Here is a 72,089-nt window from a genome sequence, read left to right as displayed (position 1 = left end):
GCAAAACAGTAGCAATTTTTCACCTGGGATGCTAACCCAAACATAAACTTTTCCGGGTGGAAGTGCCACCTTGTAGATTTGCCAGGAAATTCCCCATGTGGCTTTCAATGTCAGACATTTGTGCTCTAATGGGCTGGAAGTGGTGGCCCTCAAGATCCAATGCGGATCAAGGAAAGTCAGTATTGCATCTCTGTACATGTCCCCAAAGAAAAAGTTTCCAGTTGAAACATTCCTTAAAGACCTCTGATTGCTTCCCAGCACCACGCACAGTGATTCCACTCCTGCGCCAAAGTGCACCAATTGGGATTTATTGCGGCGTCCTGATACAATCGACGAAAATTGCACCTAACTGCGCCAAACAGTCTCGGATTTGACGGCGTCTATCGCCAATGCACCACCGGGGAATTAAAATGTTCAGCTGACGATAGGGCGAGCCTTAGTTGCAACCTTAGCTGCAAACAGGAGACGAGAAAGCTCTAGCGCGTACGTCCCAATTAAGGTCACTGGAACCTGGAAAGTACCGCAGCCACTTATCTCTTCCTTAGCCGCCGCGCCGCCGATTTGGTCAGTTGCCGTCAGGTGATTGATTACTTTTCACTATAGATGGCGGATCTAAGCAGCGCTGGAGGAGATAAGCAGACAGACATCGCTCGCACACGCCGCCGCTGTACGATGTCATCAAAGGGTACATTTTTGCATTTTGTATAATTTAGTGTATTAAGTAACGTTCGTAGACTTCAAACAAAACAAAGGAAATGCCCGGTGGGCAGCAACTGCCGGGAGTCCGGGAGAAAGCGCCTTTCGCATACCGTTAAGCGGAAATAGCGACAGCAAGCGCGTGCCATCTCTGGCTGCACCGGATAAAGAGCGACAAGTCACTCCACTTGGTGAACTTGTTGATATCGCAAAGCTGAGAAGCTCCTTGCGGTATTTCATTGAACTCCCTAAATGACAGAGTGTGATGGAAAAGCTTCTTCGCGCATTTGCTTTGAAGACTGCGGTTTGCCTTGAGTAAACAAAGCGAGGAGAGATGCTCAGAAGTATGCAGAAACGAGCAAATGTCGTCTCAGAGAGCGACGGAAATACGGGCTGGCTGTGTCAAAATAACAAAGTGTAGTGAGGAAACAACCACTGCAATAAGGATCGATCGACCTGTCACTGTTGTAAAACTAAAATATAGATTTTCTCGTGTGTGTTTAAAACAACACGAAGACGACCTGGTTAATTCTGTTTTAGCACCCCTTTTCTGTAGTGCAGTCACGGACCGTTTGTTTTCGTAGAAGTAGATCTGTATGAAACATTTCGTGCGCGGTTAAATCAGTAGGCCACGTTAGAAAGCGATAATATCCACGCGGTATAACGATTTTGTGGCAGCGCTTGATACCTAGTCATCCGAAAAAAAAAAATCTTGTGTGACACACGAGCATCGGAGCGCTTGCATTTAGAACGGGTGGCGCACAGTTGAATGCTTCACTTTCCGAATGCAGTAGCCGACCTATTTTCCAGACTTCGCGGGGACTGAAAAATCGAGCAGTCCGAAAAACCGAGCAGCCCGAAAACTCGCCCCCCCCCCCCCCCCCCCCCCCCCCCCCCCCCCCCCCCCCCCCCCCCCCCCCCCCCCCCCCCCCCCCCCCCCCCCCCCCGAGAGAAAAAAATTATGAGGCTTAGAGGCTTAAGAAAAATGTCGCACTTTCGCCCAAAACGCAGAGCATCGATTGCGATAGCCAATTAATAGACAACGATACGAAGTAAGGAGTAGTTTTATCGGCCGAATAAAGTTGTAAATATGCGCTTACTAACTAAATAAGCACGTGTCACGCACGCACAGGTTACTGAACACATCTCGCTCGATGACCGCGGGCATATTGACCTTCGCACTGTCTATTCTTCTCCCTTCAACGCGAACGTCGAAAAAAAAAGAACGGCGCATGAAGCTAGTGGCACTCGGAGCACGCCCTTTGTACCCATCGCAGATCGCGGGCGCACACTTTGGCCACATAGCAGATCGCTTTCAGATACGGTGCCTGCGCGGCAGCTCCGTCAGCAGCCGCAAGAGCAGAATGCAACTCCCCACCGTCTCCGCCGCTTCTCCCCGTGCAGCGAGCGAACGAAGTCCGCGAGCGCCTCCGGGCCGTCTCTCTCGCGTGCGTGAGAATAAATTGCGGTTGCTGGCTGACCCTCGCAAGCTTGCACCCGCACACAGCGTACGGACCGAAAAAAAAAAGAAAAGAAAAGCAAGTGCAGCTTTTTAGAACGTTTTGTCGGCCAAGGAAGAGCGGCATGGCCTCGGAGACGAGGGATAGCGTGAATGTATGATCTTGAAGGCTATACAGGGGGCACTGGAAGCCAAGCCAGCGGAAATCCAAATGGCGGCCTCCAAAGGGGTAGCGTGACTCGGAGCGAGCGATTTAGTCCGGGAAGTCGAACATTGGCACCTAGATTCGTCCGAAAAATCGCTGCGAAAATGCATTAGTCTATGGGAATCTTGGCGGTACATCTATGAAGTCTGGAATATCCAACAAGTCCGAATTTTTGGAGTCCGAAAAATCCGTGGCTACTGTATTGTAATTTACATCGTATCTAGCTAAACGAAATGCGGTTTTGTTTGTGGATTTCACAGTGCCCACTGCGGCAGCCATCGTGCTGTTCTTCACTGTAGCAAGCCTAGAAAACCCGAGGAAGAGCTGCTCGTCTTTCCACACAGTGTTGCCTGCGCAGTGTTGCCTGCGCTCGCTCTGGCGGTTGCGGTACTTTCCAGGTTCCAGTGTTGCTACAGTGACTTTAGCAGTGCCACGCACGGCGCCGACGCGGCTCTGCCTTGCAAGGCGGCTCGACGGCAAAGTGCGGTTTCTGCCGAGGCTCGCGGCTTCAAGGTTAATTGGCGATTCATCGGCGGACGTTATCTACTCCGGAAACGCAGCTAGTAGCTTGTTTGAAGCGCAGCATGACGTGGTTATAATAACTGCGTGCCGCCAATGTGTCCATCATTTCTGTTTCTGGATATTACCGATGACATCTGGGAAAACTAGCAATATACGAAATATCAATTTGTGTCTGTGTGTCGCATGCACACAAGTGCATTTTTTTCTCCACGAGATCTGCAATAGATGGAAATGTTTACGAAGCTTCTCGTGAGAACATAAGAATTATTCAGGTAATTGAATGTAAATTGTAACTCGCTTTTTCGAAATACTTCAGGATGTGAAAAATCAGCTGCTCCAAGCTGCTCCAAAATGCCAAATTGCCTGCTCCAAAGTGCTCCAAAATGAAATTTCTGATGCTCCAAAATTGCTCCAAATCATAAGTTTGCAGTAGCATCACTGACCACGCATCATATGCGGAGATTTTAATGCTCATCACGGCATGTGGGGCGACAAAAAACACGGATGCTCGTGACAAGCAGCTAGGTGGTGAAAGCAATTTGTCAGCTAGAGTTATGTGTCGCTAATGATGGCAATGCGACGCTTTATAGACCACCTGCATCATCAAGTATAATTGATCTTGCACTTCATTCATATGCATTCATATAAAAAAAAATCGCAGCACCAGATCGGATGGGGAGTCATCACTTCCCGATCTTCGTAAGTGCTACTGGATTTCACAAAAGTAGGCCTAGTATTTGCAAGGTGATCAGCTGGGGCAAATAGAGCACCTTATGAAGTCTACTGTGAGCTTTTTAAAGCGATGATAACAAGCAAGGCAGCGGAAACTACCACTCTAAAGCTGCCGCAGCACTTTTCGGCTCCCGACCTAAAGCTCCGTAATCTGTGCTGCACGTAGAAGAGCAGAGAGGCAACTTGTGCGAAAGGAGGGAGACCCTGCTCTGAAGACTGTGTTAACACACTCAATGCAGCTATTTGCTCACAGATCAAGAAACTCTGGAAGAGTTAATGGAATGCTTTTTGTGAAAAGTTAAGTCTGTTTACTCCGATGTCTAGAATATGGGGTGTGGTAAACAATTAATCTATGCAGTCCGCTTAGACCGCTAAAGCCTGTTGTCGCACTTTCCTTATTGAAAGACAAACTTTTGATGTCATTGGCTGAGGAGTTTGTGGACATTAATGAGCTTGGAAATTCGCAGTGACGCCTTTCCTCCTTCCTACTATGTCATCTGTGATGGATGCCTCATTCACATCGAGGGAGCTGCACAGAGCCATAGACTCCTTGTGTCGCCGCTGTGCCCTGGGACCGGATGGAATCACCAACCAGATGATTTCTTACCTACCTGAGAATTGGAAGAATCATCTCTTGTCGCTCTTTAACCATATCTGAATAAATGGAGATGTACAGCCGCCCATTTTTTTAACCTGAACGCGCGAGCGTCGACCGCCGAGCTGATCAGCGCCACAGAGCAGAGCGCTGCGGTTTAAATGAACGAGAATATGCGCATGCACGCTTGGAGCAGTTCTGGGCAGCTGCCGTCTGCTAGGCTTTTCCGGGAACCAGACACCACGCCCGCTTTTTTTAGCACCGCTATCGTCATTCTTTTTTTTCTCTTCTGAACGCTGCCATTCAGTTGTAACGGAAAGGTCAAGTGGTCGTGCTTCCGATGGATGAAATATGATTACACCCGCTAACTATGCTGCATCCGCATCAGCATTTTTACACCAGAGTAGCTTTTAGTTATGTCGTGCGGAGTCGAAAAGAGACTTGTCAGTGGCCGGCGTGCGCTCTGGCTCTCGCCTTCTTCTTCATGGTCTTAGTTCATGCTTATTCAAGCCAATTAAGCCTACCGTTCTAAGGTCATGCTAATTAAGGTATTTGATGTCATATACACGCTAACTAAAATCACGATAATGAGGTAATTGCTAATTAGATCATTGCTAATTATGTTAATTATGACCTTACTGTTAGATCCCTGCTAATTATCCCTCTGTTAATTAGAACCATGCTATTAGGGCCTTGCTATCGAGGACCTTGTTATTTCAGAACCTTTCAATTAAGATCACTGTAATTAAAGTATGTTAATTAGGATCACCTTAATTAAAAGCTTGCTAATAAGCTAGGTGAGCCACACGCTCCGGGTTAGTCCTGCCTTGCAGCAGTACTGCAAGCTGCCCTTTTTTTTTCTGTGGTTCACGCAGCGCTTTTCTGAGGCATAAAAGATATCTGCCGCTGCAAGCCGAGCTGATTAGAAACGACGTCTTCCAAAGAATAGCACGGGCATTTTGTCACTGTCTTACAAGAAACGAGTTTATTGCTTTTCTTGAGAGCAAATAAAAAGGGAAACCAAAGCCTCAATAAGGATGCTCTAGCTGGAAGTGGTGCCACGGTGTATTGGAGATTTTTATCATTTCACCTGCTTGAAAAAATTGTGGACTTCTTGTCGCAGCGTGGACTTCTTGTCGCAGCTTGCTTGTCTTTCAGTAGCTGCTAAAGGCTCCACCAGCCTGAACAACCGCTGCCATGCGTCGCGGAAGAGAGTCGTACAGCGCTGGTATGAGGTCGCGATCCATTTTCAAGAGGTCCCATTCAGCTTGAACATTGCACCATAGTTCGTCGCAGCCCACGTTGTGAAGCCCCTTTCTTGAAAGCTTACTCTTCATTATGCCCCACATGTTTTCAATAATATTCATATCTGCTCCCAGTGGCGGCCACTCAGCAACCATGATGCAGAGTTCTTCCAGGCGGTCTTTGGCAGCGCGAGATGTGTGCACGGGGGAGAAGTCCTGCTGCAATATGAAACAGCCGTCAGGGAAAGGACCGTCAAGGACATGAGGCAGGAGCTCCTGTTCTATGATGCTTAAGTAGGAGTCTGCACAAAATCGGCCCTCTATTCGGTGTAGTGGTCCAAGACCCTGTTTCGTTACTGCCCCCCAAACGTTGACACTTTTGCGTCCACTGGCTCTTACTTGCTGAACGTATAGGTGGGCACACCTACAAAAGTGGGGAACAATCAGTAAATTTAAAACTGCGATATTCATATCACGAATGCACTGTGAAAATAGCAATAACAAAAAAGACTTGCAGGAATAATAATGTGAAAGCAGAACGGCCAGAAACTAACCACATATTTTAATAGGAAGAAACGAACCTTGTCAGGCCTCGTCTGTATACTCTGTGGTGTTGGTCCCACTGTGCAGATTGTAGACTCGTCGGTGAAAACGACATTGCGCCATTCATCTGCCACCCAGTGAAGATGAGCCTGGGCAAAAGGCCAGTCTTTGTGCTCTTGCTGCGTCCGAAAGAAGCGGCTTTCGGACCAGCACATCGACTTTTCATACCGCCTTCCAAGAGCCGTTTTCTGACCAACTCTTCGCTGACATCCAGGCCAACCACATCTCTAATCTGTCCAGCAGTCATGAATGGATTATCCTCGGATACTTGGACCAAGGCAGCATCCTCTTCTGCTGTCGTTTTCCGCACGCACTTTCTTGCCGCATCACATAAGCGCCCTTCGTCTCTGAACGCACAAATTATTCTGTTTACAGTAGCTAGATGCAAGTCCAAAACCCTCGCAATATTTCTTTGGGATGTGCCACTCAGCGGCATCCATATTGCAGCTACTCTCTTTTCCTCAGGGACCCGAGCTGGCATCTTTAATACTAACAAACCGCATTCTCGAGAAGGCAGGTGAAGGGCGTTATAACCGCGAAGTGAGATATTCCAATCAGAAGTCATTGGTATATCGCCACTCCCACTCACAGATATACAATGACGTCTGATCGGAATATCTCGCTTATCAGCTCACGCCTTTCAGCAAACAAAGCAAAGGAAGGTCGTATCATGTTGCGCTTTCCATTCTTTTTTCAGCGGTATTTAGAAGACATAGCAACAAGCAATAACGGATGAAAAAAATGTGAGCAGCTTGCGCTAGTGCTGCAAGACGGGACTAACCACGGAGCTTGTGGCTCACCTAGCTTATTAAAAAGCTTCTAATTAACATGATCCTAATTAGCATTATTTTAATTACAGTGATCGTAATTGAGAAGGTCTCAAATAGCAAGGTCTTCATTTGCGATGACCTCATTACTGTGATTTTAATTAGCATGTATATGACATCAAATACCTTAATTAGCATGACCTTAGAATGGGTAGGCTTAATTGGCTTGAATAAGCATGAACTAAGACCATGAAGAGAAGGCGAAGAGAGCCAGAGCGCGCGCTGGCCGCTGATGAGTCTCTTGCCGACTCCGCACGACATAACTAAAGCTTAACCACTCCGGTGTAAAAATGCTGAGCGGATGCAGCGTAGTTAGCGGGTGTAATCATATTTCATCCATCGGAAGCACACCCACTTGACCTTTCCGTTACAACTGAGTGGCAGCGTTCAGAATAGAAAAAAAAAAGAATGATGATAGCGGTGCTCAAAAAAGCGGGCGTGGTGTCCGGTTCCCGGAAAAGCCTAGCAGACGACAGCTGCCCAGAACTGCTCAAAGCGCGCATGCGCATATTCTCGTTCATTTCAACGCCGCGTCCGCTCTGTAGCGCTGATCAGCTCGGCGGTCGACGCTCGCGCGTTCAGGTTAAAAAAATGGGCGGCTGTACCTTCGTCTTGGAAGTTGGCATGGGTTGTACCAATACATAAGCCCAGAAAGAACAGAGCAGCCTTGAACTCATATCGCGGTTTCCTTAACTTCCTGCGTGGCAGAACTGATGGTAAAGCTTGTGCATGTCAGGCTGACGTGGTGGCTTGAATATTATAAGCTTCTTCCAACATGTATGACCGGCTTCCGGCAACATCTGAGTGCGCAGGAAACATCCGCGATTTGGTAAGCCACATTCAACGTCAACTAGCTAACGGCAAGCTTGCGACATTCCATAGCTAATGGTGCCGGTTTTCGCATGTGCCGCCAGCGCGCCTGGATTCTAACGTAGGTGCATGAACATTAAAAATATATGATTGCAAAAATAACAAGGTTTACTGCACAATTAATAAAATTTTAAGTCTTGTTTCAAATAGAAAGCTTCTATCGCAATATATAGGTTTTGCACGAGGTTAAATATTTGATAGCGCAGAAGACCCTGATGCTGCGTGGCTGCGTAGCGTCTGTTCGTGAGTCAAACTGGGTCGAATCATAAACAATCCAATATGGCTTCTAGCAGGTGGCAGTGGCGGCAGACCAATCCAGTCTTTCTGTAGCAGGCGGCACCTTGGTTTACAGCATTCTAGGTCACTACCTCGGTTTGTCATTGTTTGTCTTACCTGTTTTTTCTTGAACTTCACATTAAAACATTGAATTTTCCTTCAGTTTGCGGAGAGACCGAGATCGACAGTTGTAGTGCGGCGTAGGCCTTTCAGCCGTACGCTCGCAAGACGCCAACAACAGTTTGTAAATACAAAAATCGTTTATTACAGTAGCATTTCCATCAAATATATATGTACATAGTTTACATTTCATACACAATAATGCGCATACACACAATGTTTTGTAACGACACCAAGCGTTGGTAGTCATACGGTCACCATAGACGCAGTATGCACCACTCACCAGCTTGACACCATCCATATCGGTGGCCGTTACGTTGACACACATTGTCCGTGGGGAAATCAGAGTGGTCCATCAGGCAATTAACACAGGATCGTGAAGTAGACTACACAACTTTGTAACGACCCAAGCGTAGGTAGTCGTAGGTTGCCATTATGTTTATTCTCGCTTCTTCCTCCTCGACTTCTCAAAACCGTCTTCTTGCGTCATCTTCTTTCTGAGCTTCTTCGTGACGCTTACGGCCACGAGACATTATCGCGGGCGCGAGTTTTAGAGTGGCACAAGAGGTTCGTTTTGGGGTAACGTCGGTGGAAGACCATACAAGGAAGGGGTGCCCTGCAACCTCACGGAATGAAAACAACGTGGCTCAAATCAGGGAGATCATACAGCAAGACCGCACCATTACAGTCCACATGCTATCGGATGCTCTTGACATTAGTAAGACAACATGCCACCAAATTTTGCGTGAGAACTTGGGGAAACGAAAGCTGAATGCCAGACTTCGGTCACACTCCCTCACACAGGACCAGAAGGACACGCGGGCATCAGGGAGGCTGATTTGCTCTCCAAGGCAGAGAAGGATGCTGCATTTGTCGACAGCATCATGCTGAAGATGAAACATGGTGTTTTCAGTACGATCCTCAAACAAAGAGGCAGAGCACTGAATGGCAGTCCAGCAGCTCTCCGGCGTCGAGAAAGGTGCGGCGACAGAAGACCAAAACAAAGACGATGCTGATAGTTTTTTTCGATGCCAGAGGTGTCATACACCACGAATTCGTTCCACAAAGGCAGACGGTGAATCAGGAGTTTTATATCCGCGTGCTCCAACACATGCGTGATGCACTGCGACGCCGTCGCCCTGACTTATTGGCATCTGGACAATGAAGCCTTCTCCACAATAACGCAAGGCTGCATACTGCTCTCAGCGTGACAAAATTTCTCGCCAAGCAAAGCATTACTATACTTCCCCATCCACCATAGTTGCCTGACCTCTCCCCATGCGATTTTTTCCTGTTTCCTCGTGTGAAGAGAGCCTAAAAGGATGCTGGATGGGGACCGCGGAGGCCATTCAAGACGCCACGACAAAGGAGCTGACAGCCCTGCCAAAAGAAGCATTTTCCAACTGTTTCCGAGACCTCAAGAAGCGTTGGAAGCTGTTGATAGACTGCAAGGGAGACTACTTCAAGGGGTGCTGCACAAATGATTTCAATGTTAATCACATTTTTTTAATGGACTTGGTCTCTGAACTTTATGGACAAAGGCCTGGTTGTTTTTCTAAGAAAAAACAAAAGCCCACAAATATGACTGGATGCACGCTCGAGCACCGCTACTCAAGCGCTCTCAGAGCAATAGCCACGGATACATGGCTTTACTAGTGGTGGCAGCTCGATACAGGGCTTCACACTATTTGATGCTTGCGGCATCATGCGAACACGCCGTTGACACATTGATAAGCGTTAGCGGAGCTGTAGGGGGAGATTTTGAAGCCGGGAAACCATGATGGCACAGATCTGACGCTATGGCACCACGCTAGTTAGGTCGCAATAGCTCCGAGCCATCCTACATGACGAAGCCTTGTACGAGCGGCGATAAACGAATGCATCTGTATATCTTTAAAGGTTGCGTGGAGGTGCTTGAGTAGCAGCGCGCAAGCGTGTATCTATTTCATATTTCGCTGGCTTTAGTTTTTTCTTATAAAAAACAACCAGGCACACTTCAGCATGAAACAAATGCTTGATTTGGAGGTTTTTTGAGGTGCCCTACAACTTTAACTTACATGTTGCGATTCAAGCAATAATTAAAAAGTTCACTAATTAAAAGCAATCAACTTCTTGATGCAGAAAATACTGGCTGTAAGTACACACGACTGTCGCTACTATGCAGTCGGTATGATTTCTCTAGAGCTCTTGGTCTTTTTTAAAATCTTGATCCAAGTTGATTGGGACACCCTGTATATAGTGATGATGATGTTTGGTGTTTTATGGCGCAAGGGCCAGTAGTGTCATCGTGAAAATGTTGAGTGACACATTGGTACCCCCATATGACAAGCAAGAAGGATATTAGAATATTTATTTCAGCTTCTCAGGAACAAAAGAAAGAAAAAGCAAACAAAGGAAATTTGCACCGATGGCCTAGTAGCGCGTAAAATATCCGTTAGCTTCCAACACAGCCCTTATTCTCTGGGGTAGGGATTCATAGAGTGCTTCCGTGAGCCTCATATCCCTTCTCACATGATTCCATTCATCTCGTCCAGAGCCTTTCGGCCGACGCACCATGGATGCTTTGGCGTGACCGAGCTACTTTGATTAAGCCCAATGCGTTTTCAATGATGTTTATATCAGTTGACTGCAGTGGCCACTCGAGTACAGCTACACCGCGGTCCTGCAGCAGTTTTCTCGCTTTCTTCGATGTGTGTATCGGAGACCTGTCCTACTGAAAGATGAAATCCTTCAGGAAAGATGCTGCTGGTGAGGTGTGGGAGCAACAGGTCGCAGTACTTGTCTGCCGTGAACTTCCCTTGTATTCGGTAGAGTGGCCCAAGGCCTTCCCTTGTGATGCAGCTCCACACTATGGCACTGGTTCTTCCACTTGCTGTCGCTGCATGTGTTCCGGTTTATAGCTGGAAAATAGAGAAAATAGTAAGGGTTTAGTTTGCTTAGCTCATGAGAAAGACAAAAGGAATTTACCCCCAGCAATTTGCACTAAAGATAGGAATGTATTATTTCTAGCAATGCAATGTCACTGTATTCCCTAGCAACGCAGAATTTGAAGTTTTGCCTCGACCGTTGCCACTCACAATATTAGCGGCAAGGGAGTTGGAAAAGTATTCGTTCGTGAACAAATGCAAAGCGAGAATAGGGCCTGAATTGGTGCAACCTGTCACATATGGCAGGGATTTACAGCGCGCAACTTCACACCTACGTTTGCTTTGCTGGTAATTCCAAATTGTAAAAAGTAGTAGCGAAGGGACTGCCTTCTCTCAAGTCTTATATGAAAAGTAAATGCCTAGAGGAATACACCTCAAACTGGCTTTTATGGCTTTCATATTATTAAGCATTTCTTTCTTTCTGCAATAAAAGCCCCAAATTTCGACTACGCTGTGCTTCCAAATTTTTTTGTGCTAGCTTTCCTAGTAATCTTAAAAATGCTTAATAGTCAGAAAATATTTACGGGCATTGCCAGGTCGCCAGACTTTCTGCTGTTGGTGGCAGCCTGCGGAAAACATTGACTCGTCGCAAAGGCCACGCACTTCCATTGATCCACAGTCCAATCACGATGTTCCTGGGCAAACAGTAGTTGTTTACTCTTGTTTTCTTTTCTACAAAGTGGCTTTTTGGCTGCGATACGACTACTCACTCAGGCCTGCTTTAGCAAATTGTCGCTTTACTGTCGTTTTCGACGCTTGAAGTCCCAAGTTTGCACGGATTTCTTGGACAGAAGCGGTTTGAACGGCGACAAAAGCAACTATGTCGCAGTCCTGCTGCTCTGTTGTCACACGCGAGTTAGGCTTGCGAGTAGCGTCCTGGATCCTTCGCTCGTCTCTGTATGCCTGTACGATCCTGTTGACCATCTTGAGCAGTCGAATCACCATGCTGAAATGGAACGCTGAGTGTGCCCCTGCAATGGAAGTTCCACAATCTGCCGTCTTTGGTGGTCGGGCACCCTAGCCATTGCTTAAGCTTCGGATTCTGAGGAGCAAAAAGGCCGTTCGCACCACGCTCCCTCACTGGTATTATGGAAGAGCGATACCTTCTAACGACTTAAACTATATATTGTAAAGGAGGGACGGAGACACAGCACCCGTTCCTGGGCCAGCTGTTCTATTTCTGCCTCGTCGTCTTTTTTTGCCTCCGTGCCCGCTTTGCAAGCGCCCGAGGCCAAGTTCACTTCATCGTCACACTCGGCCACGCTGCGAGTTTCCGGCGCTTGCAACCAGGCAACTTGTCCAGGTAGTGAGGTCGTCGTCGAGTGAGCCGTCCAGCGCGCAACCAGCTTCTCTGGCAGGCGGCACTGACTGCAGCGCGCTGGTCACCGACGATTATCCAGTTGCAGATGTGCACGTACAGCAGCAGGTTCTGGACGATGAACATCTGCTCTGCTCAGCTGTCGCGTGCGTATTTTCCGTGTTGCCGCTGAGTGACGACGTTTCGTCGTTGCGCTTGGATCAGCCGCGTTAGACGAAAAACCGCGAGCGTTGCACGACTGGCCTTTTGCGTGTCTCTTTCTGCGTCTTGCGTGTCTTGCGCGTGCGGGCAGGTCTTTGATAAGGATGACCTTCAGCCAGGCCTCTCTCCGTGCGCTGTGAATGGCCGCGAACTCGGCCAATGACTGCGGGGACATGCAGCGATGTGGCTCCGACGAGTCGGAATCACGTCCCTGCTACGATCCGCGGACAGGCCGGGTGCCTGAAGTGGTCGCGCTGGCGCCTCCATGCGCCCCAGCATTGAAGTGTTCGGGAGCCGTTTCACTGACTGCAGTGGACCGACAGTGCCTCGGTCTCTGGAAGTGATGGCCTGGTGTCGGAAGTCGACGCAGAGTCCGAGACCCGTGGTGGTAAAAATGGCTCGAATTCTGGGTCTACAGCGGGGTAGATGGCGAGGCGACCTGCTAAAACCTTTCCGGGTGCAGCTACAGTGGCGAGATGCTGCGGATTCCTAGCTCCGCAGGGTTTTCGTCGCAGCAGCTCAGCTGGCGTAGACTGCCACGTGAAAGTAGCAGCGATGACTTGCTGCGTGTTCAGAGCTTGTGGTGGAGCCGGTGTTGTTTTTGTGATAAGCCGCCCAGGCCGACGCAGGAGCGGTGGTCGCCATGCGCTTCCCAACATCTGGGGTGGAGCCGGTTCTGCGGTGGGGCAGCCTGTGGACCTCTGTCCAGGCGTGCTGGGAACTACTGCCGTGTCAAGGTGGTGCTCCTCAGGAGCTTCGGCCGCAGACCAGTGCTGGACAGGCTCGTAGCACGCACACGTGAGTGGGGCGAAAGCAGTGATCAGAGCTGCACTCCATTCAGGCCAGGACCGCTGCTTGATGCCGTCGTAGTTTTCCCACGCCTTGGCGTCACCTCGAAGTCGCCCCGCGGCAACCAGCCATGTCGTGTTGTCGGGCCAGGCATGGCGTGCCCCGAGCGCGTTGGCCGCTTGCACCCACAGAATAGGGTCACTCAGAAATCCGTGGAACTCTGGTAGTTCCGATGCAGCAGGTGATGGAAAGGCTGCTAGAGGGAAACAGGAAGTGGCTGAAACTAAGTAGTCCAGCTGCTGTGACAGCAGCGAGATGGCTCGCATGGCGTCGGACAAGCTGCCGGCTGAGCCGCCCGTTTAGCCAGGGGCGGAATCCACGCACCCTGAGGTGGCGGCAGCGGCCGCAGTACTCGGGCCAGCCAGACCAGTGGCCAAGGGAGTGTGCACGGCATCCTTTGAGCCAAGGCTGGTGGCAGTCGCGGTACTCACTGTAGCCGGAAGCATGGCCAGGGAGCGTGAACGGCATCCCTTGCTGGCGTAGTTGTCGATGTGTCGTGGGGCAGAGATCCAGGGCATGGGAAGCGTGGACAGCGTTCCCTAGCCGCAGCAGGCACCCAGGATGGCGAGAATCCATGTCCAAGACAGCGTGAACGGCGTGCCTTGGCAGCTCGGGGATCAAGGTAGTCCTAGGTACGGCAGCCATGCCAAGGGAAGCGTTGACGGCGTTCCCTCGCCAGACGGACCCTGGACGGCGAGATGCCGGAGGACGAAAGGCCTCCGCTGCACGGTGCTGAAGGCTGGAACGCCTTAAGATGGGGCTTTCGTCGACTGCGCCATTGTAATGAATGGACGGAGACACAGCACCCGTTCCTGGGCCAGCTGTTCTATTTTCTGCCTCGTCGTCTTCTTTTGCCTCCGTGCCCGCTTTGCAAGCGCCCGAGGCCAAGTTCACTTCATCTTCACAATATTTATATACTATATATACATGTTCGTGTTTCTGATCACCAGTAGTAGCATTACACGGTGTTTCTTATCTTCCAGTATTCAACAACTGAGCGCGACATAGCCAGACATCACTGAAGCATGCCGTGCGGGAAGTGCCGAAGCGCGACTCATGCTCGTTTCGCTAAGTCATATGCCATGCTCATTTCACGAAATGAATGGGTTTTGGTCTGTCGTGCTCTGACGTTCTAAGCGAAGCTTGCGCCGGAAAAAAAAAAAGGCTTTAAGTCGCCAAAGTGTCCTGAAAGCTCAATTATTGCCATGTTTTTAGTATCCAGATGACTGGCAAGTCAAGCGCAACGTTTCTTCAAATTGCGTTCATCGTAACCGTGACTCAAGACGCGTGGTCGCCCAGTCAGCGCCCTCGATCCACGCGCCAGGGCCACTTGGCGAAATCCTGTATGTAGGGGCTTTAAGAGGAAGCTTTAGCTCGGGGGCTGCTATCTAAATACACGGGACAGAACAATTGTTTTTCTCAGCAACCACTGCACCAAATTTGATTAGGTTTGTTGCATATAAAATAAATATTTAAAATTTAGCGACTGTTGGTCGCGAATTTACGATTTATGTCGTCAATTCTATTATAAAATTGGCGAAAATCGCAAATTATCAGAAACAAAAATATCCTGTTCACAGCTCTGGAATAGTACATGTAAAGCGGACAAAATTACACAGGGCTCTCTAAAAAAATAGTAATATGTGAGTAGAGCTTTTGCAAATTCCTTGTAAATGTAACAAATTTACGTAAGATATAACTTGACATAAAACATTTGTTCGCTTTGAATGCTCTAACGGATGCAGTTTACAGAACTGCCATATCTCCTCTTGGAGCAGAGCTACGAATTTGTAAACCTTGTGCTATTATTTTTTTCGAACTTACGAATTTTGAAATTCCTAGTTAACAATGTCAATTCCTAAATCAAATTCTGCTTCCCACAGTCACTTGAATGTAACTTTCTCTCTCAATCTCAAATGCCACAAAGTTCATTAAAATGAGTCCTGGGGTTATCTCGGAAAAGTGTTTCGGCGTTTTACACGTATTTGAATTGGCGCATCGCAGTTGGGCTGGAGCTAAATCAGACACCGCACGATGCGCGCAGCCGAAGTGAGAGGGTGGTTCCATAGGAGACGCTGCCCCTGCATCGTTTCCTGCATGCGCTTGGTTTTCGCCGCTTCCTGTGCATGGGCTGCGCGGAGCGTGAGCCACGTGCTCGCGTATTCCCTCTAACAGTGGACTGACTTGTACATATCTAAGATGTCTCTACAATACATGCATATGGGCATGTATACTACAAACAAAAGGGAACATCTTGCAAGTAAATGATGTCATAATGCATTAGAAACAAGATATGCAGAATTAAGGTGCACCCTTTATAGAAACGTAAACCTACGTATAGGCTTACATATCTACACGAGAGAATGAAAGGTGAAGAAGGAAAGGCATGCTTGCATACATACATGCATGCATGCAACAGGGTGTTGCTTATTTCGCTACATATGTTCGAAAAAAGGTTTTGCGTCCACTGCTGCACTGTTCTTACTCAAATTTTGCAGAAGATCGCATTTTGGAGTCTACGTAATTATGCCCAATTATGTTTCAACGAACTTTTCGTTTGTAGGAAACCCTTCTACTGCTCTTACTTGCGACATCTGGCTTTCCTGCGAATTGGTAATGCTCATAATGCTGTACGACAAGCAGCAGTGAACTAAAATCAAAATGAGACAGAATTTAACACTATGTCCAGGCATTTTTGTGCCTTTCATTTTTTGTCATTTCTTGGCACTTCAAATAATATTGTTTTTTGTTTTTTATTTTAGGGGCAGGGGGGGGGGACGAACATGCAAATACGCTGTCTTGGTGTTAGTATACCTGACAAGGTACTTTATTCTGGCTTCAACATAATTCCCATGTGCCCATCCTTGCTCCAGTGTGTCAATGACTCCAGGCCATACCATATTTGATGCTCAGCTTTATCAAGGAACACCCATTAATGGACCAGCTACTTCTGTCAAATTTTGGCTGGCCCATAATGGTGCACACAGGCTTCCGGCCAGTAAGTCTGCTGTCTGGAATCTACATAATTTCATATTTTGCTGCAGATAGCTGTCAAGGGCTCAACACTGTTTTCAGGCTCTCCATGAGTGCATGCATAGGTGCATTATTGCCAAAAGGTGCCGTGGTGAGAGCAATGAAAGACACGATTCTGCTAAGATAGGTGGATATTCAATTAGAGGCGCTTGCTACCTGTGAAATCTTTGGCACGTTTATATTGTTATGTGTAGCTGATGCCGACGGCTATTTACAATTTATTTACGTGGGAGCCAGCGGATAACAGATGTGGACGCTATATCAAGTGGGAACACGTCGCTTTCCTCCTCTAAGTGCAGCCGCACTGTGGCGGCTGTTCCGTATCAATATGTCAAGCTACTCACAGATATTGAAAAGGTGCTTAGAGATGGTATGCAAGGAAGGTAGTGAAGCAACGCGGTTTATAGATTAGCAGGATACTGTAACAGTGTGCCTCTAGCTCCCCTCACAATTGCTTAGTATTGGGCAGGTTTTGTTTAAAACTGTATGCCTCAGCTGGGCCCCAAAACCTGGGCCCCAAAACTGCCCATTGTGCGGCTGTCAACTGCCCAGTTCTTGCCATGCATGTGCCACATGCTCTGTGAGTGAGCAAGTAAGTGTGTGCGCACGTGCATATGTGTGTGCGGGTTTCTGCACTCTGTAAATTCGTGCTTTAGATGGCTGGTCATCAAATACTCTAGCATACAGGCCTTAGCCTTTCTGCTTAGCCGTGCTAACTGTCCAACACGAGGACAACTTCTGTGGCAGCACAGCCAAAGCTATGCACACGCGCTTACATCTGCGGAGCTTGTGCTCTTGTGGTACTATGCCAAATAGTGCCGACGTTTTGCTGGCTGTTTACAGGACCAAAAAACAGACATGGAGACCAGAAAGACAGAAAACTAGGAACAGCAAAAACGGGCGCAGCAAAAACAAGGCATGCACTGCCAGCAGCGCGTGGGCTCTCACGCATGTTTCCATGGAAACATCAGCACAACCATGTGACTCCGCTCCACCAAAAGGGAGGCACAGATAAGCCGCAGACATCCTCAGCTGCCCTCGCTCGCAGCTCGGCCAGCAAGATAAAAGAATTTCGCGACATCTACTTTTATTCATGGGGCTCAATTGGGTGCTGTTATTTGTGCCTACTGGCAGTCAGAATTCAAAAGTTATTTTTACACATGTCCTAGATCAACGACACAATGACCCCAAATGAAAATGAATGAAGGAATGAAAGCTGCAATACTTTAAAGATACTGAAGGACATTCCTGCCTCTGTATTATACCGCTTGATAGTGAGGCAGACATTTACAATGGTGCCGTAAGAGTGAGAGGGCAGCACAGTGGCTTACAAGCGCTCATCCAGAGAAGCCCTAACAATATATGTGCACTGCCTGGAGCACTGCTAAAACTTGGTTACATGGTCAATCCGACGTACTGTGGCGCAAAGTATAAAACCTGAGAAAAAAGGAGACAGAAAGAATGTTTTTTCCATGGGATTTATAGATAGCGCCACAGTACGTCGGATTAACCATGCACCAACTCACCCAACATAGTACTTTGCGGACGCCATTTTTCACATAGCGGAAAACAGTTTCTCACTCTTGTCTTAAAAAACCAGGTGAATACATAATCGTGCTTTTACAATGGCATCAAAATTGCTGATGATATTACCCGGCTTTCTTTCAGTTCATAAATTTGCCTGTCCTATGCCAAGTTTTCTTCTCACTGATTTCATGCTGCCTCCATATTTACTGCTTCCTCAATTTTTCGACGTTAAATTCGGATATCCCGTAATTACTTCTTGTTGACACAGTTTCGACAGTTCGGCGAATTCTGTCTGATCTCTCGAGTTTGACTCTTTCATTAATGTCAGTGAATTGTCATGTTAATTAATAGCAGAAGACAAAGACAGTTCAATAGCCTGGCAAGGGAACAAGAATCAGGATCGCCAGTCAGCCTCTGAGTCTGTAAAGAAGATTTATCAAAGCCAATTACTCACGGAGACCCTGATCATGAGAAAGAAAATTTACAGAAAATAAAATTGGGTTGGAGTGCAACGGCAGGCATTACCAAATCCTGACTGGGAGCTTACCACTGTCGTTGAAAGAAAAGTGAAACAATCATTGCATTCTACCGGTGCAAACATATGGGGCAGAAACTTGGAGGTTAACAACTTTTTGCATCAGTGTTTACAAAGGAAGATCATTCCAGTAGCCAGTTGTTCCTGAGTGTGCGACTACCATTCATGGAGCCCATCAGGATTAGTCGCGAGGGTATTGCATCCCTAATTAACAACCTCAAGTAATCCTCATCGGCCAGAGTGGACAACATAAATTGGAAAATTCTTAAAAACACCATCTCAATTTCCAGTCAGATTTTGTGTCATATTTTTGAGCAATCATTGTCATCCGGAGAGCTGCCTTCCGAGTGGAAAATAGCAAAGGTCATTCCTGTCTTCAAAACGGGTAACAACAACTCGGCTGATAACTATCGTCCCATTGTTTAACATGTATATGCTGAAATTACTTGAACATATTAGAGAGTTTTAGAATAGGGGCCCCAAATGTTTGGGGCCCCAAAGAGCTTTGCTGTTAGCGTTGGGGCATGCAAAAGTGAAGAGTTTTAGAATAGGGCTTTGCGTTTCCGAATAGCGTCTCGTGCTTGCAGCGCCACTACGTGTCAAAAAAAACTATTATAAATATTAAAATAAACTATACCATTTTATAATAGGAAGAGTAATTTGACTTTCGTAGTTTTGCGTTTAATTACAATTGAGAGGTTACTCTATTAGCTGCAAACGATTTGTTGCGCCTAATTTTGAGTAACCAACTTGACGTGCCTTCACCAGCCAAGCTGATCCACGTTAGGCCTACGAGCCATGAAATCGACAATCAATTCGGAATCAGCGGCGTCTAATGAATCAATCTTCATTACACGTTAGTTGAGAGAAAGCGATAACCGCAGTCACTTCTCCTAGCTTACGAACTTCACGCGTTACCACAAATCAAGCCGAGTTTGGTACTCGGTGAGCCGTCGCTTCGATGGGTGCCGCCATGTTTGTTGACTCAAAGCTTTTGGGGCTGCTTTTGGGGCTCCCGCTAAATCGGCGAAATAGCGTGCCCAACGCAAAACCCAAACGCAGTTAGCGTCTCGCGCATGCGCAGTGGTGTCGACGCTATTTCTTTGGGGCCCCAAAACGTTTGGGCCCCTATTCTAAAACTCTCTATTACTTCTGACATCTACAACCATCTGGAACGAAATAACTTTTTCTTCAAATCAGCATGGCTTTAGAAAAGGTACTCGTGTGATACCCAGTTATTTGAATTTACTACTTACCTGCATTTTAACATGGTTGAAACAGACTGTATTTTTTTTAGATTTCTCAAAAGCATTTGACAGAGTTGCTCATGGCCGGCTTTTTACTAAATTATACCGTTTGTCTTGATTCTCTCACAATATCTTGCTTCGTAACTCTCTCATTCCGTCAACAATTCACAGTTGTCAACGGGTTTTCCTCTCTACTATGTGACATTACGTAACCTCTGGTGTACCACGGGAAGCGTGCTTGGACCCGTATTCTCTAATTTATATTAACAACCTGCCCAATAACATTTCATCCCGTCTATGTCTTTTCGCAGATGACTGTATTGTTTACCATAAGATCACTTCAGATACTGACCACCTGACCCTTCCAAATGATCTTAACGCTATTGTTAATTGGTGTAAAAACTGGCACATGATTCTAAGCTCTACTAAATGTAAATATGACTTTAGCCACAAGCCTGATATTTCAAATTTCCATACTCTATCAATAACACCTTCGTGTCCAAAGCTACATTGTAAAACTATCTCGGAATCAAGTTCACACCAAATCTTTCATTTTGTCACATTTCAACCATCTGCAGCAAAGCATCGAAAACATTGGGTTTCATACGCACAAACCTGCGAAACTCGCCTAGCTACGTTCGAAAACTAGCATATATAATATTATTTCGTCCACATTTGGAATTCGTCTCATCTATTTGGTCTCCCCATCATACCTCATTGAAATGCTTGAGTCATTCAAAACATAGCTGCCTGATTCATTTCTAACAATTATAGTCCCCGCGCAGTGTCTCCCAGCTAAAGAACCTTAATGAGATACAGATACTCGAACATCGTTGTTCTATTTCACTTCTGTTTTTTATTCCATAAATGTGTTCAGACCCGCACTTCATTTTTGCCTCTGGAATCGTCTCCGATCTTCATGGCGCTACATAATCATCTGCTTTACTGCATATGGAAAAACTCATCATTCAATTCATCTGCAGTACCTAAAGAATTAAGCTCTGGAAATGATCTTCCTGACAACTTAATCTCTTTTTCTCACCTGGAGAGTTCAAAAACATCTTTGCCAGCATTTATCGCTTTAATATTCCTAATTGCAGTTTTTGCTGTACTACTTTTCACTGGCTTTACATGTTGTTTTATTTTGTACTACTGTTCACTGTACTTGGTTATCCGTTCTTGCCATTTCGCGTTGCTTTGTTCTTTAATCTCCGCGTTAATTTGGTATTTTTATGCCTTTGAATCAACTCTGTGTTTATTTGGTGTATTTGCCTTGTACTGCGTCTCTTGTACCATTACTCTAGTTTATTATTTTGTCTGATTTCTATTGATATGCCCCTCTCACCCCAATGCTCTTCGGGGCCTGTGACGAATAAATAAATAAAGAAAGGTTGCCGCAGTTTCACCTGAAAGGGAAGCATCATTGCGATAGAAAATTGTAGAGAGCTATACGGAGTAATGATAGTAGCTTTATCAGCTGTATAAACTTGGACATGCAGCAGCCCGGCAACACGCAGAACTGTTGTCGACGCCGTCGGCGTTTGCCCGCGTTCGCACAAAATGCGTGCGGCGTTGGTGACTGTTGCCGGAGACTTGTATAAAATAGGCACTTGGTTAACGCAGCTAAACGTCGCCTCCCTTCCCTCCCCCTCCCCCGCAACGGCCTTTCGCACGGCGCAGAACGCGCGTTTGTTCTCCGCCGTGGGTTCACTCCGTGAAAGTGCGCGTCCCTCGCGCCCTTTCACTCGCACATGCAGCATTCGGCGGCGCGCGGCGACGATTTCATCTCCATTGACGTCATACGGAACCTCACGGCGACGCCGACGGCAGAAATCTGCTTTGGAGTGTCCATATAATTGCTATCGCAATAATAAGTAATAATGCATGACATGCCAACATTGTGTTGCTACTTGTACCTCTGCATTATCATCATTAGCCTATTTTTGAGTCCACTGTAGGACGAAGGCCTCTCCCTGTGATCTCCAAGTACCCTTCCTTGAGCTAGCTGACTCCAACTTGCACCTGCCAATTTCCTCATTTCATTACCCCACCTAATTTTTTGCTGTCCTTGACTGCACTTCCCTTCCCTTGGCACCATTCTGTAACTCTAATGGTACACCGGTTATCTGTCCTACGCATTACATGCCTGCCCAGCTCCATTGTCTTAATGTCAACTAGCAATCGGTTAACGCCATTTGCTCACTGATCCTGACTGCTCTGTTCCTGTCTCTCAACATTACGCCTAACATTTTTCTTTCCATCGCTCTTTGTGCGGCCCTTGTTCTCGAGCTTCATTGTTAAAACGCAGTTGGGCATTCAGTGTCAGTTAGTGGTAAGCCATCAGTATTGTGTAGTGATTGGAGTCTTGTTTATTTTCGGGAGATATAACTTGCCAAAACTTCCTTGGATTAGTTTGCAATAGTGACGAAAGATGGCGATTAAAATATGTTTTTGGCAGTGGTAATAGCAGAGCAGTATGTTTTGAGACACTGTTTATAATTATCCAACAGAGGCAGAGGGAAGCAGATTTAACTTTTCTGTACAGGCGCTTCTTTTTATTCTGTAATTGTTGTAGGGGCCTTGTTGAACCATGGATTAGTTATATCATTAGATATTGTAATGAGAGGAACGTGCTTCTGTATCAGCGCAGACAGTTTGTATTTGAAAAGCAACCAGTTTTCTTCGGTAGATCGTTGGTTTCTTAGTGGGAAAAAATACCTAATTGAAAAATGTGCTAAGCTTCCGCGTTAATTTCACCATATTTTTGCCTTACTATAGGGTCTAATCTATTTAGTTCATTTACCTGCAAACAAACAAGGAACCAGAATATCAAACTGCAACAGGTTATGATGGCTAAATCCGTCAAGATACATAAACTTGCCCTATGGTTTTGGAAGCAGTGGTTAGAACTAAATCTAGTATGTTAGAACCACGGGTATTCTGGCTAATCAATCTTCTGTAGTCAAATTGTAGATGACCGTAACTGTGCATGTGCACTTGCGTCTATCTAGATGACATTTTAACTCAATGTTTAGAAAGTTGCAGAAGTATGTATAAAATGGTGTTGCATAATTAACAATGTTATAATGCAAAAAGGATGGAACATAATTTGGAGGTTCCTGTAGAGCAACGAGCAGAGTTAGGATGAACAAGCAAGCGCGTGGCCACGCTGCGTGAAGCGCCACTGCAGCTAGCATGGCCGCGCATGGAAGCAAACCTTGCAGGCACAGCGTTGCCTGAAGGCATTGCCTCATGCCTTCTGCTGTATATCTGGACTCACCATGTCTGCGTTTATACTGAAGAGAATTCGACTTTCAGTGGCATATTCCTGTCACTGTTGAAGCCAGCCTTGTGTTTATGTACAAAATTTAAAAGGCCAGCATTGTCACCAACCTTTTTTGCTACAGTATTTGTTCCAGCGGTCTTGTGCAGAAGCAGTAAGTTTAAGCACTCATCTAGGGTCAGGATCACATCTCATCGTATTTCATCGCAGTTTACAATACCCAACGTATGAAATTGGAGGGGAAAAAAAGTTCTGACCGCCCATGGCATGTCAGTGCTGACGGAGGGAAGCGGTCCTCGTAGCATAGGACGTGGCCCGCTGAGTACTGATAAGTGGCAGGCTCTTTTTGTCGCCTCTGTAGGGCATGATGGGGCTGCAGGTGATGATCTAAGTTATAGGGCACTGCTGCTGAAGGACTGTGGTGCACTGCCACGGGCACCATAGCTGCAGGTCAGCATATGAGGAGTGCCTTCCAGTGCATCAAAGTAGAACCTCTGTTGGTTGCGGGTCCGCAGTGCCATTTCCAACGATTCTTGAGAGCACAGCTGGAAGGATTGTCTTCACCCTTTCAGGGTCAAGTCTGTTCCTTCGTGCCAGTGCCCAACAGCTTTTCATTTTACTTTCTTTCCTCAACACCATGTGTCATTTCCTCGCTTTCTATGTTCCAAATCTTCCTACATTGTGCTCAGGTTTCTTCTTTCTCGTCTTCATAACAATACTCATGACTTTATAGTCTGGCAATATGTTGGCACCGAAGTGCAAGCTTCAGTTGGGCATTAGCCAGTGAGGAGCAAGATCATGTGTGCTGTGATGATCGGCCTGAATTAGGAGACTCTCAAGTGTGGGAAAACGTTCCAGCTCGCTTTCCCTTGTCGAGGGTATTGCCCTCATCCCGAGAAAGCGTCACCCTATGGTCCCTGCACATCTGAGCTGACAAAGGTACCATAAAAATCGGAATATAGGTCGAACTTTTATTGCGATAGCAATTATATGGACACTCAAAAGCTGATTTCTGCCGTCGGCGTCGCCCGTCGCCGTGAGGTTCCGTATGACGTCAATGGAGATGAAATCGTTGCTGCGCGACGAACGCTGTATGTGCGAGTGAAAGGGCGCGAGGGGCGCGCGCTTTCACGGGGAGTGAACGCACGGCAGAGAACAAACGCGCATTCTGTGTCGTGCTCCCTTAAGGGCTGCAGAAGTAGGCGTCTCTTCCTTCCTTTACAATCACCATATATGTAGAGCAAAACGCGCCTTCTTCCGATGCGCGAGAGGCCGTGGGGGAGGGGGGAGGGAAGGGAGGCGACGTTTAACTGCGGCACCAAGTGCCTATTTATATAAGAGGCTCCGGCAACAGTCAACCAACTCCGCACGCATTTTGAGCGAACGCGGGCAAAACACCGACGGCGTCGACAGCAGTTCTGCGTGTTGCCGGTGCTGCTGCATGTCCAAGTTTATACAGCTGATAAAGCTAATATCATTACTCTGTATAGCTCTCTACAAATTGGCTATCGCAATTGATGCTTCGCCTTGTAGGTGAAACTGCGACTTTTTTTTTTTTTTTTAAACCATTGCGAAAAGTCGACCCTCGTCTTATATACCGGACATTGGCAGAAAAACTACGGAAGTCTTGCAACAATGGGCAGATGAAGTAAACAGCCGCCTTCGCCATTGCATTCAGGCTGCTTTTTCACATTTTGTTTCAAAATGAGCGGAAGCCGACGGCAATTCACCGTCGCCTTCAAGAAAAAGGCGATTGAGTATGCGGAGTTGCCGTGGGCTTCGTATCGTGCGACCATCGACCCGCGTGTTTGTCAGCACCTTATCATCACGGCACGGAGCAGCATTTAAATAAATACTGTCACCATTGTGCAACCAGCTGAGTTGCATTTGTTTAAAGGTCTTTCGGTACTTTTGCCACTGAAAAAGATTTTTTTCATTTTTAGAATTGGTTAGTTGGGGGGTCGACCTATATTCCGGTTCGGCCTATAGTCCGGTTCGGCCTATAGTCCGGTTTTTACGGTAACCAGCAGGCCATGAAGGTGAGGAAGCCATTGACTTCACAACTTGACAAGTGTACTGAGCGTACAGCCGAGTTTTCCGGACAGGCGAATACCTTTGTCACTTTATTTGCGTATCTTTTATACACAGCCAACATATGAACACCATAGACAGATAACATAGATAAGTTGTTAGTGACATCAGTGTGGTTAGAAACGCCCTCGACATGAACGCCCTTTCACCACATCCTCCCTTGTCGAAGATGTGGACCAATTACTGCCTAATTATAAGTTCAATCTTTTAGGCGTAATGATACGTCGTCTAACAGGGTACACCGACCACGACGTGGAGTCACGGTATGCGTTGACTTCGGACTGTCCGCATTGTAGAAGAAGGCGCACTTTCTTGAGGAACTACATGAGGTTCCACACCACCTGAAGAAACTGCACGACTCGGAGAAACAGCACAATGCAACAGAGCACTGGGGAGTTATCCCGCACGGTCAGTTGTCGCATCTGTCTCCGGCACCGGTGACGATGCCGCCCCAAGCAGGAGTTGTGCCATGACCACCAAAGGGCACAAGCAGATTACGGTTCCGCTGTACCATGCCGTTAGGCGTCTCTACCACTTAGCATCTCGGATGCTGACCTTGGCTTAGCACCCTAGCAGCATACTTGGAATCTGTCACAGAGACATCCTGGCCTGGTTGCAGAACTGGCAGAAGTCGAGCATAGTGATGGCAGTTGTAGTCTGTGGTCTGCCGGTACTTAGCAGCTTTGGCACGCTCTTTGAAGGTTCCGTGGTCAGGCAGCTGCGGAACTAGATGGTCACAAACTCTTGGCAAATGGGTGCGCAGGGCGGCGACCCATCAAAAGTTGAGCAGGACTGAAGCCTGTTAAGCGGAGTGTGTCCCTGTACACCAGAAGAGCCATGTGACGATCAACATTCTTATGCCACAGTTCCTTCACGGTTCGCACTGCACGTTCCACTTCCCCGTTCAACTGTGGGAAAGCAAGGCTACTCGTACAATGAGCAAAGCCGTATGTTAACGTGAAGTCCGCTAACTCCCTCGACAAGAACTGTGGCCTGTTGTAACTCCGAAGAACCTCGGGCACTCCGAATCTAGCCATAATGTTCTTCAATGCGGTAATCACAGATAAGCTTGATGTCCCGTGCAGGGTCTGTACTTCCGGAAACCGTGAGTAGTAGTCAAGAAGTCCTGACCTTCGAAATGGTAGATGCCAGCCCCGACTTGTTGCCACAGGAGCTCAGGCGTAGCCATCGCTAGCATGGGCTCTGCCCTCTGCTGTCTCGTCGTTGCACACTGTTCGCAGTTTTCGACCACTTTGACCCTGCGGCTTATACTAGACCACCACACCGACTCACGGGTCCTCGCCTTAGACCCAGCCACTCCAAGATTACCCTCGTAGATCAAACTCAAGACTTCTGCTTGCAGAACTGCAGGAACAACCAGCCGACCGCCTTTCAACAAAATCGAATCGGCAACCGAAAGTTCGCTGCAATGCTTCCAATACGCTGTCGAAGTTACTGGTAGTCTTGTCTTAGACTGCCAACTGTAGTTGCAGAACTTGATCAACGTGGAACTCGCACCATCTAACGCTTGATGCCTCCTTATCATCTCCAAGCCTACCGGCACGCTTTCTGCGACAGCTTCCATGACCACTCGCATGTAATTTTCAACTGAAGCCAATTCCAGCGTCTGATGACGGAAGCGGAGCTCACGACAATGTGTCGGCCGTCGCTAGCAGCTTGCCCGGATCGTATAGTACCTTAAACTGGTAGCGCATGAGCCTAAATTGTAGGCAGTGCATCCGGGGTGGCAGCAGATCCACTTCCATGTTGCCCAGAAGAGTTGTCAGCGGTTGATGATCTGTTTCGACGACGAATTGGAGGCCGCGAAGAAATTCGTCGAACCGCTGCACAGCCCACGTGACAGCTAAGGCCTCTTTTTTTCGTCTGGCTGTACCTCTGCTCAATTTTTGTAAGTGAGCGTGAAGCAAAAGCTACAGCCTGTCTTTCGCCTCTTGGTTGGTCTTGCATCAGGACCGCTCCGAGCCCGAAAGATATTGCATCTGCGTATACCACTGTTGGCCGAGATGGGTGATAGCAGGCCATGCAAGTTTCCGAAGAAAGCATTGTCTTTACTCTTTCGAAAGCCGCTTGCTGGGGTGGCCTCCACACCCAGGCCTTCTGCTTGCACATAAGATCTCAAATCGGAGCTAGCGTATTTGACAGCTGTGGCAGGAATCTGGCGACATGATTCACCATCAAACGACAGGTTAGGCGCTGATAGCGCCTAACCTGTAGTTTGCTATTTTCTTTCCTAGTCTTTCTTTCCTGTTCACGCTACCATGCTTTCCTCAGATGTCAACTAACTCGCCCAGCAACATGTTCTACTATTAGAGCCTAGCCTGTCGTTTCCTACTTTCTTTCCAAGTCTTTCTTTTCCTGTTCGCGCTACCATGCTTTCCTCAGATGTCAACCAACTCGCCCAGCAACAAGTTCTACTCTGCAGGGACAGCTGGGGTCATCCTGGTTCTGTCGAGGCTCTCGGGTTCGGGTCTGGACACCGACCTCGACACCAGCGATATTCGAGCGCGCTGTCTCCGAGCGATCTCTTTTCCCTGCATTCTAGTCTGTCCCCTCCTCTCTGCTGGTTCCTGACCCATTTGGCTTCTTGTCCACCCCTGATTGGTTGACGTTCTTCCTCCCTCGTGCGGCACCTTGCGTCACCACCCGTCAACATCGTCTCCTTTGTCGGCCTCTCGAGGGTGTTTGGAGCTGCCGCTGTGCTGCCCTCCCGCCCCCAACGCTTTCCACTCACTCATTACAGTCTCAACGAACTCAATATGAGGAAGGCAAAACCAAAGTGTTTGTGTGCAATCATTGATTTTTGTCAAATGTTGTAGCTGTTCTGTTTGATAAACGGGGCACTTCAGTCAGCAAGGGTTTATTTTTCTTTACCTTAGCTCTCAGGTTTGCAGTTTCTTCACCTCGTTTTGTAGTGTTTGGCGAGTGAGTGGAAGCCTTCTGAATTACCCAGCAGACTTATCAGTGTTCATGTTTTACCGAAGGTGTTGACTTTAACAAACTCTGTTGCCTTTCTCTTAAAGTTCCTTCGTGATACAGAGTTGGGAAGTGAATGGTAAACTGTATTGGTCGTCGTGGTTCGGAAAATTTGCATATTTTTGGGCTCCAAGTCGCTTTGTTTTTGGAACCTGGTGTTAGGTTAGTTATACTGCAAAGACTTTCAGACCATATCACGGTTGGTAGGTGGCGTTCAGGCAGAGCAACTTTTGCAAGGCTAGGTCCGCCAGCAGCAAGCAACACCCCTACTTCTCCTTCTCCTCCCTTCTAAAGTCAGGTTTGTTGTGGTACATTTGTGCTATCTAAAAAAGCGTATATATGGACGGTACAAAGGTGGTTTTGGTTTCGTATCTGTCCCCTAAGCTTCGTTGAGACCGACCCGACACTGCCACTGCAGGAGTCGCTATTGGGGTCACCTTAGGGGTCAGGTGCGTGCGCGTTGACTGGTCGAGTTAAAATTATCTGGTGAAGGCCAATTTTAGGATCAAAATAATGAAAGGTTGGGCCAACAGAAATGCCTGGGCGCCAGCCGGGACCTATGGTCGGGATCAAATTAACCATAAAATCAAATTAACCAGAGTCGAATTAAGAGAAGTCTACTGTACATATCTAAGATGTCTCTACAATACATGCATATGGGCGTGTATACTACAAACACAAGGGAACATCTTGCAAGTAAATAATGTCATAATGCATTAGAAACAAGATATGCAGAATTAAGGGGCCCCTTTATAGAAACGTGAATCTACAATATAGGCTTATACATATCTACATGAGAGAAAGGTAAACAAGGAAAGGCATGCATGCATATGTACAGGGTGCTGCATATTTCGCTACATATATTCGAAAGAAGGTTTTGCGCTCACTGCTGCACTGTTCTTGCTCAAATTTTGCAGAAAGATCGCATTTTTTCCCTCTATGCAAAAAATGGCGTCCACAACGCCGGCCCTAGTGCACACTTGTGTCAAAAGCTGCTGGCAGCAGTAAAAGGAGCTGCAGCCGCGTAAGCGGCCAATTTGAAGATGCCGTCTCGTCCGCTTAGTTTCACTTGCTTTGTTGCAAAATGGACAGAATAACACATTTCTAATCCAAATAAACTTATTTTGTCTGCAACTGTTTGCTGCAATTGCTTTCATATTGTCTGCTTGTAGCGTAAGAGAGACGACACATAGCGTAACTTTCAGTTTTTTCCCTCTCAGTTCCGCCCATGTTCTCTGATATAGTTTTCTGTTATATGGTTTACTATTACAATCTAGTCGTACCACAAATAAGTTTGGGTAACAGGTGTGAGGCTTTTGTGATGCATGGTGTAATATTTTTTATGGAGGGTTTACAGGTCGGGTTGGGCGACTCTTGCCAAGCATCATGTTGTTAGTCCTGATGAGGACTGTTTTGGTGGGTCAATGGTGGAGAGGCGGTAACTCGACGGCGCGGCAGTGACAAGTGTCCCTAGTGCTCAAAATGCCCTCCGTCTGCATCGTTGCACATTTGTAGCCATGCTTCATAGCTGCTGAACACGGATGCATGCATTCTGTCTGTAATTAAGGTGAATGCTTGTTCAATAGGCTCTTCCAGTTCTTCGGTGCTGCATGGTTGTACACTTGGCCTTATTTGAAGCCCCACAGGAAAAAGTCGCACGGAGTGAGGTCAGGTGAACGTGGAGGCCGCATGTTGGGCAAACCTCAACCCTTCCACCTGTTGGGAAGGTGTCATTCAGCTACTGATGCGCACTCTCGGCGTAGTGAGCTGACGTTCCGTCGTGTTGGAATATGCACAGATCCTTTTGCATGCTGTTTTCCTCCAGCTCAGCAAGAAATGTTGTCTCCAACATATCCTTGTACGACGCAGCAGTGACCGTGTCATAAAAAATGAAAGGCCCGACAACACCTTCTCGCGAGACACTGCACTTAACACAGTCCTATTGATTTCGCCAGATGGGTGGTAACATAAAGTCCGGGCAGGTTTTCACCAATACCTGGTGTTCTGGCTGTTCACGTTGCCAGCGAGGAGAAACACTGCCTGTGCTGCCAGTTCTTCAATTCTTCTGTGCTGCCAATTGCTGCTTGGGTGTACTCTTCAGGGTTATCGCCCAAAGAGGCGATAACCCTTCTTCAGATCTCTGCTCACACTTGTGGAACACACTTTGAATACTAAAGCTGTCTGCTGAGTAGACATTGTAGAAGTTGTGATAAAAGCTCCTTGAATGGCATCCGCCAAACTTTGGTGAGCTTTCTCCTTGTCACATCTTCTGCAAGGTGCCACTTTGTTCAAGTCTCTTCTTCCACAGCAGGATGCTGTCTCTAGAGGGAGGCCGCTGGCTGAAGTGCTTCAATGTGCTGAGTGTGACTGCAGCAACCACGAGACAGCTGCCGCCTTCTCCTTGTGGGAAAATAACGGCATTACAAAACCTTTCAAAAAATCAAGTAACACTGAAAGAATGCACCTGTTAAGACTTGGCAAATCATCGCTGTACTACAAAAAGATGTCACCGTCTGCAGCAGCACGGCGAAAACATGATAGAAAGCGATTGCAGCAAATATTGGCGGACAAAATAAGTTTATTTCGTGGAGATGGGCTTGCACTAGGCTCACCCTACGAGTGACGGGTCAGGAAAGGGCACAATGCTCCTCCATTGTCTTGTATGGCATGTTTTGTTGTGATAAAATATTTAATATTGCCCCAAACATCTTAATGTAATTGGGCTGACAGTGGTAGTCCATAAGGTGCAGGGGTTAGTGTTCAGTTGCTGCGTGGGTCATATCACGAGGCACCATCGCTACGAGACGGTATCGGCAATAACCTTTTATTGCCGTCGCGAAACAAACACAGAACGAGTGAATCTCCGACCATTTTTCGTCCGTTTGTGGCCAGTTGACCGATGGCGCTGCAGTCGGCATTGGCATGTTTTGGAATCAGGCAGTGGGCTGACAGCTCTTTAATAATGTGGTCTAGTCGAGGCCACCAAAATTTTGACCTTGCCACTGGTTTCATTCCCAACAAGCCTTGGTGGGTCTCGTGCAACAGTTTCAAAAGTTGGTGCCACGCTTTTTCTGGTATGACTATGGGATGCCCCCAGTAAACGAGACTGTGAGCTACTGACAGCTCTAAAAAAATGGCCGTACAGTTGCCTCCAGCTGTTTCGCGCTTTTGGGCCAGCCATGCAGTATGTAATGCTTGGGAATACTTCTTTTCAGCGGCCGACAGAGTACAGGACTGGAAACCTATGGGCTTGGGCATGCCATCAATCGTGTGGTGCTTGTGTTGTAGTGCACGTTAAAGAACCCCAGGTGGTCAAAATTAATCCGCAGCCCTCCACTACAGCATGCCTCTTAATCAGAACTGGTTTTGGCACGTAAAACCCCAGAAAGAATATGAAGAATATGAGAATCGCGTGGAAAAGCGCTGCACCTACATCTTGCGGAGAAGCGTCACATTCGAGATTCAACTCTTTTGACGGATCGAAGTGTACAAGAACCTGAGCTTGCTGTAAGCTTTCCTTGGCTTTGTAAAAAGCAGCTTCCTGTTGCCGTCCCCACTGCCATTTTGTTCCCTTCTCCAGGAGTTTGTTAAGCAGAGAAAGTAGAGAAGACATGTTTGGCGAATATCTGGCATAAAATGTTGGCATTCCTAAAAAGCGGAGCTCACCGATGTTATGTGGGCAACGTGCTTGAACAGTAGCCTCTAAAGTCTCTCTGTCTATCCGATGGCCGAGATACATAACAGCTGGCTGCCGAAAATTGCACTTTCTCATACCTTCTTAGCTCTGTATTCTCGGAAACATTTTAGCACATTTTTCAGGCATTCACTTTCATCTCCATGCGTCTTTGAAACCAGTACATCATCGATGTACGCTTGGATGCCTGATAAGCCTGACAGTACTGCATCCAATTTTTTGGGGAAACGGTCGGAGCAAAGGATATGCCGAAGGGAAGCCTGTTATAACAGAGCAACCCCCTGTGCAGGTTAATCACACAAAGCTTCCTAGAGGCTTTATCCAAGGGTGCTTGATTGTATGCATCTTGCAAATCAAGAATGCTGAAATACTCCTCTCCATTTGAAATGCGAACATATCCTCAATAACTGGGAGAGGGTACTTCTTAGCTGCACAGGCTGGGTTCAGGGTGGTATGGCGCTGAGCCGAGCTCCCTGCTGCATAAGATTGCACCTACTTTTCCCTTCATAAAGAACCACTTCTCTCTTTCTCAGGGTGGCTTTGAAGTCGCCAGAAATTTTGATTGTTCCATCTTTCTTAAATACTGGCACGATTGGAGTCGCCTAATCCGAATTTTGGACAGGTGAAGGTACGCCGATAGAGACCAGCCAGTCCAGCTCTCGCGACACCCTGTCCCTTAGTGCGTAAGGAATGGATCTTGCCTTACAGAATTTCAGCATGGCTCCCTCCTTCAGCTGCAAGCTGGCCGGAGGTCCCTTGATCAGGCTGAGGTCCCTGGAAAACGCATCATGGTAGTCGCCGACCGTGTTGTTTATTGCTCCTGTGAGTTGTTTCGTAGTGCCTGGCGAGTCTTGTGCCGCTGACCGGACAACTGGAACCCCCGCTCTGTCAAAAAGGAAATCAGGTTACAGCCACAAATATTCGGTCCCGAGCAGTTGAGCACAAAAGTGGGCAGTTTATGGAGCCAGTCTTGTATTGCACACAGAGCTGCAATTCTCCCAGCACTGGCAGTGGTCCAACATAATATAACTTCACATGTGAAGGTCTAAGTGCCGGCCACTGAAGGTTTGAGCGTCGGCCACTGTTCGAAATGCTTGTCAAAAACATCCTGAGAAATGATGCAGACAGGGGAGCCAGTATCCACTTCCATGGGAAGTTGCACACCACTCCATGTGAAAGTGCGCCGTATAGGCGGCTTGAGGTGGCTTTTTCGTGCAGAAAATATGGTCCGTATATGTGCCCCTTCACTATCGTCGTCTTAAGGTACAGCTTCTTCGAGAGCCAAAGCTTTTCCCTGCATTACTTGCGGTACCACATGACCTTTATTGGCGGTGATGTGGCACATCTTTGCAAGATCACCACGGTGCCAGCAGCGATAACACCTTGCTCTGATCCAACTACAGCTGCTGCGATCATGTTTGCGACTTCCACATCTACCTCAGTGCTGCGGCACAAAAGTAACTTGTGAAGCTTGAACAGATTTGGCCTCGGAAGCTTGTAGCTTAAGCAAGGGCGCTGATTCTGATGTCATTTTTTCAGCATCGTTTTCAGTGGATACGGCAGAAAGTTCCAATGCTTCAGCCTCTTCTAGCATTAAATCCTTTTTTGCTAACGTTTGTTTCCACAGCACAATGGAGCATACGCTGGAGACAATGCTATTTCTAAGCATGCAGTCAAACACATGCGGAAATTGCAGTTGTCTGCTATTCGGTGAATAGCAACAAGAAATGTGCTAACCGTTTTGCTGGGGAGTTGTGAGCGGTTGAAAAACTTGTAGCTCTCGGTTATCTCGTGCTTTTTTGGATCATTGTGCCCATCAAAACTCTGAAAAACTTCCTTGTAAGTCAATTCATTTGATGTGCGTGGGCTACTCCGCCAGCTAGCACCTCGACTGTCTTGCTAGACAACACCACAACCAGTAGTGCCCTCTTAGATAGGCCCGTTATGCTGTTCGCTTCGAAACATGCTTCTGCTCTGATGAGGTAAGGCTTCCACTTTTGTTTCATCGAAGACCGGCAACTGCAGGCAGGCTGTCGTCGTTCCGAGGTCACTTGAAGGCAGGACCTTCGGAATTCGTCTTGGTGGCGTGGTTAAGGACCGAACTTGTCGCCACTGTTACATCGACAGCTACTCACCCGTGGGCAAGCATACGCATGCACATCGAATCAACATTTCATTGTGGCACTGTAGCCCATACATATAGCTTAAGGTGGGAAGAGGGTAGAGAGGGAAAGAGGACCAGAAATGGCTATCGCTTGAGCAATTGACAGAAGCAAGAAGGGGCGAAAGGAAGACATCGAAGTGGCAGATGCGCTGTTTGCAACACAGTCACGGCCTTTTGCCCCCCACAAAGTTAACTTAGGCGAATTTGCTGTGGCTCTTCGGCTGTCTATCTGTAAAGCAGTCAGGTACTCGCCCAGTGTATACAGAGGCCTTCCTAAAGACGCACCTTGTCATCATAGTTGATCCATGCCAATTCCTTAATCACTGAGCACATGCACAACCACGGCCTCTGCTTTTGAATGTAATGGACAAGTATTACCTTTGTTGTCAGATGCACCCACGGTAGATGCCATGTTAAGATTTGCAGCAAAGGCCCGTGCACCAAATGACCAGAGCTCGTGTGTTGTCATTCGCTACAAATAATGGAAGAAAATGTACTTTTTTTTAGAATTTGCTGAAAATTATATCCAATGAATGCTTGCTGAAAGAGCAGTGCAGCAAGAAACATACAACTCGCCCACCTTTTGGTAGTGTTATACCCGTGTCACACGGGCACACTTGGAAGGCCTTCCAGTCGACGGCCTTCGAAATGCCACAACTCTATCGACTCAAATGAGTTATCGCGCTGCTACACGGCACTTTTGAAAGGCCGTTGAGTGGTTCAGGCGTTTCTCGCAAAATTGTGTGGCGCTGCGGATCTTTATTTTCGTTTTCGTGTCACCAAAAGTTAAACAACATTTAAACCACTTAAAAGCACTATAATTTCTTTTATATTTGTTTATACGGCGAAATGGCGGCGATATGACGGCAGCCGGCAGCATATGGAGTTGAGGGAGAGTGTACGAACACTAGCACGTCGCTGTTGTAGAGAGTATGTGCAGTTCGCACATATCAAGTGGCAAAAATGCTTTATTGAATAATTAATAACACTCATATATAGTATTTTTAGAGCATTTTGGTTTGATTTGTTCTTTCTAACCGTGAGTACGAGCACACTGTGAACGAGAGGGCATGTTCGCGCTGTTTCCGCTTCCGTTGCTCAAAGGCCATCGAGATTTCGATAGAGTTGTAGGGTGCTCCGTTGACTCGATAGACTATTGACTCGGCGGCCTTCGAAACCGCCCGTGTAGCAGCTCTAACTTGACCTTTGAGTCAACTGACTATCGGTTGGAAGTCCTTCCAAACGCCCGTGTGACACGGGTATTAGGTACCCTGTGAAGTCTCGAGTTGAACCAACAAATACTCTAAAAGATTGAGACTGCTCTAAGTGGATAGCAGACAAAGTTGAAGCACAACCTCGAATTCACCATGTTTACGGCATATTCTGCTGCTCCGAGTGCCTTGGAGGCATCGTTATTGCCAAGCATAGAATTCCTCCTGTCCGTGTTGAAGAGAAGGGAGATCAGCAAGGAACAGCATTCCAGGTGTGAGTAACTGTGCAGTGCTTTATTGCATCAGAATCGGGACTGTTCTCACAAGATTTGGGAGGGACGCCAAATAAACTACAGTAAATGGTTCGACCGGGTCCAGAGCCCCTGGGTACGTGGCATATGACAGCCGGAAGGCTTCTGAATAATAAAAATACACAATTGCAGTAAACAGTGAAGTGAAGTAGGAAACTTGCAGACACAAGTGAAATGATTTATCGCATAGTATATCTATGTACATAAGGTCTAAAAATGGAAGAAACATACAGGTATACATGTGCACCAATTAAGAAGCTGGCAGCCACACTCTTCCATAACATTGCTTAAAATTTTGGCTACCTGTTATTATCTCAGCATTAACACTTGCTGCACATCCTAAACTAGTTCAGCCAGTGTAGACAAATCGAAGGCACCTTCTGAGTCATGTTCTTGGATGCTTAATGTGAAAACGAGGTGTTTGTCAGTTTGTGCTGCGAGGTTAGATTCTAGTTCGTGCTAATAATTACCAAACTATCTTATGAACTACCATACCATAGGTGGGTGTATGCATTTGTTGAGTACCTACAGGACAGAGACAAGATAGGAAAATGCCTGGTTAGTTTTAGCGTGCAGTTTTCAATACGTATAGGGACCAAGGCTAGGTTTGTAATACAAAGCTTGAATTGAAGAGTGGAACACTGAGAACCGACCGGACTAAAAGCAGGGGCAGAAGGAGGAATAACCTTTATTTGCAGAAATGAACTGACGGTGAAATCGTTCGAGGTGGGCAACGTCTTTAGCCCAGAATGCTGTAGGCCTGATATGATAGCTTGGCCCTGCTCACCAGACAATGCTGGTCGTCAGGGCTTGGGCTTGTCAGCTGGGCCTCCCACTGCTCGACGGTTGATCCGGTGATGTGTGGTGTCGATGGGTTTTGCCCACATTCCCATACCATGTGGTAGAGGGTGGTGGGTACAGAGCGGCAGAAGAACACTTTTGTAGCGTTAGCTACACTGGCCTAGCCAAGCCCGTTTCGCGCGGCACATCAAGAGCCGTGCTGCGCATGCGCAAGGATCAGTGATGTCACACGGCTTGCGCACCGGAGCCACCGGAGCCGGCACCTCTCGCGCACTCCGCCGCCGCCACGCGCGACTCACCGCCACCCGTCTGCGCATTCCAGAGGAGTGACGTCGTAGCCGTGGTAGACGCACTGGCGCCGGCGCGCGCTCACTGTGCAGTTGCCATCTGACACTGCGCTGGAGCCGCTGCACTTCTGACTGGCGTTTGTGTGTGTCATTGGAGCAGCAGTAAGCATGACAATCAAGCTAATCCTTGACAATCTAGACAACCAGGAAAGCTAAGAATAATCAGCTGAACCTTTGCTAACGCTACGTATATCCTGGCATAGCCGAGCTAAGCCACTGCAACATTTTTTTTATTCCTGCAGGTTTGCTGCTGTAGTTGCCACGCTGTAGATTTATAACGAAGTGACCTATGGGAGCATGTCACCGCTTCCGTAGCTCACTTGGGGGGGTTGTGGCTCTCCAGCATTTATTCTTTTTTTCTGTTAGAGAGGAGAAGGAGCAAACCATTCATTGTACAGGCACCATCCTTTTCTTAGTTAGTCACAGGGCAGATCTGAAATTACAACAAAGACAGGGAGATGCCAATTGCAGCTCCCACACTGGAGTGCGCCATGTATGAAAGGCTGCTGATGATGGTGGTCGCTGGTCGCTAGAGGGCTCCCCCTCCCCCTGTAGGGGAGAATGGGAATAGTGGAGAGGAGGTGCCCAAGAAACAGTCTTAGTTGCCAAGCGGGCGGGTAGAAAAACAGTTGCAGTGGCACGAGCAGTAGGGAAGTCAGCGATGGCGTATAGGAATGGCAGGTTGGCTAAGTAGGCGAGTTTGACCCTGTCAATCATGTCTTCCCATCCATCAACAGAAACTATGGCAGTCTTTTCTATCTACTGCTTCTATCTACTTTTCTATCTACTGCAGTACTTTGGGGCCGTCATAGGGGGTCATTAGTTAGGGTCAGATGTCTTTGCAGTGTATTTGGATGCACCTCGCTGTCGGCATGTCTTTGCTGACAAAAATGTCACATGATGGAAGCATGCTAGGAGTGGGATGCAAACAGGAAGCCGAGCTGTTGTACATAGCTGTCAGGAGCTGGTGTGGCGACAGTAGTTGGTGTGGAAAATTCAATGGGCAAGTGCAACGTTCTTCCATAGGCAAGCTCCACAGCTGTGCAGCCAAGGACCTCCTTGTAGCAGGAGCGCATGCCTAGTAGAATGGAAGGAAGGTCAATCCAAGATGAGCATGCTGCTACAATACTGAGCGGCTATGGAGGCAGTTTTCCTTAAATCTGCGTGTGGTTAATCTAATCAGTGATTTTGTTTGCATTCTGGCACGTCCTTTGTGACCAGAATTTGGTTTTCACTGCTGCACCTCTGCTACTTCTGAGGTGGCAGTGATGCTCTTGCTGCAATATGTCCCTTCATTCCTGTAATATGTGCATTTATAAACAGAGCAGTATTCATGTCATTGTGCCAATCCCCATCAGGATCTGAATAGCAGGATCAAATAGCGTTTACACTGTGGCTTTGAGAGTGTGTGAACAGTATTTTTTAGACTGAATGGAATGAGAATTGAATAGTGCTGGAAGCGTAATTAATGTATATTGAATAACCTTTAATTAGTGAATAGCCCCCTTTTCAATATTAAATTCAAAACACTATTCACATCCTAATATTTGTAACATTAGCAAGTTTATTTACACTGCACACAATGAAGCATGCTTTATTCAGTGCACATACGGAGCATAGAAAACAAATCAGCCGTTTGTGTTCTCCAAACATTTTAGCAGATATCTGATTACGCGCAATATCAGAAGAAAGTGTTATGAGGCTGGACAGCATCTGTGTATATGTTTGAGACTTAATTTAATATTCTTGCTGTCCAGAGTGATAGTGGAGTGAAAACTGGATTTTTTTCACTAGTTCACAGTGAATGGTGCTACTATATATTATGTCAATAATGTTGCTAGGAAGTGTGTTCAGGTTTTATCTGAAAACACGAAGGTACTACAACCATAAATGATACATCATATGTTACCCATTGTCAGATGTCCTCTTTCAGCTAAATTTCGGTGCAAGTGATTGCAGTTCAGGTGGTAGCCTGGGTCTCTAAGCGACACAGCATGCTCTACTACACAAGTTATGTACACTTATGGCTGCCATGACAGTTGTCATATTTTTGTTTTGTGTTTGGTCCTGCCCTGCTGACAATTTCAAGATTAGTTATCTGCAGACACCTGTTTGATTTGTCTGTATTGGGAAAGCATTGATTTAGTGTTCAAATTGAGAAGTATTGTCTGAACACAGCTCAGATATATGCAGTAGGTGTCACGCAGACATTTGAACTAAGGTAGATAAATAACCGGGAACACGGATAATTGCTAATTAACTGTATTTGTGAATTCTGGCTGCAAAGTCACAATATAGGAGCAGAAACATTAGCAACATCACTTCATGCATGTTCATAAGTGGTGTATGGCCACACCCAGTGTGTGGCTTCAATTATTTCTCTCAAGCACATGTTATTATTACTGCACAGCACATCGTAGTGACTTTTATAATAAATTTTTCTGCAGCCACTACTCGTTAAGCCAAACCAATTTCTGTTCAAGCATGTTCATACTCTTGAAGGGTCAGACATTTCGCACATTCCTTGTGGAGTATCACATTCCAGTGCACTATGGTAACAACTACATGGAATTAAAAACCAAGCCATGAGATTTGGCAAATGTAAAGCAAAAGTTTGTTTTTACTAAACATTCTTGGCAATTGAGAAGCCACACAGTTCATGCAGAACTTCTGGGAAGCCAGTGCCATATAAAAAAAAGAAAATGCTATCCAACACTTTAAAAAAAAAAAAAAGCTATCTGACACATTATGAGGTAAGAGAGTGGTTAAATTATTGGCCTCTTTCTGGCTACTGGCATTTTGTTTTCATAAATTCTGATGGCTGTAACAGGCGATATGTTCGCATTACCGTAATATGCTTTTTTTTTTCTGCGGTTCTAACAGTATGAACTGCAGACGGAAATTTAGCTGTGCCTTATGTGCATTCTGAACTGATAGATCCAGTTTTGTGTGCTTGAAAAAGCTGAAATCCATGTGGCTAATTATTTGTTGCAATTATTTTCAATAAACCACAAGTTAATTCATGAATTAATCTTGCAGTAAGTGCAGGGTCAAGTACTCCGTGGTTTATATTTCTTCCATTCATTTGGCAGCCTATAGCCCATGTAGGGGCCATATGTATTTCGGTGTATAAAGGTACCTGCTAAAATGGGAATAATTTTATTACTGGGAGAAAGGAGAACACTGGGCAAATACTGTTCAGCATATACGTATTCATAGAAAACTACCTACCCGAAATATATCTGTATGAATTACAAAGTGTGTCTGGCATATGCCGTTTTCTTCTTTCCTTTTTTCATATGCGAAAGTTCGTAAAAGCCTTTTCAAAATGATGAAGACAAAGATGCGCGAAGCATGAGCAAGCGGCCACGGGTGCTGGCTCGCTCAGGTGTTTCCATGTTTCCGCAAGTGTCAGCAGTTGTCCGGGTCTGCCTTTTGCAACATTCGTGTAGTGCTGAAACCCGGGATACAGGGCGACCTAGACATATTCTGTATATATTTATAGGCCACGCTCATGGGGCCGTCGTGTTGTAATTATGAGGTGTTCAGTTGTAATTATGAAAGTGTTTCCTACTTGGATCGTCTCGTGACAGGCTTTGGGCTCCAGGGAACAGGGCGCAAGGTGTCTTGCTCCCTGTATGTTGCAATGCATGTTGATTGTCGCACTGCACTGCAGTGTGACGTATCTTTTAAAATGTTTGTAGGAACAATATCGGTGCTCTTTCTGGACTTACTGGCTACTTAAATGCGAATATTTCCATTTGTAAACTGCATGAAATGTATCTTTCAACTCTGCAGGACTCCCTGATGAAATTAAGACATTGTGATATTCAATGTGCAATGGCTGTATGGTTCACCTGGCACACACCAAGGACACGCTGCATTGCGTTAAAGTGTGCGTCTTTTGGCAATAAAACACAGACCATAACACCATTTCTTTGTCATCTGCATTGCAGGTGAAGCCAGCAAGATCATGCTTTATAGGGTCGATCATTTCCAGCAAGCTTAGGTGCACGCTGGAGAAACGTCTGTGCTGACACAATTAAATATATATTTTTTTTTCGTGTAAAATATACCTCTTCGTAACTTCTCACATGCATAGCACCCATGCAGAGCTATCTAAGTATGTATCACATATATTTTTAGACCGACCACCAAGGCTCATTTTTTTACCTTTAACACGAAGGTCCTTGCAAAAAATTTTACTTTCCATATGTTTTTTCAGGCAATTGGCTAAACCTTCAACGCTTCAGATTTTTCAGTTATACTATGTCAACGGAGCTACCGTTCTATATTTAATTTGTGCCTTCTGGATTTTCCTGCGTTCCAATAAAAATATTAACGCTTTGCCATTTTACTCGCTTTTGCCGTTGCCTAAAACACTCGAAATATACAAATATTTTTTATTCTGCAACTTTGGCGGCCACACCACTTCATTATCTTGCATAGAGACAATTTGAACTGTGTCATACAATGTGCCTTTAAAAAAGAAATGTTGATTGATGCCATTTAGCTCAGCTGGGCAGGAAAAATAAGTTGTCGCCAAAATGCTGGAAATTTTTTTGCAACAAAATAAACGGGGAGAACGAGTTTTGAACTTCAATATTTTTTCAGCTATGAACTCCAAACATTTTTCAGCCATATCTCTGATGGATCGAAAAAATGCTGGTTGATTTGGGCTGGAATGAGCCATATGTTGGCGTCCAACCTTTGGAACGGCACTTCGTGGAGTTCTCTGTCGCATTGGCATTCGGAGTTCATCGTACCCAGCCGGGACTCGCAGGTCAAGGAGCGTTTGGACTCCCGTTCTATGAATGCACATAAGGCAGCTGTCAGCATATGGACCATGGAATCGTGAGGGCACGGGCTCCCGGAAAATCCAGTTTTGAAAGCCTCGTTTCCAACAAGGCATGCGAGGGAGTGCAGCAAATTTTTTCCGGTGTATTCCCGCAATATTTCCTGTAAACTCATTATCATAGATCATCACGTAAGAGGGTCTGCGCAGCAAATATTTATAGAATTACCATATCTGCGCGCTTGCGCCCACCATCCACGGGGTTTGCCATGTAGCAGTAGCGCCTTGTTCAGGAAGGTTCTTCACTTTATAGAGCAGTTGGAGCTGCACATCGGCAGTTTCCATTTCAACAAGGCCGGGAAGAGTGAAGAGCCCGGTGGTTGAGAGCCCGGAGCAGACGGCTGTTGCGCGCGCAGAATTTGCATCTCCGACGCAGTGGGGTCCGCGCCCTCGTCATAATGCGGCCAAAGGCAGCTCGATTGCTTTGTTTACATTTTTTCTCCGCAATAATTACGTTACTATAACGTTACAGCAGCCTAGTTATCCTATGGAAGATAGCTAGGGTTACTTACTGATCGCGACAGCGTTTTGCGAGCGTGCTGCTTCTCGCTCGCTTCCGATCGCCTGACCGAGTGTACCTCGTCCAGGCAGTCTACCTACCACCTTCAAGCAGTTATTGTGGCCCGAACACACGTCGGCCGCAAGAGTATGTTGCACATGCAACGGAATCCGGCGCTCTGGCTCGCTGAGTCACTGCCGCACGGCAAAGGATCGGTGGCTGAATCCGGGTCCCACCGAAGTGCTGCAGTCTATTTGTAACTTACCTGCATGGTTTTGTTCCGTGTAGTATATTCGCAGGCTGTCATTGCGCTGGGTGAGTGTGTGGCGAACGCGTGATTAAAGTATGTAAGAAGGTCCTTTGTACGAGTTGTAGTACTCACTGGTGCTGTCCAAGTACGCACCTTTAATTCACAAACCATACACAAGCACGGTTTGTTTTGTTCAGTCGTACGTCAAACATTCACTGCGTATGCTGCTTGCAGGTTCACAAAGCGGAACGATCTGAATAGGTCATACGTTGCCGTTAGGAAAAGGAACATTCTCTTCAGTACGCGGGGCAATAAACAACTTTGGCAACGCGCGTGCGCTTGCTTTATGGAGGTTTTGTTTCCTTCCTCCGTGGCTTGCTTGGATATCACCCGCCATTGTAAGCGCTAAAAGAGATGTCCAGCATTTGGCCTTGTAACCGCGTCGGTGGTTCAGTGGTAGAATACTCGCCTGCCACGCGGGTGGCCCGGGTTCGATTCCCGGCCGACGCATGTTTTTTTTTTTTTTTTTTTTTTTGCTATTTTATCGTACTGTGCGTTTTTTCCCCCTTGTCATGGTGGTGCTGCCATGACGTAATCGTTTTCTAATTGCCATTCGAATGGCGGAAGATACATCGTCTGCAGCGCTGGTACATCATTTCATTGGTTGTGTACAAGAAAAAAAGCTGGTAAAAAGAATTTCTCTCTCTAGAGCTGTTCTGAGCCGTGGCAGAGTGGCTCGCGTTAAATCAACACCTCTCAAGGACTGCGAGGGTCAGTCGGAAAGAATTTTAAAGCTTCGCACTTACAACGAACAATTCGTCCGTGCCAAAGTTAACATGGTATTGGAAGTTCAAAACAAAGGAACCAGACGCAGTGTGCCCGCAGTCCAGTGTGTGCCGCAGAGCCACCCTTTTTTTCAGTAAAATATGTTAATTTGTTCGTCTGCTCTTCATTCTAGCCGACAGCTCAAATGTTCCTTCGATGTTCAGTGCTGTTCGCAAACTGAAGGGCAGTTTGCACGGTCCACTTAACCCCTGTTCGTGCAGTGGTTACCTCAGCGAACAGCAATTTTTTATATATTTTTTGTGCTGCTGGCGAGTGTACTTCAGTACTTGGCCCCTTTCAGGCGACAGCCACTCTACCTAAAGCCCCTCCATACGCCCCGCTGTAGCCCCGCCATAAGCGGCGGTGGCGCGTGGATGGAGGGGCTAACGAATAGACGATGCTAACATGCGCCTACACGACAGCGTACTGCAGCGCCATGTAGGCGTGTCGCGTCGGTGGTTCAGTGGTAGAATACTCGCCTGCCACGCGGGTGGCCCGGGTTCGATTCCCGGCCGACGCACATTTTTTTTTCTTGTTTTCATTGTCTTGTTGTTGCTTTAATGACCGAATCTTTTGCCATTCGCATTCGACTGCTATTTTGACATCCCTTGCAGGATACTTTGTACCGAGCAGGCTGCGGTTTCACAGTATTTTATTTTCCGAAGTGATCTACAGTACAGAAACGTTCGTAACCTCACACCAATCGTTCTGTCTTCACGCGCACCTTCCATTTAATGCCACTTGTGGAAATTGCGAGCGCTCGTCTCCATCGCCGGGTGGCTGGCCCACATATATATATAAAGAACCTCCTTGGGCTGGCATGATACAACTAAAGATGCTTTAAAAAGACCACCTTGAATACGACCGCAGCGGTGGCGCCTCTAGCGGCGCGACTTAACTGCGTTCTTCGCGAAACTAGCATGATTATCACCCGACATTGCGGCCTCTCTTAATACAGCTGCAGGTTAATGATATTTAGCTTTACAGACGTTTGCAATGTATAATTCTGCTGTCAATTCCTTCAAATGCGTGTCGCAATTTCTTGTGAGGAAAAAGTAATCTTCAGCCGTCGGCATCGCTTTGCCGGTGCCGCTCGTGGGGTCGCCGGAGGTGTGCACCGATGTGGCGACGCTGTCTCGGCATACTTACCTGGTGCCGGGGGGTAACCGTGATCATCTAGGCGGTGCCCCCAGGGAGAGGCGCGAGCATTGCACTGCGCTCGTGCTGACCCCTGCCACTACCCCAAACTGGGGCAGATGGGGCATGCAATTTTTGGTAGTGGGGGACTGCGTTCGCGCTATCCCCCTACCCATATCAAATTCCAAAGTCAGTTGGGTTGAGCATTGCGATGTGTCTGTCTATCGCCTCGGCGGGTTTCTGGCAACACTTGTGCCCTTCTGTGGGACATTTCGACATAACGTGGGGACGCTACTTTTTGATTGTCGTTACGTACTTTATACGGCTTGTAATCGAACTCGCGCGTAGTGTAAAACGCAGCAATCTACCCAAAAAAAGAAGTGTCGGATACGTCAGACACGCATCTGTTCAAGATGAGCGATTGGAAAGAATGCTTACGCGTTATCTGGCAAGTCCAAATAGGGAGTTTCTACCGCAATTTTCTCTCTGAAGAAAGGTGACCCTTTTATCGGCATCTCTGTTAATATTCCTTTAAAAAAATCCTTGGTAGCGCGAGGATATTGCTCCGGTTATAGCGAAGTAAATGCATTTGTTTCAAGCACGGTATATAAAAGTAAAATATAAACTCTTGTTAAGGATACGGGTGACGTACCCCCCTGGATTTGTTATAAGTGAGAACGGTAAGGGTAACGCTCTCACACAGGAAGAAGGCAGTATGGATAAAGTAGGCAACGAGTCGTGGCTGATATCCGAGTTGAAATTGGGAGAAAGACCTGCATGTCTGATGCTTGCACGACCCCTTTCTCTGAATGTAAACGAAGGCGCATAGATCCTTCGTGTAGCTGGTTGAATTCCACTTGAGTTTGCAGTAGACTTATCGCTTCGTCGTTTTATATTGGACATTGTTACCTCACTGCGGTTCAGCTTGCGACTCAAATGGATCGGCATTTCGCACGAGATAACATCGTCGTAGAAATATACGTCACTGCCTCTACGTGGCGTCGGTGGTTCAGTGGTAGAATACTCGCCTGCCACGCGGGTGGCCCGGGTTCGATTCCCGGCCGACGCACTGTTTTTTTTTTTTTTCTTGCGATTACCATCCTTCGACATTTAGAAAAACAATTATGAGGTTTTACATGCCAAAACCACAGCTGATTATGAGGCACGCCGTAGTGGGGGACTCCGGAATAATTTGGACCACCTGGGATTCCTTAACGTGCACCTAAAGCTAAGTACACGGGTGTTTTTCGCATTTCGCCCCCATGGAAATGCGGCCGCCATGGTAGCGACATTTTCTATTTCTCTGCTTTTTTCACGATATTTGTGTCCAAATGGCCGCGACCATTCAAGCTGCAGCTAGCGCAACGCCTCTGGGTTTGGGCTTTTCGGTTGTGCGCAGGCATGTTCATACTTCCCTGCGAGTTAGCGATCTGCTGTTATTGAAAGTAGAGTTACTGTTACTGTATACGCTGCCAAAGGGTAGGTACCATATGCAGTAAGTGTAGTTGAAAGAAATATGCCAGATATCTTTAACTCAAATATGCTGGATACTTTTTGTCTGACCGCATGGGTTTCCCATTCAGCGTATCATGATTAAATAAACGCCTGCAGTCCTTCGTGAAGAAGATGCGTAAGTGGCGTGTTTTGAGGCACTTAAATTGAGCACAATAAATCGCTTGAGCATATGTCAGTTTATACCTTTCGTGAATTTGTTACATTGTTTACAAGGGTTCTGCAAAAGTCGGAATCACGCATTGGTGGTCTACTTGAGAGCCGTGTATAATAGACCAATTTTGGCCGATTTAGATGTACTATTAGATGCAATTTACAAAATTGTGATATCGTCTTACATTGCTGAGTTAGAGTTGTATACTTTATAGATTCGTGTTCTGAAAATTTGCGCTTCTCAAATTTTTGTTTATATATTGACGCCCTAAATAAAAAGATCCGCCTCCAAACAGTGACTAAATCTTAACTTACTTTTAAATGCGACACACCTTATTTGGTGCAGTGGTCCGCGAGCTAAAACTTCTGTTAAATGAATAGTTCGGACCTACTGATTACCTGCCGTCGATCGCCACTCGTGGAAATCTTGAGCGGTCGTCTGCATCGCCGTGTGGCTGGCCTGATACGACCGCAGCGGTGGCGCCTCTAGTGACGCGACTTCTCTGCGTTCGCGAAACAAGCATGATTATCACTCGACATTGCGGCCTCTCTTAATGCAGCTGCAGGTTACATGAAATTTAGCTTTACAGACGTTTGCAGTGTACAATTGTGCTTTCAATTCCTTCAAATGCGCGTCGCAATTTCTTATGAGGAAAAAGTAATCTTCAGCCGTCGGCAGCGCTTTGCCAGTGCCGCTCGTCGGGTCGCCGGAGGTGTGCACCGATGTGGCGACGCTGTCTCGGCATACTTACCTGGTGCCGGGGTAACCGTGATCATCTAGGCGGTGCATTTCCTCTCTCTGAATGTTCAAGGGTTTCGGTCCGTCGACAAACAGAGAGAGGTGTTACACTTCGCCCGAGCGCGGGGCGTCGACGTGCTTTTCTTGCAAGAATGTAATTTCCGGACACGCCTCGACGTGTCAAACTTTACTGCCCGGTTTTCTGTTGATGCTTTCTTTTCTCTAACAAATGCTGTGTCTTGTGGTGTAGGAGTGGTGTTCTTAAATCCCCATTTTAGAAAGGGAGCCCATTGCACGTACGGTATCGACGGTCGCACGTTAGCAGTTGACTTTTGGCTGTACACGAGACGCGTTAGAGCACTGGCGATATATGCACCCGCACGCCGATCCAATTCCTCAGAATTTTTCGATTCATTAGACACGTTCATGTTCGAGCCTTACCCGACGTTTATCGTGGGTGATTTCAATTGTTGCTTAAATGAGGACCGCGACACTCGCGGACCCGGGCGGTCCCGTCACTATCGCGGAACGCGTGCGTTGCGTCGGCTTGCTCAGCAATTTCGTCTTTCCGATGCGTGGGTGCAGTTGCACGACGACGTATTCGGGCCAACTTGGGAAAGAGGCAGGTCAGCAAGCAGGCTAGACAAATTCCTTTTTCCGCCTGAATTAAGCTGCTACCTAGAAAATTGTGAAGTTTTAGCCTTTCCAGCGGGAACACCCCGCATCTCAGATCATTATCCATTGTCGGTACATCTAGATCTCGGTGAGACCATGCCGAAAAGTGATTTATGGCGACTAGACGCCAGCCTGCTCACAGATCCCGAGAGCATCGCATCGATAGGCGCTTCATTAGCAGACCTGGTTGAGCGTAGCGCAGAGCACCGCACTTGGGACGATTTCAAGACCGCGTGGCGTCCGATACTCACCCGAGCAGGACGTGACCGAAAAATGCGGATCACCCACGAACTAAATGAAATTCTTAGACGTATGCGAATTGTCCGCAATGCAGACAGCCTCACGTTTGCGATGCAAGACTACCTTGACTTGTTGAAGGCTAGGTACGAAACCTTGCTCCGTCAGTCGTCCAGAGCTGCCAGTATTGCTACCACCCAGGGTAAACCTTTATCGGATCCAGCCGTTCTCCGGTACATACGGACAGGATCGGCTGAGGACAAAGGGCCTACTAGAATTCCATATGTCACGCTCCCAGATGGTGCTCTTAGCGACCGTTCGTCCGACATATGTACTGTCTTTACCAAGCACGTAGCCGAGGTGCTCACAGCCAAAGAAGGCAGCTGGGACAGGGATGATTACAGCGATAGACTTAGGGAATTCTGTCGCGACCTGCCCCAGGTATCAGAGGACATCTTACAGCGTTTATGCGAGCCAGCGACACCTGAAGAGCTACGTGCAGTGGTAAAAGATATGAATGCTTCTTCTGCGCCCGGTCCAGATGGCATTCCAATCCAGTTTTACGTGCGATTTTTCGACGCCGTGAAAGAATCGCTTTTGTCAATGGTCAACACCTTCATAGTAGATGGCATTCGGCCCGACTCTTTCCGGGACAGCCGGATAGTCCTCCTGCCCAAGCCAGGCGGCCAGGCCTCAGACCCACGCTCATGGCGGCCGATTACGTTACTAAATGCAGATTACAAGATTGTCTCGTCAATGCTTGCGAAAAGAATGAGCAGCGTTCTTTCCGACATTATTAGCCAGACGCAGATGTGTAGCGTTCCAGGTCGATCAATCTTTTCGTCTTTAGCATTGACGAGGGATCTTTTTACGTTCGCTTCTAGGACACATATTCCAGGCTATTTTGTATCGTTAGACCAAGCGAAAGCTTTCGATCGCGTCGAGTACCGATACATGCTTGGGGTACTGGAAGCTTTCGGCTTTCCCGTCGAATTCGTAGACAAGATCCGCCTCCTGTATTCAGGTTTAACTGCGAAACTGCTCGTAAACGGCCGTCTGAGCGATTCCTTCCCCGTGACTCGAGGCCTTAGGCAAGGTTGTTCAATGAGCCCTCACCTGTTTGTTCTTTGCCTCGATCCTTTGTTGCGTCGCATATCACTCTGTCCGTCGATACGCGGCTTTCCATTGCCAGGCCAAGGAGACATAAAGGTGTCAGCATATGCAGACGACGTGTCCCTCTACTTGAGGAACGAAGAGAGCTACTACGCATTCTTACGTTTATTCAAAGAATACGCTGAATTATCCGGAGCCCTTTTGAACAAAGATAAAAGCAAGGCGATGGCCTTCGGAAACTTTGCACCCGCCCTCGACGGAGAAGTCGAGTGGGTAGCTGCAGTCAAAGTCCTGGGAGTGGTGTTTCTCACGTCCGGGGAAGTAGCGCAGGAGACGTGGACAGACCTGCGTAAGAAAGCAGAAAAGAAGGTATCAGTCGCATCAAAGTTTTCGTTGACGTTAGCCGAGCGCAGCTACATAGTGAAATCCAGTGTTTGCGCGGCTTTTTACTACGTAGCACGCATAGCGCGTCCGCCACGCAGGGCTTCACAGAGGCTAGCCACAATATGCGGTTCTTTCCTGTGGGACAACAGGACTGAACTAGTAGCACGTCCGCTCCTTCGGCTTCCAACAGAACTAGGAGGTTTCAGTCTCCCTTGTATCAGAACAATGAGCTCTGTCCTCGCATTGCGAGGTTTCTACAACCTCGTGAACGACCCGGAATACCCAGGCAGAAAACTGGTTGATTACTTTCTAGGCACCTCCAGAAAGCTTTTCTTACCCGGAAAAAGGACAGGTCCTACGGTGGAACAGCCACCGCCATTCTATAAATATGTATGCAGTACCCTTCAGTCTCTTCGAACAGCCTTGCCTGATGTCGAGCTAGTTAGCACCCCGGCAACGGAAGTATGCGAATTGTTAGCGGTTAAGCACTTGTCGCAGGAAGAACTGCAGAGGTGCAGGAGCGTCCGCTGGCGCAGCCTGACTTCGTCGGCCGTACCCGCCGAGGTTCGCGACTTCGGATGGAGACGAGGTTGGCGCGTCTTGCCAACGCGGAACCGCACGGCAGCGTGGGGAATAAGTCGCACTGATCGCTGCCCTCAGTGCAGACAAGAAGAAACGTTGCAGCATGCCTTATTCGAGTGTACAGTATCAAAAACATTTTGGTTCCTACTGTGGCGGATGTTCCATGTACGAATACAGGCAAGAAAGCAACCGCGAACACCATTTCATGTTGTTTTGTGGTGTATAGGAGCATTTGTTTTGTGGCGTCAACGAGGATCAGCGGCAATGCAAGGGCGGCCAAATAGAGCAATGTATCCGCTACTACGCCGTTTACGCAAATTGATGTACGAGCAGGCGTGCGCAGACTGGATCATTCTAAACGAAGACCAGTTTCTGCGCAAATGGTCGACAAAATTCATAAAGCCCCGTAATGGGCGCATTACTGCGCAGTTGTTGACGTACTAACACATTAACCTCTGGCAGGTCAGAACACCTGCCAGACTTGTATGCAACCTCAGTGTGTGAACTCGTTTTTCATAATGTACCCTTTTGACTGTATGTACCTGTGTTGTTAGCATTTGAAAGTTTTCCTGTACTGAAGTCAAGTGCACATGTGTATGTTTGTTGAAATAAACTTCTCTTTATCTAGGCGGTGCCCCCAGGGAGAGGCGCGAGCATTGCACTGCGCTCGTGCTGACCCCTGCCACTACCCCAAACTGGGGCAGATGGGGCATGCAATTTTTGGTAGTGGGGGACTGCGTTCGCGCTATCCCCCTAACCATGGCAAATTCCAAAGTCAGTTGTGTTATACTTGGGAGGTGTTTCTGTGTATCGTCTCGGCGGGACTCGAACGAAGCTACTTTTCGATTGTCGTTACGCAATTTGGGTTCAACTTGTAATCGAATTCGCACGAAGTATACGCTTGCCCCTCTGTGGCGGATGTCGAACTGGCGGATCGCTTTGCTGGCTTGCTGACCCGCACTCCGCCCAAGCATAACATTTTCAGCTCGGCGGGAGATCGGGCCGACTCCCATGGCCATTAAAAAGACGAAGGCCCGATCCCGGCCATCGGGGTCGGGCCGACGACTTCTTCACGACGGCCGCAACGTGACTTGTCCACAGCCAGCGTTCTTTTGCCGGTATTTATATCTAGGCTTTTAAATGCAAAGCATTTTTTGGCGAACATTTGCCATTTTGACAGTATCTATCTACCTATCTAGCCGCCTACGTCTTTGTGCTCTTATGGTCGTTTCGTTAAGTAGGTGTGTACCAAAATTGGCATAGTATGACAAGAGTGTATGACGAACATAAATGATAGGTCATGAAACAGCCGCCTGCGTCTTGGTGGTCTCGTGGTCGTTTCGTTAACTTGCTATGTACCAAAATTGGCATAGTATGACAAGAGTGTATGACGAACATAAATGATAGGTCATGACATGCGTGTCATGTAGGTCATGAAACAGCCGCCTGCGTCTTGGTGGTCTCGTGGTCGTTTCGTTAACTTGCTGTGTACCAAAATTGGCATAGTATGACAAGAGTGTATGACGAACATAAATGATAGGTCATGACATGCGTGTCATGTAGGTCATGAAACAGCCGCCTGCGTCTTGGTGGTCTCGTGGTCGTTTCGTTAACTTGCTATGTACCAAAATTGGCATAGTATGACAAGAGTGTATGACGAACATAAATGATAGGTCATGACATGCGTGTCATGTAGGTCATGAAACAGCCGCCTGCGTCTTGGTGGTCTCGTGGTCGTTTCGTTAACTTGCTATGTACCAAAATTGGCATAGTATGACAAGAGTGTATGACGAACATAAATGATAGGTCATGACATGCGTGTCATGTAGGTCATGAAACAGCCGCCTGCGTCTTGGTGGTCTCGTGGTCGTTTCGTTAACTTGCTATGTACCAAAATTGGCATAGTATGACACGAGTGTATGACGAACATAAATGATAGGTCATGACACGCGTGTCATGTAGGTCATGAAACAGCCGCCTGCGTCTTGGTGGTCTCGTGGTTGTTTCGTTAACTTGGTAGGTACCAAAATTGGCATAGTATGACACGAGTGTATGACGAACATAAATGACAGGTCATGACATGACATGCGTGTCATGTAGGTCATGACAGTGACTCAGCGAAAAAAGATTAACACATAAACCACTCGAATGGGTTCGAACGTGCGTAGTTAGGGAAGAAAACACTAAAGGATGGTGGTAGAAGTCTTAGTCATGAGCATGACTCAGCAAAAATGACAATGACTCAGCGAGAAAAAAAGATTAACACTCAAAAACCACATGAATTGGTTCGGACTGGGGCACTAACTGAAGGAAACACTAAATGATAATGATAGAAGTAATAGTCATGATTATGACTCAGCAAGAAAAACAACTGGAATGGGTTCGGACGTGCACTAAGTGAAGAAACACTAAAGGATGGTGGTAGAAGTCAGTCATGAGCATGACACAGCAAAAGTGACAATGACTCAGCGAAAAAATATCTCTTTCAGCCCTGAATTCTTTTTTAATGTACAGAATTTTTTCATCGTTTTGTATTGATTTACTACTGCTAAGAAACCCAAAGTATTTATTATACTCGGAGTACCACAGCAGTATGAGATATGGCATCATGTCCTATATACAGGACACCAGGGCTTAGTGGATATGGAAAGCAATTCGAAGTATTTCGAAATTGCGTATTATTGTCAGCTGTACCACACATTTAAATGTAGAAAAACTTGCATGATGGCAATTTCACAGTCGTACCCCCCCCCCCTCCACCATTGTGTGTCAAAGCCTGAAAAATATTCTTCGTGTTAGTTATACACCGCTCATCATTACATTTGAATAGCCTCCATCTACTTGATAGTCGCTTTGTAGGACGTAGTTTCGTCATATGGCCTATTCTTCGTCTACTGTACAGAAATTACTGCTCCCAAGCCTGCAAATGCAAACTATATCGCGCTTTTCAGCGTCATCGTACTCTACATCGTACTGTACCTCCAACACGCAGACTACCTTCATCATCGCACTTGAATGGCCTCCATAAACTTCATAGTCGCTTGATCGGATGTATTTTCGTCATAGATGACCAAATCTTCGTCTATTGTTAGTAATTACTGCTCCCCAAGCCTGCAAAAGCAAACTGTGTGTAGCGCCCACCGACGCCGCAACGCGGCGACGCTAAGGTCTCTCGGCCTTGATTGGCGAAAATGGTGCCAGCTACGAAAGACGACGAAAACAAAGTTGGGCGGCGCGTGCTCGATGCGTAAGCATGGCTCGTGCTAGTCCGTTCTAAAAGCGTGCTGCGCTTGTCCTCTTGTACTGGTAGGGTGCCTCGATGTACTGGCGCTCCGCAGCGACCCATCGGTTCCGGTTTGGTTTGGTACCTTTTCTAGCCACTGTACCTTTTCATCGGGCGAGGAGGAAAGGGCGCGCGACGAGCCTTTCCTCTTCTCTGGCTTGTGTGAGCCTGCGCGGCGCGGTTTGAATGTGTTGCCGGTCGCGCGCTGCGGAACGATTTGGAGGTGTTTTAGCTAGTTTTGAGTGCAATTTACGGGATGTCAGTTGTGTAGCCTTTAGGTGCAGTGTGTAACATAGGTGCAGCAGTAGCCACAGTACCGGGAAATTTCTCTTGGATGTGCAAAAATGCGACGCCCATCATCAGCCGCGGGTGTGTGTGTATGTGTTGTGAACTATGTTGGATGTACCGGTTTTAATTCGACGAAGGGTTGTAAAACATTTGCATCAGCCACCGGCATCGTTCTCACGCGTTTTAAATCTAGTAGACTTCAAATCACTATGTCTACGCTAGCCTCCTGCAAGAAGCCGAAGGCTTTGCTCAACACAGCAAGCACTGCGATTGGCAAACCAACATGATACAAACGATTGCTTCGTGCTTAGATCGGCATTGCCTTTTCTGCACTGTACGGCACAATATACAAAGGGGATCGCATAAAGAGACTCCAACAGCTATTTGCAAGGACATAATTTCCGTAAGATGGGTGAATGCGCCCTAGATGACTGAACTTACGAGACTGAAATAAAAAAAAAGAGTTCATATGTCCTCATTTTGCGGCAAAATAAAACAACACGGGATAACGACGAAATAAGACTCTGCATAGTCATGCCGCGTGCTTAGACCACTTGTACCATACGCTATATAGAACAAAGAGATCTATGACACAGCATTTAGTACTGCCTCGGACGCTCGCACAGTCTGCAGCTGCTCGTTCGACCACTCGAAAAGTGTGATTCACACTGTACGGTATGCGGCTATTATTAACCAAGCTGTTTTATTTGTGGGCGGAAACCTTGCCCAGCAAACAAGGCAGTCACCCAGTGTTTCTACACATAACAACTTGAATGCTTGTATTCTCCAGCAGAACGGTACCTACGCTGTTGGGATCGTCAAATGTTTAGTAACTACTCGTTGCAGCTAAACCAGAGGTTACAATTACAGTGCTGAGAATGCTGCAGTAAGATAACATTCGTGAAACGAATTTTCAGAAATACTTAACTGATATTCGAGGCTGATTGTAAGCTAAAACAAACGCGCGCACCCCACGCTGGGTGCTCCGTCCGCCCTAAATTTAGCCAGCAGTTACTCCAGCCGCCTAATTACTTCAGACTTAAATTCCTTTACTACGCCTCACAGGACCATTCGCCACGTAGCAGACATGCTATATAGACCGCGCGAGTGCGAAAAAATCCACCAGAAATGGCCGCCGAGCGTATACCGCAGCATACAACACGGGCGTTCGCCCCAGCCAGCATACCAACGGCCCATAAATGGCGCCACTGCCTACGCAATGGCGGCGCCCATGAAAAAAAAACGGTCTATAGATATAGCAGAACCAACTACGGAGGATTGGCCATGAATCGGGCGACTTGTTTATCCTGTTTTTCATTGTCATCGTCTTCTACCTCCAACAAGCACACTTCCTTCATCGTTGCACTTGAATGACCTCCATCAGCTTGATAGTCACTTTGTCGGATGTATTTTCGCCATAGACGGCGAATTCTTCGTTTATTGTGCAGCTACTGCTCCCCTAGTCTGGTAAAGCAAACTGTACATCACGGTGTAAGGAGATAGGTGCTCCGACGGCGCGCCCGCGCTGCGGCGAGAGAGCGGCCACTTCGTGTGACCGGAAGTGAGCGCCGCCGCTAGGGGCAGCACGTGTTCAGGAGGCCTTGGAGAAGCGGCACAAGAGTGGATAATTTACGACATCCGTCAGCATTTAAACACCCATACCTAAAGATATGCAATTTTTCGTTATTCAGACGCCAAATCCTGAGCAGGTAGAAGGTTTCATGCCACTTACAGTCAAAATACCGTCATTTCCAACACGAGAGAGACGCGTCGTCTGCTCGAGCAGACGGCGCGCTGCGCTTACCGCTGCTCGCCGCGTCGGAGTCAATCGGAATGTCGGCAGAAATATAAAGGGACGTTTCTCCAACCAAATAGAGTGGTTTGAAGCAGGCGAACGACATATATGCATCGCAATAAAACACCCCTGCCGCGCGTGCGCATAAAAGAGCCAGCAAAGCGAGCGAAAAAGTGGCCCCCAGAACAGGTGCTGCTCCTTGCGGCAGCGGCGTGCGTAGAGTCACACTAAGTGGTCGCGCCTCGCGCCGCCGTCGGATCACCTACCTTCTTACACCGTGCTGTACATACTGCTTTTCTTCATCATCGTCTTCTACCTCCAACAAGCACACTTCCTATAGTGGAGCAAACATATCTGGGTCCTTGACATACAGACTTTTCGCAATAGAAGTCCCCTTAACCCTGAATACAGTAGTTTAGGCTGACTTAGCGCCTCTGGAATAACAACACAAGAAAGCGGAAGCTGTTACAAGCAACAGCGCCCTCATTGTACATTCAATGGGTGCCCTTGACAACCACTGAGCCATAGTGTTCTATATTTAGGACATGCAGATCATTGCGTGCTGTGGGCTATGCGCAAATAACAGGCCTTATACAAATACACCCCTCAAATAACAGGCCTTATACAAATACACCCCTCAGCATATCAGAAACAACACACAAAATTATGATCGCTACCGAGACAATAGCTATTGAGTAAATATTATCAAAAGATGTGGATACGGCTGCAGTCGTGTTTCTTGCCTTCCGGCATTTTCATTTCACCTCTAGGGTTTTCAGAGGAAGACAAGGGTGAAGAAACTGTCGCGTATGCTGGCGGAGGTGTATGGAGAAAAGCTTGAATTCTTTTTTGAGTTTGGTGACCATTTGCGTCGCGATTTAGAACAATTTCTCTTCGTGTCCTTTTATAGGACGCCAGGGCCGAAAGAGTTAACACTCAAAAACCACTGAAATGAATTCGGACGTGGGTAATAAGTGAAGTAAACAAACACTAAAGCACGGTGGCAGAAGTCATAGCCGTGACCATGACTCAGCAAAAACGACAATGACTCAGCGAAAGATTTACCACTCAAAAACCAATGGAATGGGCTTGGATGTGGTACCAAGTGAAGGAAAAGGCTAAAAGTTGATGGTCGAAGTCATAGTGATGAGCATGACCAGAGTCCTTCCATGCTTTTCTGGTCACGAAACTGCCGCCTCAGTTTCATATAGAGCCAGCGCCCGCCGCTAGAGGCACAACCGTGCATGGGAGGGCATGCGAACGCCGCTACCGCTGTGGTTGTGTGTGGGGCAGCCTCGGTATTCTAGCTTTCTCAACTTCCACAACCGTCGGTTTACTTTGACGTAACTATTTTTAACATTCCACATGGTTAAATAACTGCCTGATTGCGTCTTCTGCCATGATATGAGCGCCCGGGACGAAAAAAAAGCCGCTCATAACATGGAGCTCGCGGCGGTCTCGGACCAAAAAAAAAAAAAAAAATCTGTCATTTTGAGCCAGAACCGCGATACGATTATGAGGCACGCCGTAGTTGGGGACTCAGGATTAATTTTGACCACCTGGGATCCTTTAAAATGCACCTAAATTTAAATAAACGGGTGTTTTGCATTTCGCCCCCGTCGAAATGCGTCCGCTGTGCACGGCCGGGCGGTCTCGGTCCATATTTCTTCGTCATAGCCGTTCGCCTCAACACTTCGGTAGGCTCCGCTGTTTAATATTTGCCTGAAATTAGACACCGCGCATTCGCACAAAGCGCCAGCGGTCCCACTTATCACCAGATGCAAACATATGGGCTGTTGCACCCCCTCTCACCCGTGAGTAAGCGCCAACTCTCCTTTGCGCATAGCGCCGGATTGTTCACCGAGCACAGCTGTTCACTTTCTGTTAAACTGTGGGCAGTATCTTATCCGGAGATCAAAAGTGTGAAATTGTTATTGCAAAAGGCTGCTTCTGTAGAATACTTAATGACAATGAAAGGAAATTGAGCTGCTCCGTGCGCTTCAGATTTCTCTGCAAAACGATGCCATTTCTGAATGAGATTTAGGTAGGATAAATGCAAGACAAAATTCACTACTAAATGTCTTCGGTGCGGCTTTTAGCAACGGATTAAGGCGAACGTGAAGTGTCAGGACCTGCACAGTTGAAACTAGCTGTATTGTAATTAGGCAATTGCCTTAGGAAGCAGTCTTTTAGAAGCGTCAGTAAGCCCAGCACTTATTCAAGCTGCTCGTGGTTTTGACGCAGAAACGATGAGAATAGGTATTTTGGTTCTTAATGCGCAACTATTTATAGGATGTTAAAAGGTTGTAATCACCGGTCCTGATATTCTTATCATGGTCGAAAAATAAAAAAAGAACTGCTTTATAATTCGATTAAGAAAAGAAATAAAACGTGTTGCTGAAAAAACAACATACAAGCATGATCATTTATTTATCATGTAAAATAAGTGGAGCGAAATACAAACAGCACAAAGAGGTGTCCGGTCATGAATGTTCCACCATTCACAATGCAAGAAGTTGTTACAAGCACTGATATAATAAGCATAAAGAAAAAACATCAAACGTGAGATATATGTATTAAGGGGCAGGAAACAAACACTGCAGCAGACGAATAGCAATAAATGCACAATGCATAAGATTGTTTCTATAAACAAGAAAGTGTAAAGCATAGGCATTTCATAACACATGGCAAAACAACTCTCAAACGAACACAAGTAGCCACATCACAAATACAGCAATTAAAAAAATGGCTGGTTAGAGATACCACCATTCCACTTCTTCAGCTGTTACTTAATCATGCACACACAACTTGCTCAACAAATTATAATGCAAATATAGCTAACAACAGTGCGCTAATAACCTCCTTACTTATAGCTGCTTATATACTGCTTATAAAGTACATGCAATTGAAGAATTGTAGCCCATCAATAGCCTAAAGGACAATGGAAAATAAAACAATGCATATTATTCTGCTAACATTTGTATTTAAAGGAATTCTAATGTTATACATTTCATAAGATTGTCGTGGTGAAGGCGCTATTGTTGTGATGTGAACTACGCTACACTAGCATAACACAAATTGAGGTTGTAACAAAGCATGAAACAAATGTGTTTCATCATCAATGCCCTCATCAGACCTTGCAACACCCTTGTTCTCTTTCATCAGCATTGCAATTTTTTGTAAGTGGTCGCCTTTACACGATAATCGTGATTCCTACTGCGCCCCTTTAACTGGTACCCCTTCAACTGGTTGGTTTCCTACCACCCCCTGCTGGACATGAAGCTCGTCCCTTTGCTTGCATCTGCTTGTTTTTTTTTTTTTTTTTTTTTCTTGTGAAAAAATGCAAGCGGGTCTTAAGAAAAAAACTGAACTACTTCTGCAGTTGTGCTTACGAAGTGAGATTTGCAGCCGACAGCAGCTGTAGCAGTACGACTGTCCATCAAAACATTCTCCACAATATTCATGTACACATCAGAACAGGCAGTTTTGTCAACTGTGTACACTTCCAAATGATCTTCCACAATTTGGAGGAGAGCGGCTGGAGGGCACTTGTAGACGATGTCGGAGGCGTCGAAATGTTTCGCGCACACACGCGTATACTTCGATTCGAAGTTAAAACCGCCACCTTCCTGCCGCGGTATGGCCCGCTTCCATTTCTCGCGCTGCTCCTTGTCAATAGGCAAACGGAACAACGACACCATTCGGTCGTGCCCTTGTAGCCGGAACGGCAACCCGGCACGCAACACGTGTTCGGCATCGTTGTCCCACCCCGCCACTTCAACTAAACAGTCCAGCACTCGAAAAATAGCGCAGCACATGCACAGAACGCACCCGATCACTCAGCTCGCCTCGCACTGCGCAAGCGTTTCGGTACGCGAACGATGCCCTCCGGTGCGCAGTGGCGCCGTGTCGCGGCAGCTTTGGACAGCGTATGAACCTCTCCCATAGCGTGACGGCGGAGTTTCGTGACCAGAAAAACATGGAAGGACTCTGGCATGACTAAGGCTTTCGCCTTGAGGTCTGTTAGGCGTAGCTAAAGGGACTCCTGAGGACTCATGACATGCATGTCATGTAGGTCATGAAACAGCCGCCTACTACGTCTGGGTGCTTTCATGGTCGTTTCGTTAACTTGGTAGGCTCCAGGCACACTGCTTCGCATAACATCGATTTCCACAGCCGTTGGTGGACAACAAACATCGAAGTTCATCAAATGCCACCTGGGGACGTTGTTACCATATTGCCTCTTTAGGCGCGCGTTTTCGCGTGAGCTCTGTCAAGGGATGGAACACGTCGTCAAGGGATGAAACACGGATTAAACAACAATATTTTGAGTACGATGTCTCGGTAGTAACCACTGACGCCGAGAATCGAACAGACCAATTTTGTTGTTTGCGGCCTTTTTCTATCTTTTCAAGGGTCACAAACTGCGGGCGCAAGACCCCATGTCCCACAATGTGACCCAACAACTTAGCCGAACTTTCACCAACTTCACTCTCGGATGGCTTGATAGGAAAATGTCCACACCGCAATTGTCGGGCAAAACATTCCAGTTTGTTACATGCGTCCCCAATGTGTCCGTCGCTATTTATAGCACATCATAAAAGTAATGATGCATGTGAGAGATAACAGCCACAACTTCACCCATGAGCCTAGTGAACACCGCTGACGCTGTATTAATACCGAAGTGCTTGAAACGGAATTGATAAAGCCCTGGCTTGTACTGAATAGCTGTCATTCGTTTCGAGTCGTTATGCATTAGTACCTGCCAGTACCCTTTCGTAAAATCGAACATTGAGAAATGGTGAGCCCTCTTGCCCTTTGTCCTGGCGTCGTCAATAAACCAGTAATTTTTTCCTGGGTGTTCCTCCAGAAGCGCTATCGGCACCGCCATTAGCAGTAGAGAATTTTCTGCACGCTGATGTAAAGAATACGAAGTGTTCGCATGGCTTGCACGTGACGTCACTTCCGCCCCAATCAAGCGCCGGCGTCCATGCTGGCGGCCCATTCTTCGTTTCGCAGCTGTCCGTCCGTGCGGTCCGTACCGACAAGTGCCTTGCCTGTGACGCCTGACCGCTCCCGATACGCTGTGAATTGTTTTCTTATTCTTTCGGGAATGATGTCTCCTCCCCAGAGGAGCGAGCCATTCAGTGCAGGCTATTACTCTGAACTTGTGGGATCGGCGCGCGTGCGCTATGAAGAAAAGGTGCAAATGTGCGACGGTATGCACCCGTACACGCTGCGACCGGGCGTCGACACGACGATCGACGTGAATGTGTTTCCTGAAGTGACCCACGGGGATATCGTAAACTATCTAGTTTACTCCTCCAGCTTTGTGACGTTGGAAGAAATGAAAGCTTTCAAATCAATGGAAGCAGACAACTATTTCACCAGCGGGTGGGCGAGAAGCCTGGCTGCAATGCCTTTACGAGACGAAAAGGTGCTTCTCCTCGGAGAGGTGAGCTCAAGAACCTTTTCTGGCACGTTTCTCGAAAAATAGCCTGCCATTGTTGTGATTTACGCGGAGTGAAAAATAAATCGTGCATCTGGATGTGATGGCACCGTTTTTAGATGACGGGCAAACTTCAAAGACGCCCGCGTACCAAAATTTACGGAGCTTGTCAGCAAACGCTACGAGGTTCAAATTCCGCCCCGATTAGTCTGATTTCTACTGTAAAAATACAGTAATGAAGATAAACAATGCCACTTCTTACACTGCTCTGTTCGCGGCCAGGTTATCTGGTGTGAAGTTATCTGCCGTCGCTTTCTCTGCCGTCGTTGCTCGTTGCGATCGGATCCGCATCTGCTTGCCTAATGCTGTAGCTGAGATGCAGTGACGGGGCCCAGTCTGGGTTCGTGGTATCGAAAAAATCGGGTGGCGCACCTGCGAATCAAAAACATTCATTTCTTCAGTGTATAGTTCTTGCTTCCCACGTTTTCGCGAACATTTATTTCACGGCACAAGCCTCTTGGCTGTCACCAAGTGCGCTCCACACACAAGTAAATTGGCGTTCTCAGGGTCCAGATCAGCTAGATTCTTGCGAGCCAGCCACAACGTGCGCCGATTTGTGCTGAGCGTCTTAGAGCGCTCGCACCTGTCTACGACGATCCTCGGAATTCGAAAGTTCGTGTTAGTAGGCTTCTTCTTTCACCTGGAGCTGTCGCTACGGCTGGAGCAGCCAACGACTTAGCAGAAAACCATATTGAAGCTGCGAGTGGTCGCGAACCAACGCGATGCGAGCTGACAGAGGCGGCGGTAAGCAAGCAGTGGCCCAGCAGCGGTGCGTCAGCATGGCCGACAGGCATCTCACGGCGACCGGATGTGACGTCGGTGCAAGCCATGTATACCGTGGCTGGGCAGCCTTCGGGTAAGTGCGAACTTTCACAAAGTGTAACTTGATATGTCTCAAGTATTTGTGACTTATCTTTTTTTTTCTATTTATTTCCCACTGGAAGCGTATGCTGTACGCGAAAATTTGTAGACCTAACTTGAATATTTTTTCTGTAGTGGCCCTTTGTTCACATGTGCACTTTTGATAACATGAGGGCTTTTGCACATCGTGCCTTCCTCGCTTTAGCCTCTTTCTCTTTTTTCTTCAGGTTCATCGATACCGATGGCCTTATTTTATTCGTGCCGTGGATCAAGTTCAAAACGATTGCAAGAGTACACAGATCATCTGTTCGAAGAACTTGACAACGGAAATTTATCAGACGTGGAAGGCGAATGCGACGAGTCTGGCGGTAGCGGTGATGAGGGGGACGACGCTCTTGTAGCTCCAGCAGACAGCGACAGTGATAGTTCGGAAGATGACAGAACGCCAGCAACGGCAAGTGGCTGGGCGAGAGAGTCATTCAAGGCGCCATACACCACATTCAATGTGGTAGATTACGAAGACCTTCACACGGAAGGGGACATATCATCGCCATTTGGTTATTTTAGTCGATATGCTCCGAAAAGCATTTTTACTGAGCTTGCCGAGAAAACAAATCGATACTCAGTTTTTCAGTGTGGCACGTGCGTTAGCGCTGATGAAGATAAAATAAGCCGGACGTTGGCTCTCCATGTGATAATGGGCGTCCTGAAATACTCAAAGTCGCGCCTTGTTGCGAAGTCGGGGGTCCGAGCGGCCACGAAGGTTCCATGGCTGGTGCCGTGCCAAGTGCCGTGAGAAGGAGAGGTCCAGAGAGATCAGAAAAGGGTTTTATATACAACTGTACACGTTACTTTACTCGAAGGGCTCCATGATTCTTGTATAGCATGTCCGAGCGTTTACCTCTCCGAGCGTCTCCACAACACTCAAGCCCCGCTTTTAACAGTTCATGTCCCCCTTTCACTCGTCGAGGGAATTCACTGTGCTTCTTTTCGGCCAATCACTGTTGTCGACCGTTCGAAAAATCCCGCCCATGATGTGGCAACGTTCCGCCGGGCTCCGCCTCCAATGTTGTTCGATCGCCCCCGCATACCAGGCAACGGGTGACGCCTTGGGAACCAAACGTCGAAGCTGTTCTCACGGACATGCTTGATTTTGGCCCCTTGCAAGAATTAGTGGTCTCTCCGTGACGGTCAGCTTGTCAGTCAGGAGACTGGCCATCGCGGAAGCTACCGCCGAGCCCCGTCGTAGTCCGGGTGCTTCACGGAAACACACCAAGAGCGACGTTGCCGTTTTAGCGATGCACGAGGGCGATTTCTCATTGCAGCCTGGGGTTTAATTGCTCGGCCATTTGTTCCAAGTGACGGTGGCGCTCACCGGCCTCGAGAAACGAAGCGTAAACAACATTCCACAGTTGCACGTCTGTCGGTGAGACATCCTTTGTCCCGAAAGACCGCCAGGCACAACAGCCTATATCGGAAGCCTACGATGACAACTGCTCTCATCGAGGCATGCGAGATGTCACGCAACCGTTTTGAGAAGCTGCGGAACACTCTTCATATTGTTGATGTGAACAAGCCAGACGGTACTGACAGACTCCGGAAGGTGAGACCTCTGGTCGAGAATTTTCAAGCGAGGTGCCACGATCTCGAGTTTTTTTTTTCTCTTGATAAATGTTTTTCCTCCTCCTCCTCGATGTAGAAGAGCGCGTGTGCATTGGCGAGCAGATTGTTCCTTTCAAGGGGCGGCTGGACATAAAACAATATGTGAAGGGCAAGCCTCACCCTTGGGGTGTGAATGTATTTATGCTGTGCGGCGAGTCCGCCCTGGTCTTTGATTTTCGTATATACCAGAGCTCTACAACAAAGCTGAATGAGAACGAAAAACTGTGGTATGGTGTAACAGGAGCTTTTTCGCACCTGGCTTAGTGAATACCACCCGTTGTTAGGCACAAGTTTTTTTTGTAATTACTTCATTGCCCATGCTGCGCGCACAGCGTGCAAGAAAAATATTTGAGGCTGGTACTGTACGTATGAACAGCTGCTGAGTGAAAAAGAACTAACGAAAAATGGTCGAGGGTGGTCCGATAGTTTCGTCAGCGATGACGGTAAATTGTTTTGACGTCAACGGTGGCTAGAAAACCTAGGCGTAAATATCGCCTCGAATTTTATCGGTGTTGAAGTTGGGGAAACAGCAAGTCACTGGAGCAAGGTGGACAGATGTTTCATTGATGTGAAACGCCCAGCTGTAGTTGGGGCGTATAATCGAGCAGGGGAAGAGTAGACAAAGCGGACTTCCTTGTACAGGACCACAATTCGCTGCAGAAAGCCAACTCTCCGGATGATCTTTCATTTTGTGAATCTGGCAGTTGTAAATTGTTGGTTAGAGTACAGGCATGATGCTGATGTGCGAGGAATCTCATCGAATGAGCCGCTTGATCTCTACTTCACCCTCAGAATCATTGATGCATTGGCAAAGAAATACTCCAAATGCAAGACAATGAAGCCTGGCAGGCCATCTCTGTTTCCACTGTAGCCCAGGAAGCAAGTTCGGTACACAGAGAACGGGCCGATAAGAGATGTAAGGTTCGACCAAGTTGGACATTGGCCCATTCACACTTACGCTGGAGCGCAGCGGTGTAAAATGAACGGTTGCGCAGGGAAAGTTGGTATTATGTGTGAGAAGTGCAAGGTGCATCTGTGCTTCACCAAGTCCAGGAACTGTTTCTAGGACTTTCACACAAAAATGTAATGAATTTTGTGCTCGTTTCTGTTCGAACAGCTGCATGGAATAAAGTTAACAATTTCTGACCCCTACACCCACTGAGCCCTGATCCTGATGCCCTGTTTTGAGCACATGAAGCCAACTCGGAATTGCTTCACATAGAAGCTTTATGTTTTATGAACATGTCATTGGGGTCTTGAAACTATAGAAAATGGAGAGAAAAGAAGTCTGCGGTAAAAATAACAATTCCAGGGCTGAAAGGGTTTGCGAACATTATGTAAACTCGTACATCATGTCAACTCGTGGGATAGGCTCATTGTGCTTGACGACTATTCTGTTTAACTGTTGAAAATCAATGGAGAGGCGCATACTGCCGTCTTTCCTTTTAACCATGACAATTTGCGATTGGTATGGTGAGTCGGAAGATTCAATAATTCCCTGCGCCAACATTTGCTGCTCATCCTCCACTGCCTGTTGGACAGCAAATGGTGTCGGGTATGGTAGCACAGTCACCGGCTTTGTGGATGTTGTCGTGAGGAGGAGGAATAAGCATTTTATTGAAATATCAGACTGAGGTTCTTGCGGGTGAAGCCCCTATTCCAGGGCCCCACTGGTTCTAGCGGCTCGTTCGGCTTGGTCCAAGGTTGTCTGCTGGCTTCCCAGGTCCTGCCGGGCGAGTCGCGCCTCCCACGACCTTTCAAGTTCGTTGCATGTGACGAGGGGTCAGTTTCCCTCTGCTGGTCTTTGTTTGCAGTGCCAAGTGTCGCATATGTCTGAGGGTTGGTGTGTCGCTGCACCAAGGACAGCAGTCATCGTATTGGGACGGGTGTGTTTAGCTGAGTGTGTGTATGTTGGGATATGTATTCGTTTGTAGGCTTCTCCAGTCCTGGATTGCCAGCGTGTGAGTTTAGGGTGGGGTGGCACCATTGTCTGCCTTGCGCGTCTTTGGCTGTCGAGGATATCTCGCGGCAGCGTAGGTGTGAGGTATTCCTCCGGGGTCGATGTGTCCGCGGCTCGGAAAATTAGCTCTCGAGCCAGGCGGTCCGCCCATTAGTTTCCCTGTACACCTTCGTGAGCGGGGCACCATGTGATGATGTGGTCTTCTCAAAGGTTGTTTTCCTAGTATGCCTAGGACGCTCCGAGGGAGGACGCCCCTGAGAAATAGTCGGCAAGCTACCGAAAAAACGCGAATCACCTAAGAATTGAATGAAAGACAGATGCGAATTGTCCGCAATGCATATTTGGTCACGTTTGCAATGCAAGATTATCTTGTTTAAAGGTAGGTACGAAACCTTGCTCAAGCAGTTAACAAGAGCTCCCCCTACCTTACGCTGTCACCCAGAATAAACCTCTACCCCATCCCGCCGTGCTTCGGCACATACGAGCGGGCTCGGTAGAGGGAAAAGGCTTTACCCGATTACCATGCCTCACGCTCCCGGATGGCTTGTTTTTGAGTCCCTCGAAAAAAGAAAAGAACCTAAATGAAAATGAGGGTAGCCCGCACCACCAACGTATCGCAGGCTTAAACCAATCAAAAGAAAATGAATAGGGGTGTAACCCAAAGAGAAATATTGGGAAAAGCCAATCTGAAGAAAAAAAAATGCCGAGGGTGAGCCGACCCAAAGACGGAGAAGACATTCGGGCATGTCCTGTCGAAAGGTGTAAACTAAGTGTCTGCACTACTGGCCTGGCACGGCGCGTCTCAGCTTTTTATTTTAAACAACACGTATTTCACAGACATACATACAATTAGAAAGAGAACAGAAGAGGAAAAAGGAAAAAAATAACACAGATAGAAAAGCAAGAGAAAAAAAAACCAGCAGGAGCAGTCCAGACAGTACGCCATCACCGCAATTTGTGAGTGCAAACCCGCGGCGCCACAACCATGTGCACCCACCAGAATATGCGATACCCGTTGGCAACACCGAGCTAAGAAAATGCTCGGCGGCTGAGGGAAGAAGGAAAGGCTGCTGAAAGATTTGTGTACATAGAGTGCGGTGTTGTAGCGGGAAACGGAGTGCGAGAGAGAAAAAAGGGGAAGAGTGCACTAGAGTACTCAATTGCCCAGAGATGAGGGTAACTGGGGAGAACAGATACAAAAGAAAATAAAAGAGAAGGGAAAATAAAAGAAAAAGGTGAGTAATGGAAGAAGGAAGAGAAAAGAATGACATTTGAAAATAAAAGGTGACACACTGGAAGGAGCACAGAAGGCCAGAGGGGCGCGCCCGCCCGCCGGAGAGGGAAAGGGGCCGCGCGGCTGCCAACAAACGTTGCCTGAAAACAGAGCGGCCAAAATGGGTCGACCGGGCAGATCCAGAAGCCACCTGTTAAAGGATCTGACAAACGCAACCGCGCGACCCCCAGGTACCAGGAAAGGGGATAAGTGTCGCATTAGCCATAATTAGTGCGCATACGCATCCGCGCAACGCGCTCCAGTAAAATCGGACACCGCGCGTCTATCGTCGGGTCCGAGACGCCCGCCGGCACTCCGCGCAACACACCGCCGCGTCCCCCATTCGAACGGAGCACGCTTCCGCGAGGTGAGCGCCGGCACATTTTGTACCGAGTGCCTTCGAAGGGTCCATCCTGTGCGGGCACCTACGTTTAGAGTGCCCATACGTGGCGCAGTACATGCATGTCGGGAAGTGAACATCCTCGCGCACCGTGACAGAAGTCCAGCCAATCAATATTCTTCCGCGCGCCATAAGCGAGCGGAATGCGGCCGCGTCCACTTCAAGGACATGCGTGAAGTTGCCGGATCTTTCCCGAAAGGAGACCCGCACTTTGCACGAGTCAGGACTAAGGTGGATAGTCGGGTTCCGAGCATTGATCGCGGCAATCAGGCCGTATGCACCTACATCAAGATCAACACCTGATAACCTAACATGTGGACGCCTTTTTTTCGGCGACCTTAATCGATAATGCGGTACAGGTGACTGGATTGCGTTCAATCGCACTCTTAAGGCGGTCGAAAGACTCTTGCTCATTTGTGAAGACCGTCAAACCAAAACGCGTGTGGCGTGGACTGATATCCCCGATGCCCTCAACAACCAAATCTGTGTTTTGTTTAAGGAGTGCCGCGACGTCCCGCGCGGGCGTGGCGGACGGAGCAATAGGCGTCAAAAACATAATGAAAGTATGATCTCGCCTGGGACCAAAGTCGTGAGGAGTCGGAACAGTCAAGTCCGGGTCTGTGCGAGGTACATCTCCGGGAGCCATCGCTGTTGGCGGCAGGTTCGTCGATGTCGACGGCATTTGCATGCCAAGATGAGCAGCAGGCGGCAATGCGCCACCGGCCGAGCGCCTCTCCTGTCGGAGCTGGTCGCGCAACTCATCGACGCGACCCGACTGGTGCGCGGCAATCGCGCGCACATCAGAGCACTCCTGCACAATCTCCGAGAGCCACGTAGTGATCTGCGACCGTTGGCTATTGGATATCTTACAATTGGGATGAAAGAGCAGGTCCATTATTTGTTGCTGCTTGTCAGCAATGCGATGCATAGCGGAAGTGATCACCTGATCCGACCCTGGCTGAACAGTGAAAACAGAAGTTCCGCAAATCGAAGGCGGAGGACTATGGGCCGTGTCAGCAGGCGGTAAAATGACGGTAGTGGGTACCTCCCCGGCCGGCGGATCACGCCCCCCCCCCCCCCCCCCCCCACCCGGCAATTCCGCACCGCGAAGAATCGCGTCACCATCTGCAGAAAACACAGAATCGCTCGAACCGTCCGAGCGCGCGGCAACCTGTCACCATCAGGAGGGTCGCGCCCGGACGGCAGGGCGTCCTGCCCATCCCTCGTCTCAGACATGGCTGCGCACACTGGCAGCGGCCATGTCTAACAGCAGGATGCCGGCCGACGGCAGGCTATGGCGAAAAATCGCCCGAAAAACCCCAATTTCGCGTCGAATCAAACCCGGACACGTTAAAAAACAACCCCGATAAAAAAATTCCGAAGGCCGAATGGGAAAAACCTCACCTTTTCGAAGAAAAATCAGGAGCCGATGCAGCCGCCGGTCCGAACCACAGCACGAGCGCTCGGATGGACCTAACCATTCATGCGCAATTTTTGATGCTGTGAAAGAAACTTTTTTGTCCATGGTTAATCCATAGTAGATGGCATTAGACCAGGTTCCTTCCGATTCATACGCGGGGACATGATGAAGAGCCACGGGACGGATCGGACCAATTGATGACAGGAGTTGCTTGACTTGAAAGACATACGGATTAGTGGTAGTGAGGTGGTTAGTGCAGTCAATAACGATAAACAGTCAGAATATATGTTGACCGGGGTATTGTTCGACAGAGTGCGGATGTACGTAAGAGCTTCTAAAAGTGCAATCGTTTCCGTTATATAGGAACTTGTGGCGCCAATGATTCTGTATCTGCCAACTTTCGTAAGCTGTCTGTGAACGTTAAGAAGTAGAAACCCGGATGGCATTAGCAGTGACCGTTCGTCAGACATTTGCGCAGTCTTTACACACACAACACGTCAGCCAGGTGTTCACTACCGAAGAACGCAGTTGGGCCAGGAATGCTTACTGTGATAGACTGAGGGAAATTTGTCGAGACCTGCCACAAGTATCAGATGCTGTCCTACAGCACCTATGCGAGCTAGCGACGCACGCTGTCTGGTTAAAGACATGAATGCCTCTTCTGCACCTGGCCAGATCAGATCCCAATCCAATTTTCGGGCGCTTTTTTGATGCTGTCAAAGAAACGTTTTTGTCTATTCATAGTAGATGGCATTAGAACAGGTTCCTTCCGTGATGGCCGGCTTGTCCTCGGCCCCAAGCCAAGAGGCCAGGCCTCAGACCCACCGTCTTGGAGGCCGATTACGTTATTAAGTTCGGACTACAAGAAAGTCTCGTCAGTGCTAGCGAAAAGAAAAGGGTGGGGGTGACACTTGCAGACATAATCAGCCAGGCGCCAATGTGTAGCGTACCAGGTCTCTAGCATTGACAAGGGATCGTTTTACCTTCGCTTCTAGGACACAAATTTCAGGCTATACGTTTCGCTGGATCAAGCGAAGGCTTTTGATCGTGTCGGGCGTACTGGAAGCATTCGGGTTGCCTGCCGAGTTCGTGGATACGATTAACTCCTTGTACTAGGGCCTATCTGCGAAATCACTGGCAAACGGTAGCCTAAGCGATTATTTCCCCGTCACACGCGGCCTCAGGTAAGGGTGTTCACTGAGCCCTCACCTATTGGTTCTTTGCTTCGATACATTCCTTGGCGCATTTCACTCTGCTCATCAATACGTGGCTTCCCTTGCCCGGCCAAAAAGAAATAAATGTGTCTGTATATGCACACGACATATTCCTTTATTTTATAAGCGAAGAAAGCTACTGCACCTTCTTACGATTGTTTAAAGAATACAATGGATTATCTGGAGCCCTTCTGAATAAGGACAAAAGCAAGGCGATGGCCTTTGGAAGTTTTACAACCTTCCTTGACGGAGAAGTCGAGTGGGTAGCAGGGATCAAAATCCTCGTTTTCCTCACGTATGGTGAACTGGCGCAGGAGACGTGGTCAGGCCTGCTTAGATGGCTGAAAAGAAGCTGTCTGTGGCGTAGAAGTTCTCGTTGACGCTAGCTTAGCGCAGTTACATAAAAACCCGCAGTTTCGCCCGAAAGGTCAAGCATCTATTGCGATAGAAATTTAGTAGGCAGTCATACGAAGTAAGGCTAGTTGTTTTATCGGCCGTGTAAATTTGTAAACATTCGCTTACTAAATTAACAAGCATGGCGTCAGCGCGCACAGGCAAACATGAACACGTCACATTCGATGACCGCGGACGCTCGCTGTCAACGCTGGTGTGAGGACGCGCGGCAGCAGCAGCGAGCGAAGTGACCTTCGTGCTTTCTAATGCTTCAACGCGAACTGATCGGCGAGAACACAGCGCACGCAAAGCTACGAGCCGTCGGCCCCCACCCAGACTGTGGCTCCAAAGCAGATCGCTTCCAAGATAAAGCCCGCGTGACCGCGCGCGGTCGAAGTTAACGCCGCCCCTCTCCTCCAGTGGCATGTGCGCGACGGAAGACGGTGCGCTTCCTCCCCGCTTTTGTCCCTTGGGCGCGTGAGATTGATCCGCGAACTCGGCTCAGCCTCGCACGCTTTCACTCACACATAACAACATAGGGCGCGCGGCTATGGTATTATCACCCTTGAACTTCATACGGAACGTCACGGTGACGACGACGCCAAAAGTGCGGCTGGGGTGTCTATTGCTCTCGCAGAATTGATCACGTCGACGCAAGCCTGTTCGTACATGTGCTTGCGTAAGCGGCGTAGTAACAGGTACATGGCTCCCCTTGGGCTGCCCCTGCAGCCACACATTCCCACACACATCAAGACAACCACGAAGAGTTCTCGCGGTTGTGTTCTCGAATCTATGCGTACATGGAACATGTGCCACACACACACACACACACACACAGCACACACACGCACACACACACACACGCACACACACACGCACGCACACACACACACGCACACACACACACACACACACACGCACACAACACGCGCGCGCACACACACACACACACACGCACACACACAGGCGCGCACACAGACATGCACACACGCACGCGAAAACCAGCATTTGCGCGGCGTTTACTGCGTCGCACGTATAGCGCGCCTGCCACGCAAGGCTTCACAGAGGCCAGCCACAAACTGGTTCTTTCCTCTTGGGAGGATAAAATTGAATTAGTGGCACGCCCGCTCTTTCGGCTTCCAACGCGCCTGGGTTGGTATCGCATCCCATGTATTATAACAATGAGCTTTGTCCTCGCAATGTGGGAATTCTACGACCTCCTGAAAAACCCCGTATACTCGGCCGAAAACTTGGAGAATGCTTTCTAGGAACGTCCAGAAAGCTTTTCATGTCATAAAACAGGTCAGGTCTTAACGGCGTAGCAGCCACTGCCATTTTATAAATATGTATGCAGCAGCCTCCAATTCATTAGAGCAACTTCACGATCTAGTTGGCACACCGGCAACGGAGGTGTGCGAATTTCTAGCTGTAGAACTTGACCCAGGAATTGCTGCAGCGATGCAGGAGCGTCAGCTGGCGCAGGCTGACTACATCGGCCGTGCCTGCTGAGGTGCGTGACTTCGGGTGGAGGCGAGGTTGGCGCGTTTTCCCCACGCAGAACCGCACTGCAGCGTGAGGCCTAACATCCAACAACCGCTTCCCTCAGTCAACACCACCTAGTAGGACAAGGCCTGTTCACTCCGATCCTCTGACGTCATGCTATCTGACCCGAAATTTCCATTGCCAAGCCTGGCGTGACGAAAGCGGTGACGTCGAAAGCACCGCTATACTTACTCGGGAGCATCACCATTAGCATCTACGGCAGTCGTGCGAGGTTGCATGACGTCATCGATTGGAGTGATCTATCTAGGTGGTGTTGCCTCAGTGCGGAGACAAAGAAACGTTGCGGCTGCCTGTTCGATTGTACTGTCGCCAAAAACTTATGGGTTCTTACTGTGGCACATGTTACATGTACGCATAGATTCGAGAACACAACCGCGAGAACTCTTCGTGGTTGTCTTGATGTGTGTGGGAATGTGTGGCTGCAGGGGCAGCCAAGGGGAGCCATGTATCTGTTACTACGCCGCTTACGCAAGCACATGTACGAACAGGCTTGCGTCGACGTGATCAATCTAAATGAAGACCAGTTCCTGCAGAAATAGTCGACACGTTTCATAGAGTTTCGCAGTGGACGCATTATTACGCAGCTGCTACCGTACTAACACCTTAATTTCGGGCATCTAATAACGCCTGCCAGACTTTAATGCAACCTTAAAATTTTAATTTTCATTATAACGCGCATCATTGTTGGTATGTGACAGTGGCTGGTATTTGAATGTTTTCCAGTACTTAAAATCAAGTTCACATGTATTTTGAAGAATGTCACTGTCGAAATAAACTTCTCAAACATTTAGGCGGTGCCCCCAGGGAGAGGCGCGGGCATTGCAC

The 72,089-nt window shown here is 47.6% G+C and overlaps 4 non-coding genes and 2 pseudogenes across 4 annotated transcripts; all 6 read left to right on the top strand.

Moving 5' to 3' along the window:
• Positions 1–42,725: 42,725 nt before the first annotated feature.
• On the top strand, positions 42,726–42,796 carry Trnag-gcc (transfer RNA glycine (anticodon GCC)). The gene has a single exon. It is a non-coding gene; the product is annotated as a tRNA-Gly (tRNA).
• Positions 42,797–43,560: 764 nt separating this feature from the next.
• Positions 43,561–43,631, top strand: Trnag-gcc (transfer RNA glycine (anticodon GCC)). The gene has a single exon. It is a non-coding gene; the product is annotated as a tRNA-Gly (tRNA).
• Positions 43,632–44,252: 621 nt separating this feature from the next.
• On the top strand, positions 44,253–44,418 carry LOC119443265 (U1 spliceosomal RNA). The gene has a single exon (XR_005190224.1). It is a non-coding gene; the product is annotated as a U1 spliceosomal RNA (small nuclear RNA).
• An 828-nt stretch (positions 44,419–45,246) lies between these two features.
• Positions 45,247–45,317, top strand: Trnag-gcc (transfer RNA glycine (anticodon GCC)). Its single transcript has one exon. It is a non-coding gene; the product is annotated as a tRNA-Gly (tRNA).
• Positions 45,318–50,263: 4,946 nt separating this feature from the next.
• LOC119443269 (U1 spliceosomal RNA) lies at positions 50,264–50,398 on the top strand (annotated as a pseudogene).
• Positions 50,399–72,047: 21,649 nt separating this feature from the next.
• Positions 72,048–72,089, top strand: part of LOC119443270 (U1 spliceosomal RNA) — a 135-nt pseudogene continuing 93 nt past the window's right edge.

Source organism: Dermacentor silvarum, chromosome 2 (assembly GCF_013339745.2).
Source record: "Dermacentor silvarum isolate Dsil-2018 chromosome 2, BIME_Dsil_1.4, whole genome shotgun sequence".
NCBI classification, from domain to species: domain Eukaryota; kingdom Metazoa; phylum Arthropoda; class Arachnida; order Ixodida; family Ixodidae; genus Dermacentor; species Dermacentor silvarum.
This window is presented reverse-complemented; position numbering and strand designations above follow the sequence as displayed.